General features: G+C 39.3%; 1 protein-coding gene across 2 annotated transcripts; it reads left to right on the top strand.

Annotated features, from left to right (window-relative positions):
- Nucleotides 1–23,342: 23,342 nt before the first annotated feature.
- LOC140238369 (zinc finger E-box-binding homeobox 1-like) lies at nt 23,343–65,334 on the top strand. Of its 2 annotated transcripts, none has more exons than XM_072318303.1 (5): nt 23,343–23,653; nt 54,287–54,700; nt 58,119–60,797; nt 61,372–61,551; nt 62,922–65,334. In XM_072318303.1, the coding sequence occupies exons 1-5, from the start codon at nt 23,578–23,580 to the stop codon at nt 63,257–63,259; spliced, it is 3,687 nt and encodes a 1,228-aa protein (XP_072174404.1). In that variant the 5' UTR covers nt 23,343–23,577; the 3' UTR covers nt 63,260–65,334. The 2 variants fall into 2 exon arrangements, with proteins under 2 accessions (XP_072174404.1, XP_072174405.1); XM_072318304.1 differs by lacking the exon at nt 23,343–23,653 and adding an exon at nt 52,998–53,102.
- The last annotated feature ends 6,755 nt before the right edge of the window (nt 65,335–72,089 follow it).

Below are 72,089 nucleotides of genomic sequence, written 5' to 3'. Positions count from 1 at the left end.
TCATAATCAAGACGAGAACGAAATCTTACAGTTGGTTTATCTAACCTAGAAACATAATATGCTCATGAAGTGTTGTAGACTCATCAGGCAACAAACTGGAGGTGATGGATTTCAATAATTAACTAAGTAGGCAGGGTGTTAAATGCCACCTGCGGTCACATACTCTTAGAGGAGATGGGTGGAGAGACATCAAGCAAATAGACACGCAAACAGACAAACAGATTACATACATAAACAGTAGATAGATATAGGCATGCAGCTCGACAGATACACTGGAACAGATGACTGTATTAATAGATTTCATTTGTTCCAGTAACATAATTTGCTTCAATACGAGATTCACCATGTCACCTCACTGACGCACGACACTTCTACCATCCCGTTATAGTTTCAAGGAACTGCTGAAAGGGATTACTACTTCAAGGTTCAAGGTTAAAGGAACGTTGATCGACGTAGTCATGTTAATGAACACTGTTCCGCACCAGTAAAATGAGATTGCACATACATGTAGTATACATGAAACACTCGGTGTAATGCTGTATTAGATAAATAAATGTAAACGTGCTATGTGTGTGTGTGTGTGTGTGTGTGTGTGTGTGTGTGTGCGTGTGTGTGTGAGTGTGTGTGTGCGTGTGTACACTGTATGATCATTGGTTTACTTGTGTGTCAAAGGAGGTTCAAGAGGTGGATAATCATCACGTGTATGGTGATAATTGCTCAAAACAGCTGTGTTACATGGATGCGCAAAAAAAATAAAAAAAATAAAAAATCCACAGGTGCATTTGTACCTTTGATTATCCGGGTTCGACGCCGATATTTTTCTGAGCAATCTGAAGACTCATTTTGAACGCTCACATAATGTGTGTATTGCTTGAAAAGCCAATTTCATCGCTTTTCCAAGTACTTCCGACAAATGAAAGTACTATGGTATAATCTTCAAGTATAATTCATTTTAGATTGATACGTCAGATTGGTGTCCACACTTGTCCAGTCGAGAAATTTGGATTTTCATTTCAGCAATCTTTGCGCAGTATATAAATCGCGCACCCCCGTGTCTTTACCATTATGACACGTACTGCTCATAGGAATGGCGAAAAGTAGGCCTAACTATTCATAATCACATATTATGCAATGAGACATGAATCATTTGCCTTCTTGTATGTGAGGCATGTACGATTTTGTGATTCTTTTTACAAAAGTAAACTTTTTTTTTAAACACTAATATGTCAATTGTCATATTCTTCATTGATTTGTATTATGTAATCACAAATATAAACACCTTGATTCAAATTTTTAATTTGTTGTTTGATTGGAAATGAAAGTAAAATTTCATGAAATTGATAAAAGGGTGTGTTACGAGATTACAAAACGGGATTAATTAAACATGTTTCAGTGATACTTAAACAAAACTCACAGGGTATTTCCTCTTTAATTGAGCGGACAATATAAACAGAGATGGAAATTCAGCGAGCAACCAATATTTTATCTGCTTCAGAAAGCAATGACTGTCAACATTCGAGAACAAGGGGACTGGAGGAGGTTTCTGTTACCGAGTTTGTGAGATGATGAAGGAAGGATGAAAGGGACTGGCAGACAGACAAACAACAAACAAACAAACAAACAAACAAACAATTTATGTACAGATAGAGAGATGCACATACATACATACATACATACATACATACATACATACATACACACACATACACACACATACATACTTACATAGACACACACATACATATATCCCTCCATTTCCGACATCTTTTCCTTGATACGATTCAGTTACAGTTTGCCCATGTATTTCTTTAAACTACAAGTATAAGTAGGCCTATATATGTTTTGTCTTATTGTAAAAAAAAAATGATCTTCATTAATTTCGTTTGAATATGTAAAAGTCACATTGTATTCATTTTTCTTTTATACAAATGTTATATGAATTGTATACTTTTGTCGGAAATGAAATATAGACATACGTACTTACATACATGCATGCATACATTTATATACATTCACATACACACACAGACACACATACACCCATGAAAGATATATCCGTATGCAGTCATACATATACGCACATGCATGCAACCAATATCATAGATAAATATAGATAGACGGGTAAGAGCGGGTCATATCACATTCTTTTATGTACAGTTTAGCTACAATGCATCTTATACGACCATTAGGGGAATTGGCTTTCCAAAACCCCTGTAGGATATCTTCTCACAATAACAAAATAACATATACTTTAAGTCTATGAACAGAGACATCAGTTTTCTTTGTATTTCCTTACATTTTACCTTAATGCTTGTGACATTCATCATTTCGATGGTAAGGTGGCCTGCCATGCAGTCACAAATGTAATACTGTAATATTTCAATCTGAGGATTCATCATTCGATGCTGGACCCATACCTCTGGTTTAATTTCGAAAAGTTGCTCTGTTTCTTCGAACGGTTGAAACATGTATACCTTGCACGCTGTGATCATGCTCACAACAAATTTGAGGATCAGCGTATATTATAATCTTGTAACAAAGTTATAATTGTGCTATTAAGACTCTCTTTGGTTTATTGACTGCAGGTAGAATAATGATGTTTGCATTAACTGAGCAACATACATGTAGGCTATAGTTGCCTTTCTTTTTCAGTCGAGTCTGTCAGTCTCAAAGTTATATTTGTTTGTTCATTTTCCATCTGACAAGATGGCTGGATAGCCCATATTCAGCTACGTTAAGCTGGTCTTCCATGGGGTCCAGTTGGATGTGAGGTGGGACCACTTCACCGGGTTAAACACCCTGCTCTTTGCGATGAATGAATGAAGCGGGATCTTTTACGTGCATGAGCTGTGACTCCCTCATACACGGGACCTCCATTTTATGTCCTATCCGAGGGACAGAGTGTTTTGCCTCTTGCTATAGAGGGGACGGTATGTTATACTTTACACACAACATTGCTCATTCCAGACTCGGGTTCGAACCCGGGCCGCGTGATCGTGAGGCAGAGGCGCTACCGACTGAGCCAACTCATTGCAGCAAACATAAAAACAAACAAACTAAGAAACTTCCATGAACATAGTTTATTTACTATATTTACTATTACTATATAGCTTTATTACAACTATACACAATTTGAACTGGAGGCCAATGCGAAAATGAATTTCTAACAATATATAGCAGATTGAAATATATTGTTCTTTTTCGTTGTTCGAAACCTGAAATGTGAATTGGGAATTTGGTGATATTATTATTTATGACTTAACTCATAGCCAATCGATGATTCGCATTGTGTTTCAGATCTTCTCGGATTGAGATTCTTGAAGAAAATCATGTTTGTTTTCATTGTTGTTGGGTGTCATCATTTTGTTGTTGGGGGGGGGGGGTTAACGTTTTCTGAATATGAGGTCACGGTGGTTAGAGTTATGCCTCTGAAATCGGTAACAAGAAGTCCTTGGTTCGAAACCAATCCGGAATGGTGTTTTATCCACGTTGCTTTCTTCTAGCCCATAGACTATATCAGTTCAAGGATAATTGCGCCTCACAAAGCTGGGGCTAATGCTGACAACGGCACTGAGAAGAATTTCCTATATAGTTTTTTTTTTCTGTTAACATTTTCATTATCCATCTAAATCCATCAGCAAATGGCAGAGCACCATCTTATTTCATTAAATACTATTCCTGACAATTTCATTTCAGGGGTAACATTTTAAATGTCTCTTAATTAAAACGCTTTGACAGAATAAATATGTAGATCATAACTGCAGTATTACATACTGTTCATTATCAGAACTGCGGTAGCATTTTTATTAGCACCCCGTAATCAGACCCGCTTGATATTTGTGAAAGGCGAATATGCAGGAATCCGAGCTCTCTACCACTCGAAACCAACGATGGTAAACACTTATCTTTTGCTATCTTGTCCGAGAGTTCGCCCGGAAACGGTTACTCTTCTTTCAACAACTTGTCGGCAAGAAATGCTCCAAAATGGGCCTCGTCTTGATAGGTCACTTCATAAAGCATTATTCATTGTAAATCAGGACAGAGCGAAAAAAAAGACAAACGATTTAAATGACGGCGCTTGAATGACTCGAGAGTGTTACCTATGTTTAAAAAAAAAACTAAAAACGAACACGCACACACACATAACGAATGCCGTACGAATGCGCAATATCACCAATGGTAATAGTTGTCGATGATAATGTGATGTACAGTGATTATAATGATAACAATAGTTCATCACTAATGCTTGGTCCACAGTGTAGTCACGCTTTATCATCATGGTGCGCATGAGTTTAAATCTTATCTGTCTGTGCGTGTAACTATTTATGTACATGGTTGTGTATGTGCGTATATGCGTGTGTCTGTCTGTACCATTTTCTTTTCAGACATTGGGTTGGTGTGCATGCAACTGAGTAGCATTGTACAAAACGGTCTTCAAACAGTAAAAGTGTGTTTCATGACAATCGTATGTTCTCGTTGTTAGGGTAGCTCTTTAACTTTAATGATGAAATGAAACGAAGAAAGAACTCTCAGTCTCAGTTTGCGTTTTCCTGCTGCTCATACTTAAAAGCTTCCACATCGAAACCAACCTTAAATCCAATGTGAAAATCGTTCGCTCAAAGGATTTTTAAGATTCAAGTGCAAGCGAAACGCATCATTACCTACATTGGCATTGGAACATGGCAAGAAAGATGGAGATAGAAACGGAGAAAGAGAGAGAGAGAAAGGGTGAGGGAAAGAACGAAGCAGATGGAGTCGCTTTGGCATTGCGTGCACATTGCGGTCTGCTATGCGATCGTTCTTTTATTTATCGCTCGACTTTGGCGCCAGTTTGTCGCCAGAGAGTGTCGGATAGAGTCCGCGGCTATTGTTTCACCAAACAGGCAAAGAATGCGGTACCAAGCATTTTTCTATCTCCTGCATCCAGAGGTCGTGAGGGATTTAGCATTGCAGGTTTCGAAAGAACCCCGTCTCCTTTCCATCGAGACAGCCGAGCTACAGACGCGCTCGAAGCCCCAGGACCGTACGGTCTTCGCCACGGTGACCCGTGAGGGCGGGAGATTATTCGATGAGTTCGAGTGGCGTGGAGTGATAGACAAAGAGCTGCCACGAGGGATTCGCACATTCAAAACTACATATTGTACATGCACACGCACACACACACACACACGCATGACTGAAAGTATTCCATGGCATGCACATTTGTATTATGCATGCGTATTTGTATATCCGTTCAACATATTGTTTGTGTGAGTATAGATGAACGAATAAATTAAAACGATTGATTAGATTGATCAATGAATATTGACTAAATAGCGTTAAAATGCATGTATGATCTTGTGGTTTATGTATTTCTGTCTTCATAATATATATGTATATATGTATATGTATTATGTATATACTGTATTATGTGTGTATGCATATATATATATATATATATATATATATATATATATATACACAAATATACATAGACAAATACGCTAAATACATAATGTGCCCATTGTATTCTACAGATAACAATTTCTAAGAAACTCGTTGCCCAGTATGAAAAATAACATGTAATAATTATAATGTCATCAGGTCTTAAGCTATCTGTGTTATGTAGATGACTTGATGTAATATATATTTTCCCTTTTATACGTAAGTGATCTCCGGCATATCTGTGTCTTTTCATCAAGATCTGTAGTCAGGTTTAGACTTTCATGTTAACCCGTCATCGGATATTACCCAAACAAGAGGGGAAAAATAACTTCTAGTGCTCGGACGCAAATGCACACAGACTTTATGACTGAAATTTGATCTCATTATTATTTAAAGAACAAAGGTGAAAGGTATATGAGTCCTAGTAAACTTCTTGTCCTGGCGAGCGACAACTTTTAATCGGACACTTTGCAATATGTCGCATAGTGTTGTACACCTGTAACGAATTAGAATAATAATCACAAATACGTAAGTATTTAAACACATGTGTCATAAACAAACATGCATGTACATACAAGTACATACACGTATGTGTGTGTGTGTTTGTGTGTGTGTGTGCGCGCGCGCGCGTGTCTGTGTCTCTGTGGAGAGGGATATGGAGCTCGATAGATAGTTTTGACGTACAAATAATATGCATGTAAAAAGAATCATGACAAACACATTGTAAAACGCATGTTTTAGACCAAAAATATACATTCCCGTGAATGAAAGGAATGTTGAGTAAAACATACAAGAAACAGTGTTGCAGAAGTGAGCTTGGCTATAAAGACGGTGTGACAGTTATACGTAATTGTCATCTGTGAAGTCCAAACCTACAAGGTTATTAATGTGTAGAAGGGGGAAGGAAACGGCAACACCAACTTGATGCCGACCGTGAGTATTTTGTTCACCCTTTTTGAAGAGTTTATGAGACAGTCGCATCGGAAGTGAGGTCGAGAGATGGTAAAAAAGCAGGGAAGATTATTGTTATGGGAGGAAAGCTTTGGCAGTGGAAAGAGAGAGGGAGGGAGGGTGAGAGCGAACTAACTGCAGCGACTATTGGTCGGTAAACTAAGCTTGGCGCCTTTGCAGAGCGGATGAGGTATCTTAAGCCTTCGAGTGCTTCCAGGGTAGGGGGAGGTGTTTGGCCAGCTCTCGCGGTCGTTTTACCAATCAAAACTCCGCGGCAAATATCATATTTATCTTGCACTTTGCCGTGATTTCGATGACTTTCGCGGTGTCCTTGGTGTGTGCGTGTGTATGAAATCCTTATGTGTTGGAAAGCATCGCAAGGGGAAATGATCCTTTTACAGAGGGGCTTGTTATGAAACGGTGTGATACGAACGACAAGGTCAAAATCTGAATAAACGAATAGGAATGTCCACACACAGTACAATGAAAGATACAGCCAGAAAACTCCAATGAGGAATACATGGAAAACACTTGTGGCGCTCGTCTCGGGCTCATTAACAAGAAAGAAAAAAAAAAAAGAATGTCATTCAAAATCTAAGCCATAAGAGAGTCACCTGCTGACATTAAGACCACATTCATTTCACATTTTATTGGCATGGTAGAAAACGACATACAATATTAGGTAAAGTTGCATTGAACCGGTCAGGACAAACTGTGTTCATATAGAATCGGGTCACTGGATATTACCGTAATGTTGTAACGGCATTATAGGCAGCCATTGAGCTGAAACTATAACCGCTGAAAAAAAAAAAAAGATCCCTAAATATGTTCATGAATACATTCATGGATTTGCTTACTTTACATGTTCGTACTTCCCAAAATGTGATGCTAATCATGTCAATCTCGTTGCATTTGCAAGTTCATATTGAAAGGCATATAGTTTACCACTTGCAGATGAAACAAAAACTCAGCTTTAGTGCTTTAAAATAGTTATAAAATATGAGTTGGGGATAGAAACAACCACTGTAAAAATTTGAATAAGTAAAATCGATGTTAAGTATTGTTAAATATACAAAATGTGAACTATAGTTATAATAAAAATGTTTCCAGACTAAACCGTATACAGCTACATTTTATTGAGAAAAATACTGATATCTCCTTATATTTCAGGCTTTATTGCGAAAATGTTAGTTTTGTGGTATAACAGACCTATACGCATATGCATCAAGTAATGTGATATCTTAAACATTTTTTTAAATCACTGCGCCCCAAAGGTAAACAAGACCTTTAAGGGTGGTAAGTTAAGTGTGTGTGTGTGTGTGCGTGTGTGTGAGTGTGTGTGTGTGTTTGTTTTTGTTTTCTTTTGTTTGGTCATTTACATCATAATGAAATCAAATATCTTCAGTCGTTTGATTTTTATTGTCTTGTTGTTTTCATTTCTAAAGTGTTACCAAATGAAATTCTATACCAATTGAAATGTTCACTAAATTTTTCTATATCGTGGGCACCTCAGAAGCAAAATTAGATATCTAAATCCGCGTGTGTGTTTTTCTTTACAAAATCTTCATTATTTGCTATGTGAATAAAGTAGATTTTTACCATGTCATGGTGACTGCGCAAAATAAGAGATGCATTCCAAATTGGAATCTTTCCCACCCAACTACAAAAGACATCTGGAGTAATTATTGTCATAAGAAACGATATATTTCTTTCATATTGTTTTAAAAAAATCAAACGGCTTTTAAAGGGTGTGTACAGTTCTGGTCGAGGTGAAGATTTAGCTTTTAACGTTTTTAGAGATATTCAGAAACTACTCTATGAGATGTCAAAGAGCATGCGGTTCTAAGGGGTATCAAAAGTTTATTCGATGAAAATCGGTTTTGAAATGGTTGAGATATCCAAAAACAAGGTGAAACAAAGAGATACTAATAAAGTTGGGGCATGTCGCCTTTTATTATTAGCACTTTTTTGGATATCTCAGCCATTTGAAAACCAATTTTTATCAAATAAACGTCGAATCCTTCTTATAATTACATGCTCTTTCATATTTCATAAGAGGCTTTTCATTATCTCACTTAGGAATGTTCAAAACATGAATTCCTACCTCAACCAGTACTGTACAGTCCCTTTAATATATTATGCGTGATTGCTAATGGTAATTATTCGACGAAATGGCAATTACATGATGGAGAGCCAAATAAACCTTATATAGAAATAGGCCTGTTGAATTGAAAGGATGTCATTATTACACATCTTGCCACATGACACATTACAAAACATAAGCATTATTGGTAAAGGGTATACGCATAATACACAGTTTAATTCAGCTGCTTACGCATAACTTCAAGAAGCTTTCTCCGAATGTGATGGAAAAGGGAAAAGACGAGATATATAATATACGCATAGAAGTGAGTGATGACGTGCACTTACATACACACACAGAGAGACACACACAGATACCTGTACACTCGTATCTCTGTACGACCAGGGAGGTGAGAGGAATTGTCTCACCTCCCTGATGTATGCGCGTGAGCACACACGTACACACAGGAAGAGACCTCACAATCATAAAATGCAAGCTCAAGACTTCACTGGCATTCCCCTTACCTTTGTTATCGAGAAACTGCGTCGAAGAGTCTACGCTTACCATAGAGAACTGCGTCATCGGAACGTCACAAAACAGTCTAATTAAGCACACCTCACTGATATTTCACTTTTCCCTTACAACAATTACCGCGATTTCTTTTATAATTATCATGAATCATAAAGGAGAAACCGAGTTTGGTTTGACTCGTAATTCTGTAAATGGAAACCACAGACTTACATGGGCAAGCCCTGACCGAGCAGTGTAGTTTCTTCTCGGAAGAAATGCATTGAAAATCTACTTCATACATCATAGAACACAAGGGAAATGATCTATTCTGATTAATATCGCCAAAAAAAAAAATCAAAAAGCTATTATAGCGAACGAAGGACACAGGGGGCAGTGTTCACTGCATGTAACATAATACATCCTACAATTTACAATAATCAGAAAGACCAAGAAAATACCAGCAGTATATAGGATATCCATTGATGAGATTTTATTCTACAGTAATTTTACTGTTTTTACCGTTTTTATGCGTCGCTGTACGTATAACATCACAACATTAATGCCGTTCGCAGAGTAACAGTGAACAAAAAACAAACAAACAAACAAACAAACAAACACATAAACTGCTAGTGTTGTTGCATGCACCTCTCCAGTTATGTGAAAAGCATTGCCACCGCAATTTCGTAAATTATTGTGATGAAGACTCATTTTGCGGCTTTTACTGTCAAAACGTAGAGAAATAGATCGCATGGAATACATTAGACGCGCATTATAGGCATCCGAGGCTGCTGCAACTTCCTCTTGTACACAATCAGCACTCTTCAACCAAACTTTGTGAGCTCGCAGCGGTATAAGAGTTTATCGAAAAGATACACTTGTTGTGTCAAGGTTAAAACAACAAACAAAAACGGCAATGTGGAATACATATTATTATCAAGACTATGTCCCTTATCTAGAAAAAAAAAGAAAATAGCTAGGCTGCGTCACTTCATTCCTGATATTCTGGATTTACAGAAACAGATTACGGAAAACTAGACGTTCTACGTTGTTTTTTGTTTGTTTGTTTAGGTTTTTGTTTTTGTTTTTGTTTTTGATTTTTTTTTGGGGGGGGGGAGGTCGTGCGCGCGAGCGGACACTTGACACACACACACACACACACACACACACACACACACACACACACACACACACACAAATGCCCATTACATGTATTTCTCAATACTCACTGAAATCGTCATCAGGGTTAAGTTCTGGTAGAATTCGCAAATTTACTCATTCTCCTCGAAAATCAAGAGTAGCTGTTGCCAAATTGATAAGCAATATGAACTATTGGTTTGGTTATAACACGCATTTTTTTTCTCAAATGTAAACTGTACCTGGTTGGACTCATGACACAATGTAAGCTTCGCTTTTTAGTGCCCCCCCCCCCCCATCTCCATCCTCCACTTTATTCATCACCAAAATGCCTATTTCTGCAATCCCCTTTACATCAAAAGTATAATGTGCCACATTCCTATTTTGAATTTCTTCTCCTTAGTAATTCAATACTGGTGTGATTTTATACTGTTATAGATGGTCAGGAAAGGTACACCGCATAATGTCTATAAGTGCTATGTGACTTCTTTACTGGAATTTTAAGAAATCTGATCGTGCATGCGCCTCTAGAACTATGGTTCCAATCAAATTCCAATTAAATGGCTCAAAATGAATCATATCGGAATTATGTTTCCTCGTAGAATGCCTGTGTTGACGATTTCCCCTAACTGTAAATTCGGTGAGAATATCCAGTCACTTTCGTATAGCAACTGTGCTCGGTTAGCACAATACAGTGAAACTCCGTATTCAGCTCCAGTCAAACTATTTGGCAGCATACAGGCTCGTGGATTCTGGCAGAGTGACCTTGTTTTCGTTGGGGAACTTATCAGAATAAAGACTGTTTGATCATGGAGCTACTAGCTCCATGGTTTGACCAAGCTCCTATAAGAGCAAAACAAAAGTTTTGAAACTCTCTCGCAAGCTAAAACAAAGAGAGAAAAAACAAAAACAAAAAGAAGAAACAAGGTCTCAAAGCTGTGTATGATAGTCACCCTGCAGGTCACGTGGATGGAATGGAAATGAGGAAAGATTAAACTAACGAGGAAATTGCGTGCATGCGGTGTTTAAGTGTTCATTCTATATAAAAGACATCGTTACCTGAAACGAAAACTGCTTGGCATCAATGGTGTTTGGGGATATCAAATTACTGCGCATTGTGATGGGTATATATCGACTTATACGGTTATCGAGAGCATGGAAAAGTCACCCATTTTGAAGTCTCACCATTTTTGCAAAGACGAAAAATACCCATACCAATATTTTAAAGCAAAACTAATTGATCAAGACAAGTATGTGTTTCATGACGCGTTGTAATCTTAATCTTTTGAAATCATGTCACTTTCTCTTGGTCACATTAATTTCAATTTGAAGAACATAATATCAGCGAAATATAATCCTCCCCCCCCCCCCAAGTTTAATTCAAAATGCAGATTCTGTAAAAATGAAGAACCATTTATACAGGCAAACATTTATCAAATCGCAAATTGAATATAAAGAAATGCTAATGAAATGATCGCATAAAGTCAAACTAAGATTCTCGCCTCTGCCTCTAGTTAATTTTACGTTCATCACCTATTTGTATAACGGCGATGACGTATTTCCTCAAAAATTTTGGTCATCCGAGAATCACTGAGGATGTTATCATGTGAAATATAGTTTCAAAGCGGTGATTGTAAAATCCAAGTATTACCTTTTTCGCAATAAATTTATTAATTTCACATGCACAATGAATTAACGTTGAACATGAAGCTAATGTAAAATATCTCTCTCTCTCTCTCTCTCTCTCTCTCTCTCTCTCTCTATATATATATATATATATATATATATATATATATATATATATATAATATTATATGCAATTATATTATGTGTGTGTATGTGCGCGCGCGCGCCATCACGTATGGCGAAATAAAAAGGAACTTAGAAGTTATCTTTGAACATGATCTTACCACAGACAAATATGCAGAGGACTATCATTTGCATTTGCTCAAGTTGTATAAGTTAACTTCAGCTGATGCAAATGTATTGTAGATATCTTGATTTAATTTGCCAATACAAATCAATATCATGCCGTAAACACCGTATATGGAATTTAACGCAAAGAGTCAAATCGGACGATACAGGAGAATGGAAGAATTTTCATCAAAATCGAACATAAAGTAAGAAAGTTGCGGAATTCCAACAACTTTTACATGTTTTCCCCAAATGGTGAAAAAGGGTTGTTTTTTTTTTCGCAAAAACACATTCAAATTTCATTTTATTTCATTTCATTTCATTCCATTAATTTCATTTTCATTTTCAACCCAAAAAATATGAATGCAAACAACATATCATGCTAATAAAAACAATAAACATAATAATTTATAGATTTGTCAAAATACAGTATAATCACAATACAATATAGGTTGTAAAGCAAAGATATTCAATGATGCTGACAATGGAGGGGAAGCTTAAAAGCAGACTTGTAAGAAGTATCCCCCTCAAGGCAATTTTTGATATGGCACAGCAAAATGTTGGCTACAGAGAAACGTATGTTATACTGACAACAAAATATCGGACATCGATGACAATAACCAAAGCCCCAACAAAGTCCAATATGTATATTATCATCATTAGATCATACAAATTAGCTTAGGTGATGATTTCATTGTAACTCTCCCATTAATCTATGCAGAAAAACGAAATGAAAAAAATCATGTTATTTACGCTACGTACAAGCCTTTCCCCATATTATAAACGTCACAATTGCAAGTTTAGTTGTTGTTGTTGTTATTGTGTTTTTTTTCACGGCACAACAGATATTTGGTGTGGAGGATTCAAATTTGTTTCCTTTATTTCATGTCAAAAAAGGGACATTTTGTGAAGATATATGTACAGGCGAAGGACAGATTTGTGACGCCGTAATTAATAATATTATCACCTCATCTAATTTCCAGAATGACGTGGTTGCTATACTGTACACACAGTTTGGTGAAAACAAGTTAACTAAGTGCTTGTTAATTTGAGAAATTTGCAATTATAGCTGCAAACACACCAACACACACACACCAAAACCAAATACCAAAGAAGATAAATATGGGATATCTTTTATTACAACTTCTAGAATATTCCACGTAACAAGTGAGGTATCAATGAAATGTTTTGTTTTGCTCCTTTTGAGGATGGACTTACTTTAAAATGTTTAAAAATGGCAAAAATGGCGCTTAAACCACTTTGCGATAGAAGTCTTCATGTGAAACTTAAACATTCAATGACTTTCTCATTTCATGTCCGATTTCGATAAAACTCTATCATTCGGGTTGTTTGATTTTTTTTTCGGTACTATTTATCAAAGCCTTTTACACATTTATCTTGAATATTGCACGTTAGGTCAGTTAGATTCAAGGAGATGCAGAAACGTTGACGATCGCCATTATAAGAAACATGGTAATATTATCTAGAATGTATAGTAGTATGACACAAGTCTAATGATCATCATTTCTCAATTTAATTCACACAGGTTGCATCTCCAAATTGACTACAGAGGTTTAAGTAACAACAGGCCTGAGTTGGTACGTCATTGCAGTTGAGTTTGGGTTGATGTGTGTTCGTGATAACGACGACATGACAACAGAAATCCACGATACAAAGTCTTCGACATCCGATGCAGAATGTATGTCAATACGGGGGAATTATCTTGTCTTTACAACATAAAAAAAAAGAAGTGATTCAGATAGAATCAGGGTAGACAAGAGCGGAAAGCTAGCCGGAGTCGCAGCCGACTATGTCGCCGGCATGTCGCCTTATGATTCATACTGTGATTGGATACATTATCCGGCTTATTTTAGAACTTGACCCGAAATAACAGAGGGCCGAGCACGAAGAGATAGCAATGGATATGACTACTGGTTCTTTTCTTCTTCTTCTTCTTTTTCTGTCGTCATTCCGAACCAAAGGGATATTTGGCGGGAGACAGCAGTTTTGACCAACGCGGCAGTCGTAATTACAGTCGCCTTTTGTGTGCGGCGGGTCCGAACAAAAATGCAAAACCACATAAGAATACCCACACACGCGCAAACAGTCATACACACACATGTCATAATAACACAAGCAACTGCCTATATTCATGCAAGTTCTGCATGCATGTGATTGACATGTTGATAAAAAAAAACGATCGATATTACTGCAAAAGTATTAATATTGAAAAATTCATACACGACGACAACCCATGTGTGTGTGTGTAGCTGAAAACACGTGCAACGTATTGTCGGTGTGGCAAAAATAGCCCCGAGCTCGCTTACTCGATCGATTAAACCTATATAGCAACCAATTTGTGAATTTTAGCCTTTCAAGGCTGTAAAAAAAAAGAGAGCGTATACGTATTTGGGACAAAAGGAGAGGTTTTCAGTTGGAAATATATCCACGTTGACTCACTATTGACTCAAATCTCTATAAGAGGTAAAAGGTAAAGGCTTAAACATGAATATGATTTTCGTCGCAATCATCTAGCACTAATCGAATGATTTGAATATCGTTTGGAAAATTGATTGATTACATGTACTTCATTTGACGTAAAAACAGAATCATTCTCAAAAGAGCTGTCACTTTTATTACCTTTTTGAAAATGCGTCAGGCGATTGATGGGATGTGCAAGTTTATCATGATAATTCCCCCTCCCCTCTTTTTTGCATGCGTTTTTCACTCGGTTTCTTTCATGTGTGTATAGTTTATACCAATACACGTGTAGCTGTAGATCACGACAAGCAGCAGAAACAAACATCAGTATCTAATTTTTGTCACAAAGGGTCACGATATTGCTTCATCAACGAATTCGGGGGTCATCATGATTAGCCTGTGGCGTTGAATCTCAGTTTGTTGACAGATTATTCTGCTAAAGAGAAAACGCGGTATAGCCTGTATAATGCATCAGACTTTTTCATAGTATGTTTGCAATCTCCAAATGGATGAATATAATCAACAAGTATATGGAAACATTGTAGATAAACCTAGATAAACAATAGAATTGAATCAGGGCACTAAAACTCAGGTATATGCAAGTATAAGTCTCAGAGAGTTGACAGAAGTTTCAGTATAAGTAGCAACAATAATGAGTGATTTTTTTCATTCATTTATTTACATACACTTGTATATATATATATATTATATATACATATATATAATTTATTCAGTCATTTACTTATTTATTTATTCATTTTAGCGTTGCACGTTTTGCAGCAGTGTGTCGTCAAATATTGCACACGTATTTCAGTGGACATACAGAAGGAAGAGGAGTGCGCTAGCGTGAAGACGAGATTACCACAATATTTCGAAGGCCAGTGATTGGTTCGACCTATGAATGGTAACCTAACGACATTACCATCAGTGTATTATAAACGTGAGAAAAAGACCACGAAATGAGACAATGTATCTTGAAGTCTTTTCACCAGTTGCTTGGCTAGCTAGAAAGGTGTTTAAGTTTGTTTCCAATTTTAGAGGTTCACAAGACTTTCAAATAAGTAAATTGTAGTAATTAGAATTAGGGTCAACAAAGCAGATAAAACTATGTACATAACTTAAAGAATTTGAATGTGGTTATGACAGAAAAGATTAAGGGGCAAATTAATATGTTCATAAGTTTGTGTGGCTTTACTATATTGTGCTTCAGTTATCATCATCAACCTAATACCTATTCCTCTTCAGATACATGATGTGCATGGATTTTCCGCCTTGACTCTTCTATACTTTGCCAGCCGTATTTCGCAGTCATTTTTGTTTCAACATTATCATGTCCCAACCCAGGGACGAATCCAGGAATTTTGTAAAGGGGTGCGCAACTAATATTTCTAGTGCTACTTCCAGGTTTCATTTCATTATTTTTCTTTTTATTTCTTTTGTTTTTAACAAAAAATAAAGGGGGGGGGGGGCGTGCGCCGGTTGCGGCCCCCTCTGGATCCGTCACTGCAACCCCACCAACGTTCCACTGATGCTATCACAATGGATGAATTCGTGCTGTATACCTACCTTTACCTTTAACTCTATATTTTGACGAAGGTTTATCATGTTTATTGTCGTTATTGTTTATCCCTTACCATTTCATGATTAAACTGATGGCGCGGTAAGAATACTTCTCACTTCTTCAAGCAGCTTATTATGGTGCTCTCCCCCTCTCTTTCCCATCCCCCCCCCCCCCGCCTCTCTCTCTCCTTCCTGTCCCCCTTTCTGATTTGGAAGCAACCAATTTATAAAATTTCATGAACCGTACACTACTGAGTGTTTATTTCATTTACGGTTAAAAATCTCAGCGATTCTGAATGTTGAGGAATGTTAATAATAATAGTTTATTGTCAATGTTAGCTTGTCATGCCTGTTATGTAATGTACCTGTCAGGGCTTCAATCATCGCTTGCATAACATACAGACGAGGCTAACGAGGCTAACTCTGAATAAACACAATTTGAAATAGATAGATAGAGGGAAAAAAAAACCCGCCTATATACAATTTGATATTTGAAGAGGCGCTTTCTGGAATTTCCAAAATGATACATTCATAAGACTTGAATCACACTTTTGCTCTTGAAGATATATCGAGTGGAAAAATCGAAAATTGTTAGCTAAAGGAATATTCTCTCAAGGAAGATTAGTAGAAGGGGGAGGAAGAGGAAGAAAGAGTGTTGTGGGATGTTTGTCGTGACGTGTCGAAAATGAAACTCGTTTTCTTCTTAATGGCCGTAATTTCTTTGACCCTTTGCTGTGCATATTATAGCTGAGTATAGATAAAGAGTAACACGTGAATATGACCAGAATGTTGTCAATCCGATGGACAGACAGAACCTTCATTAGAGAAAAAAAATAACGGTTTTGTATTGTGTGTATGTGTGTGTGTGTGTGTGTGGGGGGGGGGGGTTAGGGGGTTACCACGATTGGTAGTTCCACGCAGAGCGCTGATGCAAAACACATTACCGATCTGTGTTGTTATCATGAAACATTATATTTGTGGATGAATATTTCTAACGTTTGTCTATCTTCATGGCTACAATGTCATGTCATAATCGTCCTAGTCTGAAACAAATATAAATAACAATCTGGAGTGCTGAACAACCACATACAAAGGTTATATATATATATATATATATATATATATATATATATATATATATATATATATATATATATAAAGATCTTTAATTTAAAATGATTGTCATTATCGTCAAATAGGAAATATAAATCAATCGATATCCAACAAGGATATTTTTAAAAAGATATCGTTAAAATTACAACAGCTATTGAAATCATTTTGTGTGGGGTTTTTTCAGCAACTTTAATGTCAAATATCTTGAATTGATAATGGATATATCTGTTTTTACATTCAAACTCTTTAAGTACAATATTACAAACTAAGTGTTATTTTGATCTCTGTTATAAAGCATATTTATTATGTCTTTCATCGTGACTGCCCATTTGATATATAAAATGGAAGGACTATTCAAACAAAGACGACTGCCTTTAAGAAACAAACTAACTATTTTTCCGAAGTGGTTTTATCGTTCATATATAAAAATTCGTTTAACAGTGGATGAGAAGAAAAAAAAAACTAATTTCGATTCATTACACAGAAAGTCGTCTGCACGCGGGCACCAGAAGCGTGTCGCCTGCGCCGACTAAATCCGCTCCCTTTCGTCAAGGGGAAACAGAAAAATAACAGTTCCTCTCCAAATGGATACAGACGTATTCCACTAGTTTCTGTGTCCATTTATGAGTTATGATTTTCTGATTAGCGCTCGGAGCAAGATTTTAGTCTTGGCGTCGCGGAGGAGCGGAGAGGCCGATGGCAGACGAGCCGGGTTTGAACCCGGAGAGAGAACGGGAGACGCGCCGCCGTAATGGATGGTTTCACGCGCCCCGACGTGCTTCGATGGAGAATGGTGGAAGTCACGTCTCTGCTCGTTACGACTCCAGACATTCTGAGCTCGTAGACGAGATGTCATTGGCCAGTAGAACTCGGCGAAAGGGTTTTACCACTCGTTGGCCTGCCAGCCGACCATGTGCGAGAGAGATACGACGTAATATGCTCGACGGGGTTAGGTAGAGTTACTGAAAGACGGGTAATTAGTGACCAAAAAAACTGAAAAGACCAGCCAAGAATCTATAGAAGACGTCGAACATCCGGAGAAAGGTCTTCGAAGCGTGCAGAAGAACCATTCAATTTTCACTTTTTACTATACCCACGTGTAATCAAGACATTTGCCCCAACTGATGGGTATTAGCAATTAGATAAATCTAATACATAGGGAAAAAAATCCACGTCAAAATCCTTCAACTATGTAAGTGTTTAGTCAAGAACTACTTATACTGCAAATAGTTACACGATAAGAAAAATACGTGAGGCCTTTAGTGTAATTTCAAGACATATTGATTCATAACTAAAACTAAGATTTTCATAGTATAGTTAGAGAATCAGCTCATCCTGATTGAAGCAACGGTCAGGACATGCAGGTCTGTTTAAATGAGCACATTTTAAGGCAATTTGACCGTGATAACATTTTGTCAATGAGCATCGTCTGTGCATGCTTATCATCGCGCCGTTGAGATGAGTGGGAGGCGAGATTATTAAGTTTTAATACATGGGCGCCAGTTGCTCTGCGCCGTAAGATGGGCGTTACCGTGGTGGCCATGGTAACACAGCTCTAATACTTTTCTTCCGTGTTTGGGGCAAAATGAACGTGGGTGGCGTTAAGAAAGCTTTGAGATTTTATGTTTTTTCTTACCCTTTGATAGATAGATTTTAGTTTCCACTTGGCGAAATTTGAGAGGAAGATTTTTAAGTGCGTCTGAAAAGAACGAGCTAACTTCCTATACTCAGTTTTCTGCAGCTTGGCTGAATTCTTACCATACATGTTTACAGTGTAATCATGCCATGTTGATGATGTTAATTATGTTATCAGTCAAAATTTTGTGTTTGTATTAACAATGTCATTTGATGGGTCAGGACACAAACAGGTAAACGTTAGATTTTACGCCAATGAAACAGGAGACACAGAAGTCGATTAGCCTTGAAATTAATGTATACAGTGTTGCTGATATAATCATCATAAATTAAAATAATTACTCGTGTCTTGTAAAGTTTTTTTTTTTTTTTAAAGCATAAACTGAAATTAAAGTACACCGAATACGGTATACTATCTATCATGTTCATTTTCATTACATAATGCTGAAAGATAGTGCGACTCTAGTTTTTATGAACACGCTTGGAAAATGTATTTTCTGTATACACTCAATTTACAACGGAACATTAAGTAGGGACGACGCAGGATGCGAAAAACGAGCCGGTTGCGCAAGTCGTGGAAGGAAAAAGATCTTATAAGGCGTTGTTTCAGAGATACTTACGATGTTATCATGTACCATCCAACCACTGCTGATTATGTCTGTTCATTATTTTATTTGATTAATTTCTGTTCTCGAGAGGAGAGTGTTGTAAAAACGAACGATGTAATCCTGTGCGCTTTTGGCTAATTCACCCTCATTTCCCGTTGAACCAGTATCTCATATCTTGACCTACTCGTATATAATGACGGATTATATCAATCATATGAATGTTTTGAATGTATATGTAAACAGCGTGTTCGTCATGACGGTACAGTTTTGATTCTTCCGCGTATTTTTTCGACACCTATGATACAACACTATATTGATATCTTTTATGTTTCTCTGTGATTTTTGTATATTAACATAAACTATATAGAAATCAGTTTGATTGCGAAAAATGTAAAATAGACTTTCGATGATGGTTTCACGTTAATAGTGCAGATTCATAACGCGTTCCGAGCTCAGTATTTATCGAGTGCTCCAACCAGTTGGCGAATTCTGATGGCGATCGTAAAATTGACTTTTTTTTTTGTTGATTTTGAAGCTTTCCTATTACATGTATAATAACTTGACCATCAGTAAAAATTATCACTATTGTTGCATTCAATCTAAAAACACACCACAGCGAGAAGCTTTCTACATGGTTCACCCACACATCATTTTATTCCAAATAAAAAAGTGACACACTGTTAGTGGTATAGATTACGTATCCTGTAACTTTAGTTAGTATTCAAGGTTTATTCCGTATACATGGGCTTCTGGTTACTTTATTGTTTGACCTGTGAATGTATGTAGTTTGTGGAAACTTGATGAGTGAAATGAAATGAAATATAGCTACAGACGTATTCTATGAGTATTTATTTACTGTATATGCTTGCTCGTTATATCTCGTTAAAGTTTAGCTGCTCTAGGATAATACCCATTGTCCATGCAAGCCAAGAGAAGTGATGCGAAAGTTGGGGGTGGGGTGGGGAAGAAGTTTTAATTCTTTTATTTTCATAATTACTTTACATATGCGGTGAATGTCAACAACAACGCTATAGTGTGTGGACACTCAGCTAACAGGTATTCAATTTTGCTGTTTAAGATCATGCCTCTATCAGCACCAATATGAATGTAAGTTATGTGTACATCCCCCTTAACACTCGCAGTTTCACTACCTCCAAAAAGGACTAATGTTGCAAAAAAAAAGTCACTATATAATGTGGAAGTGGAAGAGTTAAAATACAATAAAGGAGACGCGTTGATGTGGCCAGATCTCATGGTCGAGCAAAAGTTTTACATATAGACGCGTTACAAAATAATAAGGTATGTATTCAGGACAAAAGATGTCAAAAAGATATAAACTACAGATTGATACTTCAGTTGGTCACTAGTCTCACATCCCATGATCATGCGGCCATTTCTTCTACCGCTGCTTACTCCTGGCGGTGAACACCTTGTCCAAACACACGAAGAAGACTGCTTTTATTGAGTGCCGAAATGATGATGTCACAGTCTTTTGTTGCAGCTTGAGATGGAACCAGGTGCGAGCATTGTATAGCAACAATAGTGTTCACAGATATTCAGGCCAGGTGAGATCGTTTAGAACCAGTTTCCATGGCGATGAATAGCTATAACATCACACTTTGGTTGTACTTGGTAAAAATTATGATAAAAAGACCAAGGAGAGGTTTATATACAAAGGACGAGCTCGGCACCAAGATACGCTGCTGAAGACTATCCATCTAAATCTGCTGGTTTCAACTTAAATACCATCATTGCAAAACGAAGAGGAGGAAAAGAACAATATTCAGGTAGAATTTGACTGTAAATTGTAGAATGTAGAATATAACAAGCAAAATGAACGAACTCACAACCCCACGTCAGACTAATCCATCTCGCGAGGAGGGACACTGCAGCGTGGGTGGAAACTCACAATACGTAGAGCGCGTGTTCTCTCCACATCTTCATCAAAACTTTCAGAGACGTCACTGTATATAGATATCAGCCCACATGACTAACTGTAATCCCTAGACAATATTGTGGCGTCTGCTGTGGGCTCTTGTGAAATTTCGAAAAATAATCACTTCGGGTTTTGAGATGAAAACTATTCACTTGTCTATGTATCAATATAGATCAATGGGTCAGTAAGGTGTTTTGTAGAGGATTTGGTGGAAAATACATCTCGCAAATACTGCAGAATTCGAAATTCAATTTCAATTTCAATTTCAATTTATTTCATACTTCTCGTATATATCAATATTACATCAAAAGTAATAGCACAAGTTCTTGTACTTGTCAATAACTGATATACAAAAAAAAAAAAAAAAACCCAACCCCAATATACAATGTACATACATGGTATATACAATAGTTATAATGGTAACTGGTCAAAATCTCGATTCGGGTTGTACAAATGAGATTCATTGGTGAATATGACATTAGCTTGACGGAAAAAAAAAGATAAATATTTAGCTGTGCACGTAGATGTTTAGACATTCAAAACCTCTGTATTGTTTGGCAAACAACACAGTCTTATTCTAAAAGGTGCATTGTTTATAAATCTTCTTGGTATTACTTTGCTTTATCATGTATGATGTACGAAACTCCTTCACCACGAATTTCTGTTTACCAACCACAATTAAAAACAAAACAGATATAGATATATGTTTATACCATACATTTCAAAATTATTTACACTGCTATGAAAATGACAGATGACGAAGCTGAAATTGCTAAACAGCTATAGTTCTCATGCCTGTTCCACATGTCTAAAAGAAATTGAAGTCTGTGATTATTATGTTATTGTGATTTCGAAAACATTTAATCTTTTCGTAGAAATAGAGTGTCCTTCGTGTGTAAACATTCGTACGAATAGAAGAAAAATATGTAGATGCCAAATTTTGTGAAAGGTGCAATTATTGCATGCAAAAAGAAGGCCACATCAAGATCCAAGTTGTGATTATTGTTTTACTCTTGACGCATTTTACCAGACGAGTTTTTTTTTTTTTTTTTTCATAATTACAAACAAAATAGAGGGGAGAGGGGATATTTGTCGCGAAAATGAAGACATTGTAACTCGAGATATCCTAATTTTCCAAATAAAGTGAAGCCGCTTTTCACGCCTTCTCCGTCCATCACTGTAAGTTATTGTCTGCCATTCAGTTACGTGTCGGTCAAATTAATCAGAAACCGATTTTTTTTTTTAACGATCAATGTATAGTCTTGCAAACTGTGTCATCATGAAAAAAAAATAAGATTGTTAACTTTTTAAGTGATGACACAGCCTTACGTTACTTTTACTCCATTGCTAAATTTTATATTAAGATATTGTTTTGTTCGTAAACGACAACACGCGATTTACTTCAGAGAACGCAAAGTTATGTCTTAGACTAGTATAAGTGGGAAGCACCTTATATTTCAAGGCGATCCCTTACCGCCTTTTCCCAAGGCACGTAATGCGCGGTGACTCCAGTGAGTGTGTGTGCATAGTGTGTGTAATGTGTAAGCGGTGGGAAGTGCTAGTCGCGCGACGTAAACAAAGGCCCACGTGCCACGGTTTGACCACAAATCTTTTCTGACACACACTCAATGCTAGAGTCAATACAAAGTTTGCCCGAGTGTGTGTGAGAAAGACGGCGAGAGAGGGAAAGAGAGGGAGAGAGACCGTTAGCGATATGCGTGGAGCGAACACACTGGGCCCTTACACAGTAAAACACACACACACTCTCATCCACACAAATACACATGGCAATACACACAGGGGCCGACGTAAATGTACATGCGTTGATTTGGCGATATGGCCCCGCTGGTGCGTGAATCCCCTTGACGTGACGTAATGGATGGAAGTTGAGCGACTGACTGGCGTTTGCGCACCCGGGATCGTCGGCTAGGCGCCAGAGAGACTTCAGTGTGCTGACGAGAGACTTCAGTGTGCTATCAGCAGGCCTCGGGTACGGTGACAGGGGCCGCCAGCCTCCCTTAACTTGCCTGGTATACACTCGTCTCTCACCCGCTCTGTCCACCACTAACTGGCTAGGCTACTACATACATGTGATTTACACTCGTAGCGACCAACCGTGCGCGAGCGACACGACACCCGACCGACTCTTCTTCACTTTCTCTTACCTCGGTAGGAATTTCTCTCTCACAAATTGCATCCTGGCTTGTATTTTGGAACATAACTCACGCATGGGAGCTACTATGGCAGACTCCGCTATTATCAGGTGTAAGCGGAGGAAACAAGCAAACCCTCAAAGAAAAAACAGTGAGTACTATTCAAGACTGTATTCACATAATTTGATTATATTTATTTTATTTGAGTTGTTTCTGCATGCATGCCTACGGATAACATGATTTCACAATTTATTTGCATTAACTTGATATGATTTATTTTCCATGTCTTTCACATTATTTTTAATGCAAAAAGCTAAACGAGAAAGCCAAGCCAAGCGACCAGGCCATGGAGAGGCAGGCGACCATGGTCTCTATCCACTAATCCAGTACATAAGAAAGATATTGCAAACACAATAAAATAAGAATAAAATGTTTCCGGGTTTTCCTAGTTACTGAGTAGTCCTAGTCCTATTGTTTCAAACGCTGTGGTGTCTGTTAAGCTTTGTATATGTTGAATTATCATGTGGTTAAGCAAGGAGACGTTCTGACCAAGAACGAAAAAAAAAAATCGTTAGCATACGTTATATTGGTAAATGGCATAGACATCGTCGCATCGTCAGCCGTTCTACCTACCAGCATTTCACCGGTCCTTTGTGCTCGCCCAGGCCCTCTCCACCTGGCGTCGAACCGTTACCGAAGCGGCTCCATTGTCCGCCACTGTTTGTTCTCCGCCTGTTACTTTTCCCCCTTTTTCTCTTCGGGGTTAGAATTGAAGCGGTCTTTGTTAAGCGAAGAGAGCTCATTTCATTCTACCATCTCTTACTAATGAATTAAAAAGAAAAATATGTCTCGTAGCGTAGCTGCTAGTTATTAAATGATACACACTCAAAGAAGAGAGCGGCTGTCATGCATGTCGCATATACTTCTCCGTTGTATAATATTTTATCCTTTTCTGATTTCAAATATGATCTTCTTATTTTCTTGTGTTTTATTTTGTTGTGTTTTGTTGGTTCGAATTTTAGATTTGCACAGATCTCACCACCCGGTTAGGTAGTGATGCACAATATCACTGGTATATGGTACAAGCGTATAAACCAAAGGCAATAATTTATAGCTCAGAATGTTATCATTTTTCAGATGTTGTTCATCGCATTTTGGTGTTTTGGGGAAATATGGTTGGTTGGTTGGTCGTAACTTATCATAATTAATTATATGAAACATATAATATTTATATCTTCTAAATACTACTGTGTAGAATAAATTAGAGATCAGCACGGCACTGCAGAGAATAGTCCAGTCAATATTATATTGGCTGCCAATGTTTATACATGGTGCAGGAAAGGAAACATTGGCAAAAGTTCTAGACATAGGGGGAATGTTATATATGCTCTGCCAAGGTTTCAGTAAAAATACAGACTCTATTTCGAGCACAGCTGTTTTGAAGTTGGTCATGACCCCTCGTCTGGATGATAGGACGAATGGTTAAATCTGACTCGTTTGCGGTATTCAACACATGTCATGTGTATTTAAATTTTGGGCATGATTCTTTTGCCAAGATTATCCATGACTACTAGAACCTTTGAGGTTGTCTGAGTTGAAAGATTCAGCAACGACGTTACTGATCTCCTGCGTTATGCATGAGCAAACCAACTCGGGCCAGGCGTTAGAGTTGATGTCACTTTGAATGAGTGTTGAACTAGAGTGGTCCATGAATAAAGACGTGTTTGTGTATAAACAGTGTGCTAAATCGTAAAGCAACCATCAGTAGTAGTAATAGAACGATGATGCAATTACAGCTTACGGTAGACATCGTTTAAAAATAGAGCGTGATATTGGGAGAACCCCGTCTTATTAGTGACGCAGAGATAGTAAAAGTTGAGATTCTCTAATTTCACTCCCAGTTGAACCAAGGAGGTATCATACCTCCTTGGTTGAACACACTTTTATGACATTAGTTTGCTTAGTCGTGCCGTGGAACAACAGTCCTATGCGACCTGTGACAGAGGAAAATTGCTATCAAGACCAATATCGACAAGCTGTATATACACATACTGTCTGCAGTCATCTTGAACTGAACCTCTCCTCAGGTATTTATCATCATTGTGTCCATGGAGACGCAGGTGGCGTCAAAGTGGCTGCGAATCAAAATTGGTAATTAGCCCAACCTGTGTCACCTGCTTTGGAGGAGGACTTTCACAGACTGTGTGACTTCTTCGTGGAAAGAAATTGCCCTAGTCGTATGGTGGTCAGAATGGGCTGAGCATGATTTTTTTTTTTTTTTTTTTTTTTTTTTTTTTTTACCGAGGGAAATTGCAGATTGCTCTTTGCTCACCTTTGGCTAAGATGTGGGGATATATTCACTCATGAAGGAGTGCTTGTTCTGTCGTATTATGCGGGCTGCAATAGCTTAACATTAGCCTCGAAGTGTATAGGCCTACAGCAGTTATTGCAAGCTGGAAAGAATGTACAAATTCAGTGGTGGTAATTATCACATATTGAATTATAAATTGCCGATACAACTTTGTTCATAATTCAAATTTAGTGTTTGTTATATGGGTACTGATTCACGACCCTTTATGATGGAGTTCCTTTTACCTGAAACGGTGAAACATGAAAGTTCCCTCCTCCTTCCTTACCCCTCCCTCCCCTCGAATATTGTCGGCCTTTGTTCGCGGACTTGAATTGCATTTCTTTCCTTTTCCCGGTGGTAGAGTAAAAAAGCTGAAAGGGGGATACTAGCAGAAACTCACCGCCTGTAATTTCAATTCCAGGCCGGCCGCAGGTGTCGCTCCATATTTTATTAATCGGGCGCCACGGAGTCGGGCAGCTTTGTTTTTGTCGCCGGAGTGGTGTGCGCGGGAAGACTGTCTTTCGATGGTGATAGTGGTCCCCTCTCTCGCCTGCCTTATCGTGAACGCCTTCCGCGAACTATCACTGCTATTACGGCACGACCGAAGGTTCGTGCGGTCTAGTCTAAGCATGCAGCCTTCAATGCCAGTAAGGCCGTTAGCGCCTTGTGTGCAAGTGCAATCTACAGTGTGTGTGTTTGTGTGTGTGTGTGGGGGGGGGGGGGGAGGGGAGGGGTCGTGGATGTCGTTAGAAGAGACCAAAATGGAATGCATGGCACATTTTGTTGAAATATTGACTAAAAAGTACTGTATACTTACAGGCACCATCCATATAAGCTCACAGATTCTTGTTCTCTTGTGGTCCACTCGCTCGTGCTTGTGACATTGAATGATATCATATTTCAGATAGACTTGATACTTCGCGATAAGCAGGAATGTCAGCTATCTCAAAGAAGAAGGCATCTACAAGCTAGAAAAAAGGCTCCATATCTGACAAGAATGCCTTTGGGACCAATCAGATGTTATTACTGATGACTTAGGTGATGGTATCGCTCTACACGGAAGCACAAGAAACTATGACGATTGTTTTAGTTGCAGTGATTCATGTATGAGTGCAACGAAATTGGGGAAACCACCAATTTCATATTTCCATGTCGCCGTTGACAAGACGGCAGGAAAGTAAAATAGCTAACTCATTCCAAATGTCACATCCTTCACAGTCGGCTTTGTTAATACATAATCTCGACAGTGACCTCGCACTTGTAGAGGGGTCTAGGAAAATCAGACTATGGATATCAGTTCCATGTGATTGAAGTCAATCTCGCATGGAGTGTTCGTTGGATGTTTATCGGCGAGTCGTCAGCTCTTGAGAAATGATGATCATTAGCGCTTAATGAGACTCTCCGTGTCGCCGTACTTCTAATGCCGCCATGTTCAGAAGTAGGTAAACTACATCGTGTTTCACACCAGTAAATGTTCATTTATCTGTTACGTTTCACACAGTCAGTTCCTTTTTTTCGATACTGTACCAATTTCCGAGATATTCACAGCAATGTTTTCTCTAAAACATGAAAAAGAAAAATGAGGTGTAAGCCTGCTATCGTTCGTGATTTTGATGTATTTCATTTCATGTTCACGTATGGACCAGAATCTATGCGAGGTGATCGTTAGTAAACAGTAAGAATAAGTATGTGCATGCCTATATTTTCATAGCAGTAGTTACAACTGGCGAAATAGTCCGATGTCAATGCTATCCTGTCCCGCAAGTGCCCATATTATTAGGAAGAATAAACTGATATAGACAAATCTATGATAAATTTTAATGTCAAATGATAAAACGTGATATTAGTCACGACAACTTCGTGAGCACTGATTCGAGCAAGATAACACAAAACTCATGGATGCTATATGCAGCAATTTCAGCAAAGTACGTTGTAACTGCGTAAAATTTCACCAAAGGCCAAGGTTTTGTTGTTTTTTTAATCATTGTCGGGGATTTTTTTGACGCAGAGACGATCATCTTTCTGAAGATTTAATTTGAAAAAAAAAATCATTCTCGTACCAAGTGAAAGTTGAGCAGGTTCTGCATTCACATATTACAAGCATGACGAATTTTAAAGGGTAAATGACGTAAGAGTAATGATGATAGACGTAAATAATTGTGAACACTCAAAAGTCGGGCGACTTTTCTTTCTGATATATTCACAAATCTGGCATATAATGTCAGCTTTTAATTTGTATCCATAATGCACTGCATTTTTCATACAGAGTAGTATCTGTACAGATAAGGTATTCAGAGACAAGACGCCTTCAGGATGTGATAGAATAGGATCGAATTGAGAATCGCGCATATTGTTTGAATTTTCAGAATGGTGTCAAAAAGCCAGTGAGAAAGTGAGAATTTACATACGCAGATTGTTGCATAAGGCTACTTCATCTGGATTCATCATCGCGATTTGCATCTTGATTGAAAATATCTTATGACTAATGAGAGATGTTACGTAATAAAAGTGGCGCAAGGATGGCTTGAATGCTAGGTAATTATATACAGCGGTAGAGGGAAGAATTATTTTACATGCCGTGTGGATCGAGGTTTGTTCTGAAGGTACAATATATTGAAGTTTCCATGTGTTGCGACAGGTACTGACATGTATTATGTGAGCCAGCTCGAAGCCATACTGGTAAAACATCTTTAAAGCTTGCTGGCGCCAGATGACGGGCGCTGGTATTAGGGGACGCATTTTCACGGGGCAGGACCGAATACCGGGCTACGTCGTCTGCGAGTTGCGAGCTGCACGTTGCCCGTGTGTTGACGTGCATGCGAGACGACGGACCTCTGCGCGCGTGGCGAGCTGGCGCCGCGATGTCTGCGCCGACCCGCCTAACCGGCATCTCTCGTGCCCCGTGCGATGGCCTTTTGTCTTTTCACGTTCCGTTCAAGCTCTTACACCGCGCCGCCGACGGAATTACTATTATCGGGTGATGCATGGGACGATGCTTGCTGGTTGGGGTTGAAGAACTCGGGATTTGATTTTACGAGACCTTCGTGATATCCTCTCCCTTCTTCCCTTCTTCCATCGTCTCTCCCTTATGTTCTCTCTCTTCCCCTCCCTCTCCCTCTATCTCTTTCTCTCTCACGCATGCCTTACTCCCATCATCTCTTGCTTTTATGCTATAATCGTCCAGTGCTTGGACAGAAAGAATGTGATATCCAGATTTCTCCTCTACCTTGGCTTTGGTCGGTTGACATGACTTCTTTTTCCTTTTTGCGCGCGAAATGAAGGTGCTCCCAGCCGAGATGTATTCGACGTCTCCAATAATATCCGCCCTGAGCGTCTCAATTGATTTCCTCTCCGAGATGCACCACGTAAAAAATAATCGAAGATAGTGATGGTCTAATTGCTTTCAACTTGCCGAATTTGGCTCCGGAGTCAGGCGAGACGTCGTCCCCCTACCAGGTCAGAATTGTCCATAGATAATGTCCCCCTTTTCAATGGGTAAAGTTTGGTGCTCATAATAGAGCTTGGTTATGACTTGGCATTGCCTCTCATGGAGCTACAATGTACTAGAAACTCCATGCTCTGATATTATTCTACTGTGTAGTAAATCCGTCGCATCATTGTGTGTGTACAAACGCCAGCCCAGAAGTCTTGAGTACCTGCAGTGCAGAGATGCTGAGCGATATGATAAGAGTATTCTTCAGATTTTACTTTGTCGTAAAACCGTTGTGCTTAATTAAACATCATTAACATCCAAAATGTCAATTGTGGTTTATGTGACGTTTATCTTTTTTAAGGGTAATCACCCTGGATAAGTAATCAGAATGTCTAAACAAAGCACGAACATGTCCATTTATTGTGCACAGTTTCAAAATAATGAGAGGAGAGAAAGAATGCTATTTTCATTTGTCATGATTTTGTTGGAACGGTAAAACCCTCATATTTGAACGAGACATTTTAAATGCTTTGGGCATATGGGATTTTATGATAGTTGAGCAACAGTAATATTCTTTAAGTTAAATAACATGAGTATATTTCCACTCCCTATATTATATGTCCTATCGCAGTCATTTTATGTTAGGAAGTTGTGTTTCATGTAAGACTTTCCCAAGCCAAATTTCAGCTCAACATCGGAACACACGAACAGTGTTGGCACTGAGATTATATTTCTCCTTACATGGGATCTGATTTGCTGTGGTAGAATGCAGACATCTTTTAGACATACTAGAAAGTCGAGCTTCAACGAGTAAGGGCCAAGTATTATGTCAATTAAACTGTTGACAAGATAACCAACAGATCCCCCGTAAATTTACCTGTGAAATTTGTTCCCGCAAGAGATGACAATTTAGGCTGAAAGAGCTAAACTATATCTTGAGTAATTTTGTCTATGATAGCTAATAATTTTAGACAGATATGAACGCTCGGGTAAATGCAAAAAAAGAAAAGAAAAGAAGAGGTGTTCCCTCCTGCTACCACGATGAATGAAGAGGTTTGTCAACGTATGAAAGTAGTTCAGAGAAGAAAAATCACTTCAAACCTTTATTCTAAGCAAGTGATTATTGTGTGGTATTAAGAATGAAACATCGCTAACCCACCCCCTCCCAAAACGAGGATTTTGACAAGGAATATTGTGTAATGTTCAGAGAATCTTCATTTTCTTTTCTTTTTTTTTTCAACCTAAACGGTTTTCCGCAGTAATGAGTCCGTCTCATTATATATCTTTAAAGATGTGTGTGCTAAAAAACCTGGTCAAAATTCGACTTTTGTTCAGTCGGGGTGGGGGAGAGGGACACCGTATTTTATTTTCAGCATGCAAAAGACCATTGTGTTGTGTTATTAAATGATGAATATGTGGTAAACGGAGAGAGAAACGACAAAAAGAAGGCTGTGATAGGAGTAATATTTCATTCTTTTCTTTTTTTTTTAAACAAAGCAGAATAGAATACAGATACGCTAGAGAATATACGTTATTCACTGATTGTGTATCAACGTTCATCGAACTTGTGACATTGTGATCGCCGTTGATGAAGGGATGGTATAGGGTCGCCGTTAAAGAGGAAATCCACCCCAAAATAAGTAATCTCAAAAGAAAGAGAGAAAAAAAATCCCTGCAAACCGTTCCAAAAAGGACAAAAATCGGATAAGAAAGAAAGAAGATATGACATTTTGACATTTTAATTTTTTTCTTTGAAAAACATTTCTTGACCAGTCCTTATATTCAAATGAGCGAGTTGATGATGTCATGCCCTCACAATTTTTCATGTATGCTATATATATGAAGTTATAGGGAAAATATTTTTAGCTAATATACAGGTAAAAGCATATTCCCATACCAAAATAACGTTTGTCCTTTTCATTTTGGGTGGTTTTATATTTACACAGCTGAAACATGAGATTTTTTTTGTCATTTTTATATATGAAATGAATAAGAAATTGTGAAAACGTGACATCATCAACTTGCTGATTTGAGTATTCATAGCGGCTGGTCAAGAAGTTTTTGTTTTCAACAAAAAAAAAAAAGAAATTTCAAAATGTCATAACATCCTTATTTCTTATCCAATCATTAAATTGATCATTTTTGCACTGTTCTGCAGGGATTTTGCTCTCCTCTATTATGTAGGCCTATAGGCTGATATTTCGGAGTGGATTTCTTCTTTAAAGAGATGGTTTAGTATTAGCTGAGATGAGGGTTGAGCTTTTTAACTTTTTGCCAGATACTATAAGGAGCTACTTATGAAATGTTACAAAGCACACCATTCTAAGAGGAACTCAAGTTTATTTGATGAAAATCGGTTTTGAAATGGCTGAGACATCCACAAACAAGGTAAAACATAGCGATCCTGAAAAAAAGGTGGGTCGCACCTTTTCTCGGGATGTCTTTGTTTTGGATATCTCAACCATTTCAAAACCAATTTTCATCAAATAAACTTTGAATCCCTCTTAAAATTACATGCTCTTTCATATTTCATGAGGTTTCTCTTTATCGCACACAAAAAGTTGGAAACCTGAAGCCCCATCTCAACCAAAACTATACCATCCTTCTAACACGTGATACTATAGATGCATATAATAACACTCGTATTAAAGTAACTTCGGCAATATGCGACGAAATAAACAAAGAATGAGCGTTAAGAGAGAATGAATGATTTTTTTTTCCCCTTTTCCCCTCTTAGATTGCATGACTGATATCAAAACAGCCCGTAAATTTGATATTTAAATTGTTGTCGATTTCTGTCAGTTACCCAGTAACTTTTTCCCCGGAAAACGCGGGGTCCCCTACATGCTTCTCAGCAGTCGTTTTAACATGCCAAAATGTTCGTTTCATCCACGTACGTGAGGGAAGCAATGCGGAACCAAGATAGATGAAAGTTTAAGTTGTTAGTTTGTTGGTTATCATTTTATTTTTTACGTATCGAACCATAGATGTTACAAACGTATTTGTCATTTCAAGCAGGAATTGATCGCGTCGACATCCGCTTCGGTGCTAGCCTTGTAATCCCAGATGTTCCTATAATGCTGACAGGTGAGAAGTGACTTAAAATTAGAGATAGATTGACTGGTACATGATAATCGGAACCCTGTCTAGGAATATCTCTCTAAATACAATAGAAAACATCAACCGTGTGCGTCCTTAAAAATACCGAAGCTGCAGTCTGAAAGAAAAACTTCGTTTGGTTAACGAAGCATGCATGGGTGTAAGGGTCCGTGTACCGCTAGTAATTGTAGTCGTTGCTGTGACCCGTATGCCCGTATGTCTGTCTTCCTATAAGATATGCCGTAGGTCTGAAGACGAGACTAAGGAAAGTGATCCCTGATGGAGAGACCCACTTGACTCGTCTCTTACAAGCTGATGATAGCTCATGCATATTCATAAGGATCAATTACCGTCTCGGCGCCACGTGGCTGCGATGCTCGCGTGGCGAGCATGGTGAAGCGGACGGGACGAGAGAAAATAGGCATCGTTTGCAGAGTAAACCGTAAAGCAATTAGTTCGCCGTACTGACGTGAGGGCATTACAGTTTCCTACCGATGAACCTGTTCTAAAGCCACATAAGTTGCGTCCACATTAGAAACGCAAGGAAATGCTGCCTGGACTGGCATATATACTTACCTGCATGTTCACACCATGGACCCTACTTCATGTTCACACAAACGAATGATTTTCCAGCAGGCAAACATCATTCACTTCTATATGAAGGCTCAAATTCGAGGGTAGAACTAAATACTCAGTACTAGTACGTAGCAAACTGCATAGAAGGAAGGCGACTCTCTTGTACACACCTCCGCGTTGTATATGAATATTTGCTTATTAAAATGCAAAGTTTCGTCCCGTCTTTTTTTTAAATCAATACAAGTAGCCTACTTTTACAAGATGTAATGGTCTGCATTTTAACAACAAAGAGAGAACCAAAAGAAAGGAAACGCTCAAAAGATGTATCCATAATGTATGATTAGTCTTTGATTTCTAAGAATACAGGTGTTACGTGAACAAAAAAAAAAAATGACCCTCACTCCGAACACGAAATCTTGGTTTGAAACATAGATTTTCGAGCTGCAATCTTGAGCCATGAACCCACCCCTCTTGTTTGATCAGAACTGCGACAGAACGCGAAGGGGTATGATGATGATAATGATGATGATGATATCCGTTGTTCACCGGATTACCAAGGAAGGGAGGGGGTTGCAACCGAAATAAATGCCTGTATGTATCAGCCGGTTGCTCAAGTAGCAGCTGATGTTCGGAGTGTCGCATTCACCGACCCGAGATAATGATCACACATCAAACACGTTTTATTGTTGGGATGGCATCTGTAGACCAGCGCAGCAGGTGTAGGCAAAAGGTGAAAGGTTTCGATCTTGATATTTTGTTCCCACAATTCCGTGAGATCTGCGCAAGTGTCGCGCACGCAAGATTAGTAAAATACTAAGTACGCCGATGGAGATTTTAACCCGTAACCTCAATGGGAATTGTTAATTGTGCGTTACCCACGATTAACCCTCTGCGCTGATGGGTAATAGGCAAGGATCGTGGCGGCCATTCAAGACATAAACATCGATCTACAAAGACAAATTTACGCCCAGCAGAAGCGGAAGCGAACAGAGAACAAAGAAAAGATTATACTTAATTACGATAACTTGGCAAGCAGGTGTTCTTTATGCGACATTGATGGCACTATCGAGGTTTGTGGCTTGTGTATGTTGTGCAGTCCTCAAACCTATAAAGACTGCTCATTACCAGTAGTGTAACAATAAGATACTGTCTTGGCAAAGGGGACTTACTGTGCAGGATAATGATGATATGAGTGCTGAGAATAGATAAAGACCCTTACAGAATTATTGTAGAAAGTCAATTATATTTTGTTTTAATCAAAAGACTTGTACTATGGATAAACTGAATTATGTACTCTTGGATGTGATTTGTTCACTGAGCTGGACACACGCAGTAAGTTTTACGGTTTTAATAAGCGCTTCTGCGCTTTGTCCATCAATACCTACCCACCCCACCCCAACCTCCGCCTTTCTCATCACCACCACCTTTTCGTATCTACATCCGCAGGTAGCTTGAATCGACCAAACTCTCCGCTTCATTACCATGATAATTGAAACTATTTCTCGGCAAACGTGGCTACACGTCCAAGCCCATGCAAATCCGATCAACCCACCCTAAGGGCTGGCCATCTCGAGTAATGATGATAATTAGGCAGAATAAGGGAGGAAAAATCTTAATTTTGGCCAGCTCGCGTGCACCTTGTTTGTTCGTCAGGCTTCGGGGGTTTTGCACAAGGAACGCGCGACGGGACGCTCTTTGAAAGGCGGAGGTGGTGCGCAACGCACGCGTGGCGGTCCTTTTGTCTCATGCGCACAATGGACCAAAGGTGGTCGAACTGTGGACAGATGGCGAATGGTCGACCATTTTCCCCCTCCTAAACATCCCTTCTTCCTCTGAATTCTACTCGTCCCAAATCGTCACAGATCAGTGGAAAATCACCATGAATCGGCGGTAACACCTTGGGGTGATCAGGAGCGAAGGTAGTCGAACCTGGAGCAGTCGGCTGAGAGCTACTCTTCCTCCTCCTCCTCGCCCAAGCAAGCGACGTGTCCTCCCCACTCACGGCCCTTTGTTCGGCGGGTTCACTCAAGTTTGACGAGACACGAGAGTACACGCGCACACGTTGTTTGCTTTCTGCCAATAATCGGGTTGAATGCATTAGCAGAGTAAACAAGGGACCTGCTAAGAAAATTCGAACCACCGTTGTTTCGCTCTAAAAGAACTGTACTGTTACCAAAAATTATATACTTTTTTGTTCGCTACAGATTCACTTCGCTCGAGAGAGAGGGAGAGAGAGAGCAAAAAAGAGACCGAAAATGAGATGATTATGCAATTAGACACACAAAGGTAACAATGTCGCATCCTCGTGGGAGCTAGTCTGTTGTTTCAGACACCTTTACACCTGTACCCGTTCGTATTGTGCGTACTCGTCGTGATGATGCTGTCTCGTTAAATTGTTGTTGTACATTGCTTAGATTATAAAAGAACAGCAGCTCAGACTAACAGAAAATGGATGACCAAATTCACAAACACAGCAGACAGTATTTTCCTGCTTCTGTTGCGTTTGTTCCCTCATTACCATTAACAAAGAGTTTTAAGCAATCTCCATGGTATTTTTAAGCCATTGGTCCTTAAAAATGACGGTTCCACGTAAGTCGTGCATTCTGGAAATTTTTACATGTTTCAGCGAAGGTACAAAGGTACATTCGTGCTTTTATGGGGGAAAGCAATAGATATTAGATTATTATGCCACTCTAGATATGGATTCCCGAGCACATACTGGAAAATCACGAATTTTCGCGTGCATGAAACTTTCGCGAATTGCGTGAGGAGCCAAAATTCGCGAAAGTAAAATGCACGCGAAAGTTATGGTCTCTGCAGTGACACATAGTATACTCGCATTTTGTTTTCATGGTTGCAATTCGCGAAAGTGTCATGCCGCGGATGATCCTGGTTTCACGTTATTGCGTTTTTATGGTCATGACAAGAATAGCAATATCTAAACATAGAGAGATATATGCAAATTTGACGACGTTTTAACTTCTTGGATATGACTCGAGGGAATCATTTTGTCAGACGTGCCGTAAGTTTGGCAACCTTTTTCAACATTAACGTTATGATTTTTATATGTATGTGTAATGCCTGTAAATCTGCATCACCAGTACTACTGCTTATTCTGCTGAATTTGAAAGACTACAGTGCAAACTGACGCATTGCGATTTTGTTTGGTATTTTGACAATGGGTCAACTGGGCCTACATATTCCGTCTAACATTCATCTGTTAACTTTGACGTCATTAATTGGTCCTTCATACAATTCGTGACAGCAAGATGCTTCCAAGTATTACAATCAAACTTGATAGTGTACGAAAATATGCAGGTGTAAAATTATTTGTAATTGAACTTGTTTTCATGGATACGATATAAGAGAAGATCTGTTACTGAACGATGCCAGTGCCACAAAAATTATTCATTATAAGAATACAGGGCCTATACTCACAACTCATACACAAGGGACACATTACAATTTGTTCCTGCTCCGGTCTTGACTCGTTATTTTCTCCACGGGATTAGGGTTTGGGTTAGGGTTAGGGTTGTGATGGGGTTTTAGATTTAGTTAAAAGTGAGAATTAGGGTTAAGATTAAGGTTATTTTGTGGATAGAATTTATCACAAATAAGAATCTATTACATATATCTATGTTTGGCTTAGCCTGCAGATATTTCGTGGGAGCAATTATTGCCGCAGGAGCAAATGTCATGGAACCGTACTCACATCCGTGAAGCAAACTACAGAGGGCGCTAGCACGCAGAGATGCCGTGCGCCCTTCACCGAGCGCTTGGGACATCGGCGAACAGTACGCTCTTGGATACTGCTAACTTCTATCACATATCAAGTTTGTGCATTTCACATGCAGATTCTATTGCGTAATACTCGCAGATTGTGTTTGATTTCGATCAGAGATAATAATGACTTACTATGATTCACCATAGCGTCAATACGGGTTAACTGCATCCTTCTGTGACTTAAAGAGGTCACTTCTAGCTTCTTGTAGCCAACACTGATCGCTTGACAGTGCGTGAACCTCAATCCTTGGCACGCTCCGCAAGCCGCCAAATCCAGCCCATGTAGCTGCTGTCACCAGCGCGGTAACACGATAGGCGCGCCCGCGAAATGAGTATGACGAAGTGCATGTTCATAATCCATAGCATTGTGATCGTGTGTTCTCCTGCTTAAAGAACTTTTTTGTTGATATTATAGTACTCGGGAGGCGAGTTTCTAAATTTGCGGCAAAAAACCGCCCTCGCCTGCAGGAAAGGAAAATGTGACTAGATTAATTTTCAAACCGATTATACTAATCCATCATGACTGGTGAGGGGCGACCGGGATATCCATGTCCGACAATCGTAAGAATATGTATCCATAGATACAGATAATCGCGGGAAATCACATATTTGAAAAGAAAAAACGTGTTCTCTGTTGCTCGAGAGATACCAACCCGTCTTTCTTTATCACATTCTACCTCTCTGTTCTCTCTCTTCTCATCTCCATCTCTTTCTCTCTTCCAGTTCCACAACAGGGAAAGCGCGCGAAGGTAAACGTAGATTTTACAATAGAATTCAGATTGCTGGACAATACGAAAAGAGAAATCTTTGCATTTATTTCACATACACCATGAGGCTAAACATGTGCTATATGAAGAGCTTTTTATTGCAAAATGGGCTAAGCGCCATTTTTTAACATTTCAAACTAAGTCCATTATCATAGAAAGAGCAAAATTAAACCTTTCCAGTAATACCTCACTTGTGACATAACAAGGAATATTCTAGAAGTTATGATAAAAAAATATCCTGTATTTTCTTCGTCTTTTTTTTTTTCAGCAGCTTTAATCGCAAATATCTCAACTTCGAATCTTTGGAGTTAGCTCTTCATATATTGGTTAGGGTACAAAAGAGCTCCCTAGTTCTAAACAGGAAAACCACCAATGAAGGGAGATAAATTGTATTTGAAGCACATGCTCGTATACACTATACTTTTTAATTGTAGTCCTATATTCCAGAAAATGTACCATGGTGTTCATACACCATCAAGTCTATTCTTTGTTTTCTTCTTCATCATTATCTATTTTTATATTTCTTTCCTTTTCTTTTCCTTCTTCCTCGTATCAGTTGTCTAGAAGTCACTCACATTCTGTACAGTTCGGAGTCAATATTTTCTACATTAATGACATTGATGTATTATACGCACTCTTTACAAGCAATAAAAAGCGTTGAGAGGTGAGGGAGTGTGTTCATGGTGTTTAAAGCCTGTGATCAACGAACGTGGCTGAGAGAATAGTAAGAAACAGGTCATTATACCTGACGTCTCTGTGTAATTACTGTCATTGTGCACGGCCAGCGAATAGCAGGTGTTTTAATCACCGCCCTTCTCCGATTTGATGAGCCTCCGACATATATAGTCATATCTGAGGTGACGACATCGAACATCGATGGGAATGGATATGTAATAACTCTTTTATGATAGCTTTCAAGCAGGTGTTGATTATCGCTGCCAGTGAGGCTCCACCTTCTTGATGAGCGCAATATACCTTGACGCCGCGGCGGTACCTTTGTATTTTGAACTGATGTAGTTTTGCTGTGGAAAGTTAGTCGAGGTGGCAGAATGTGTTAATGGCGAGTTTGTGGGTCAAGGTCAATGCCTGGTGGCCGTATGAGAATCCCAGTATAAATTAACTCGCGTATTTGCTTGGACGCCTAAACCATGAGTCATTTTCAAAGAACCAGGTTTGTAAGGCACGTCCCAAATCCTTCCCTCTAAACTTGAACCTGAGTGTTTGGCAAGTTGTCAGGGGCGGAAGCATGCTATCGGAAGAATTTGGTTAACATCTTTGTACAGTTATTATTTATAGCTGAAATGAATTGTTCCCAAAAAAAAGTATATTTCCCCTTCCTTCCTGTCTCCTGTAGAGTGGAAATCCATTCTTTCGGATCAGGCAGTAAAGTATTCATGAATTACCCGCTGTAATCAAATAATAATTGGACAACTAATCGAATTTTTGTGGATAATTGAAGAGGGGAAACGAAGAAAAAATACAGATTTAAATGGATATGAATTAGAAAAATTTGTTGTTTGATGAAATGATATGACGACAGTGAAACTTTAACCCGTCCGAGTCAAAATATTAGTTTGTGACTAATCAGTCTAATTTGTCCACAGACTTCAAGAAAGTATGGACAGAATGCATAATAGGCTAAAGACCGGAAGGTAATTTTGTAGCATAATATTATTCTCAGGTCGTATGCCAACTGTCATGTCGGGAAAGAATTAGTTAGGTCTGTGCTAAGACGTGACAGATGCAATAGAACACCTGAATGTTTTATAAGTTTTTCTAATGTTTGGTTGTGGTTTTGTGTGTATGTGTGTGTGTTAAAGACGACAAATGACCTGTAGTGCACTATAGAAACCAATACTTAGTACTAGTAGGACAGGACAGAACATAGTACAGTTCCGGTTAGATGGAGTCGGAGCATGGAGGTACAAACTTGTTTGTACCTCCATGGTCGAGCTTCTTCCTTCGTTGTATATCGTCTGGAGGTGGTGAGACGAGCCGGCGAGTTGTCCCGTCCGACCAACATTCAATCAATACTGCCTTCCCCTAGAGAGCCCGGAATGTTTTCAGCTTGGCGCCGCTGAGTCTATCACGTTAAATTGTCTCTCTTTTTTGTCTCTCCTCCTTGCTTCTTTTGCGGCCCCTTTCTTAGCACATCCCCTACTTTCCTCTGTTTCATCTTATCCCCGAAACCACTCCATTTTGATAACTAGCTTCCGAGAAGACAAACAGCGAGATATCTCGATATTGTTCGGTGTTGATGCATGGTCCATCCGGGCGATCATTTTTAAATCATTATCACCGTACTCGCGGCACGCACCTATGGAAACGCTGACCAATTTTGGCGAAATGCTCACTTGTAAAACGTAATGCACCTAGCGTCTGCGACACCGCAAATTTTGCACTTACTTGCAACACGGCGGTACTTTGATCTTCGTCCGAAGAGTTACCTTCTGATTGAGGAAATTCCATCTTAAAACAAATTCTTCTGGGTTGAAAGAAAAAAAAAAACTTCTTGGGGTATTGCTTCAACTGAATGTTACTGTTTTAACTCTTCCGCCGCATTTATGTCGGAATTCTTTGCAAAGTGCAGAGACTCACTCAAAGATGTTTTCTGAAGTTTTAGCAGAACGCGAAATTGGAAGAGCCTTACCCGCGGGATGCTGCGTTGAACAGGCAGTATAATTTGTTGTCCGCTGTTCTCAATATTGAGGACAGGGATGTAGAAAAATGATGCGTTTGGGTTTTAAATCATGGACGTCCAGCTCGTGCGTAACTCTGCACTACTCCCCAATCGGTTGGAGAGGTAAATTGATTACTTTTCGCGCCGAGTTCTTTTTTTATTTACACGTCCTGTCAATTGCGGCAGACGACTGGAGCCGACTAATTCATTTGACGATTTTTATCTCCTGCTATTCTGGAGGCGCTAGTATGCCCGAGAGAGGTCACCCTAGTTAGCGAGTTATTCTTCATGTACTTGAAAAAGTTACGTAGACTTTTAACCTAGTCGCGTCTTCGCTATTCACGTCCAATCAATCGCCGTGCTTTATAATGTTATCGCCTTGCGCCTCGTGAGAAACGACCGGACCCAAGGCTAGTACACAATTGGAGGGTGTTCAGGAATTCAAGAGACGATATATAAACCTGCCACCCTGAAAGGCAAAACCTTTGCGTTGGAAAAAAAGGAGAGTCCTCCTGCCATCCTTCAAACGTGCTAATAAAATGGAAGTCAGGCAGTTTATACCTGACGCCATTCAAATGGCGACGAGAAGTCGCAGCCGACGCACTCATCGGGGAATCAACCTTTCTCTCTCCTCTTTCCATTTCCACTAAACACACGCACGCGGGCCGAAAATATTTTCATGTGCGTCGTTATATTTGTCTGGGTTTCGGCCGGCGCTCACGCGTCGAGAATAAAAATAAAAACTTGCTCGATCCAGTATTTCATACATCGTCCCCGTTTCCGACAACATCCAAGAGGAGTTCTAACGAGAAGATTGGCATGTCAATGACAACATTGACACAGTGTCATCTTACGGAGAGTATTTTCCATCCCCCCCGTTCGACTTTTCCTTGTTTTTACCAGACCGTAAAGATCTCGTATCTCGGTCGCAATACCTGCGTGCTCGTTCTCGGGTCGGCGCCGATCTGACGGAGGTCTGAGCGTTCCGCCGCGATGGCGACATGTCGACAACCCCGAGGCGGGAAGGTCGTTTGAGACCGATTTTACCCCCTGCTCCTTGGGAGTATGACATCAATAGAAAGGGCGATATATGGTACGTTATGGGGCTGGCGGCAATCGAAGCTAGATCTCCTGTGTAATGCGCCATGGGAGATGGCTGTGACTTCCAGTCCTTCTTTCTTTCTCTGTTCTTTCTTTCTTCGTTTCTTTCTTTTTTTTTCCATCACAAGAGAACAAGAGAAATAACAACAACTATAAGCTGCACTATATCTTCCTCTGACGTCTTGTATGGAGAGAACAAAATCAACTCCAAAGTGTGTTTTTTTATTATTATTATTGTTGTTGTTCTGGAGACAAAATTATCTTTTTAATTGCCGACAGCTTTGTTCCAAAATTTTACATTCTTATTCTAAGTTCAAGCCTGTAAACAGGATGCTGCTTCCAACAGCCCAAGTCCTTTGCAGTTTGCTTGCTGTAGATGCCAGCATTTGTTGAATCACTTAAACAATGTCTTCCCCGAACTATTGAAAAGCATGTAAATCTCTCCGCGTTTATCAAACTTTGAGTCTTTTATCATGTGCCGGAAGCAGTGGCGCTGACTGTTATTAATGCCACAACGAAGAACAATATTTTCATTTAGTACAAGTTTCCAATCGTTATTTTCGTTTCATTTGGCTTAAACAAAAACACATGCCCGTGTTGCTTTCATCTCTGATGAATTTTCAGTGAGCATTGCCTTATCGCCAATTTAATTTGGCTGGCATGTATCTAGTTGATTGCGTTATTACTCGTTATGACTCATTGTAATATCTAAAACGACGTCACAAGTATAAACATAAATGATCAAGCTATAGGCCTATGATTAGTGTGGAAGAAACAGTTAATGCTTGTTGCAAATACATTTGCTCTCCAATTAAAACGCGCCACTATATAGTCGTGAGACGAGGAAGGTGTATCGTTAAAGGTATTGTTTACCATTGGGAGCAGTGATTTAAAAGATATTCAAGTTATCACATTTGAGGCATAGGTTTAGGTCAGTTGTATCACAAAACATCCTACCATATAAAACTTTTACACTAAAGCCTAGAATATATGGAGATATCACTATTTTTCTCACTAAACCGTAACTGTAGATGAAACAATTTTATTATGACTGTTGTTCACATTTTGTATATTTAACTATGCTTAACATTGATTATACTGATTAACTTTTTTTTTACTTTTGTTGTTTCTATCCCTAAATCAAACTTCAGAACTATTTTGAAGCACTAATGCTGGGTTTTTGTATCATCTGCAAATGGTAAACAATGCCTTTAAACTAATTTCATCGAATTATTTACCTTTCGGTCTTGGTTGTGATGGCAAGATGCTTTGTTCATGAGCTTATTACAATGCCATGTGAAATTAACTCGTGTACATTTTATAGTAACAGCATTCAAACTTTTGCCCATCGTCTACCGTACAACTCACAGGCATATTTACGTTCGAGGTAAATACAGGGTACATATATACACAAGCCATTCTCTCATCTATATAAAATAATGGCTAATTATATACGTCATGCCTTCGTCGTCACGAATGTAGAGTATCATTATTGTGCCAGAAACGTTAAAGCCACTGTTTACCATTGGGAGCAGTGATTCAAAAATGTTCGAGTTATCACATTTGATGCATATGTAGGCCTACAGTTTGGGTGTATCATAAAACATCGCACCATATGAAAACAAAAAATGCAGAAAAGCTACATAGAAGGACGAAGTATCACTGATTTTTTCAATAAACCATAACTGTAGACGGTTTCCTAGATTCTAGAAACGATTTTGATAAAAAAAAAATTGTTCACATTTTGTATATTTAACAATACCTCACAATATTTATACTGATTAACATGTTTACATTGGTTGAGTTGCTACCCGTAACTCACATTTTAGAACTAGTTCGAAGCACTGACACTATTTTTTTTTTTATCTGTAAATGGTAGATAGTGGATTTAATCTTCTGCATTAAAATGCCTGTCCGAGTGGCTCTATCCATGGTGAGAGTTTATTATGTTTCTCGCATTCAGTCCTTTCTCTGGGTACGAGATTCGCTCTGATTCGAAAGCATGGCCACTTGACCGTCATCAGACATTCTGTTAGCTTTCTCAACAACAAATTTCTTTCATTTTCTTTCAACAAAGAAAGCTTGGCGCCCGCTGTATAGATCCTATGTATAGAAAAGAATATACAGCGCGGAAACGTTCGGTTTCAACCACTGCTAGATGAATTCATCTCTAGATATTGTCGAACTAGTTGTCCCTTTCCCCCTCACTGAATGGATTCAAGTGCTTTTCTCCATGGTTCTGTTAGCTTCTGAAACTGATAATCAGTATTGAAACTTCCCTTGTTGACTTACCATGTTATTTTGGAGAGCCCTAAAGCTCTCTTAAGTACAATAACTTAAACGGTAGCATGACAATCGCGTGACATCGTGTTAAAAAGGAAAAGTAAAGAAAAACTAAACACATGTTATCAATTTGATACTTATGTCGATGTTGGCGAATGGTATATATTGTATCGGTGTACAATAATCGTAGATTTTCGACTCTTACAAAATGTCGCAACAGTGAAATGGTTCGAGCTGATTTCTTTGACGTATTAAAACGTTGATACTTTCCGCTAAAACTGAAATGAATTAGAGAAAAGACACAGGTTAAAATATATATCTGACAGGGTTTCAATAAATAATGCTTAGATTATTGACGTGTGGTTGGAAAAGTTGTTTTAAACTCAAATGTCCAAGTTTACTCGCAACTGTAAAATGATGTTGTCATCCCACTGACAGCAAGTGGCGGTGAAAATTCGCGTTGGGAAAAAAAAAAAAAAAAAAAAAAACTTCTGCGAGTATGACATCGTCTGGCCTGGAGAAATTTGAATCTCCCGGATGTCTGTCTAGCCTGAATGAAATCAATACCCATCGAGAAAGGTACAATGCAGTCATCAGATATCATCGACGCCACAGACGGCATCGAGTCCCCGTTATAAGCCTATATCTCCAGTTGTGAGCTCAACAAATCGTTCGTCGTGGCTTGTCAACATAAATTCATGTCACTGGACATTCAGTATTGTCATTATCACTGTCACCCAGCGCCTTTAAATGCACGAAACTGATTGCTCCGTTCTAAACGATTGATTGGCTATACATGGTTCCATGTCGCGAAATGTTCTCTCCATATCAAACGAAATAGTTGGGCAGAAATATAATTTATTAAGACCAACAAACCTTAGTCTTTGTTTTCTTAATTGATCATAAGTTTTACCGTTATTTACAGAAAATGTCCGTACACGACAATTCGGTTTTACCAAGTGCCAAAGTATTGATGACTGAGACTCGCAGTAATTCGTGTATTATGTAGAGCTGGATTCCTGACAGCAGAAATGAGCACTCCAGGAGATGATTCCTTTCAAAGGCAAAGTAAAAAGTGTGTAACTTGGTAGGCCTAATGGTAGCGCCATCATTAAAAATAGGGGGAGCCCGTAATCACAGAAGTGTAGCGGGATTTCATTCGTGTATCGCAAAAGCGATGAGGATGGGGTAGGCTTGCTGTTTTCGGTACCGAATCGTAACATTAAAAAAAAAGGCGGTTTAATGGCAAAATTCGTCGTCTCGAAAGACTGCGAATGATGATATTATTGCAGTATAAAACGAAATAAAAATGAGAATATATTCATGGATTTCTAGCAAAGGTGTCACTTATAAACCATCAATTCATCAATGCTGAATCTTTTTTTTTATTGGTAACACTTCCATATTCAGACATTTTCTTTTCCGATTTCTTCCAAGTTAAGATGAGAGCCTTGATTGAATGAAAGGTTGAAGCCTGCCTTTTCAGGGCTTTCCAGTATCCACCAATCTTGGTCAAAAGATTTAGATTGGTTCAAGAATCACGTTAACCTATCTGACTATGTTGAGCGTGAGAAATCACGGCATCGTCCAGTTGCGCTAACATGTAAAGGGCTTGATATGTATGAGTTGCAGGTCAGAATGAGTCCATATAATTGAATTATTTCACGCAATTTTATCTTCGTGACTTGTCTATTGAAGCTGACTAACAATGTTCTCACAGAGTGTTTTACCACATGACTCTGCTGCTTTTCAACAATTTACTTTTTCTGTATAGTGTTGGGGCAGTGCCGGACTGCTAAATGGAGGGGTGGGTGCTGGTTTTCCTGTGTGTACCCTGATACTAGTATGCAAAAGGTCTTGAGACGTGTCAGGTGAAAGCCCGTCTCCTCTGTCACAAACGTCTAGCTCCTGACATGTAGGATGTCCCGAAGACAGGAAATATTGGATCTAAATACCACCATTTCGTGTGTTTGGGAGACTTGCTTGGCGCTTCCTGTATTTCAGCAGCCGAGAGCCTGCCCAATACAACTCGGGCCTGGCTGGCTAAATTTAGATTGAACCCAATATGACACTATTGAGCATAAACAAGCCATATTTCGGGCCGTATGCCCAAACCAGGAAGTTATTGAGGAACTTTGAATCATGTGGGATAGTATTCGTATTACCATCTGCAATAGAGAAATTGACAGAGATGTATGTGTATACATACATACATAGGCCCTACATACATACATACATATTTTGTGTCTCTGCGTGTGTGTTGAAAAAAGGAGACACGGCATAATGACGTCAGGAATCACAGTAATAGATAATTGTCCGAGTTACGCCCTAATGACGAATTAATTCAGTTGGAAAGCACTGTGTTCGCCTGGCTCGAGGAAGGGATTTTCTGCTGAATTAACCAACAACAAGTTCAGAATTTCATCATATTGCTCTGGTGTTAATTAACGAATATCGTCACCTGTGACAGTAGTGATTGTGAATACGATACCATAGAACCAATGTGCAAATAAACAGATCAGTTAGCAGGGGGCATTTACAAATCACCTGTTTAAGACGTTATGATTTTTTTCTTTGATGATTCTATAACAGTTTGTCAAAAGATCGTTTTGATTCAAGACAGTCTCTGTCAAGTTGGAACATGTTGTCGAGTGAATATGGATGTAACTTCACGACCGAAGCACAAAGCGACCACTTCTTGGGGAAGACGACATAAAGGCTGTCTGGATTCGTAGACTATGCACTGGCGCCACCGTTCTGATTGCTAGCTGATGAAGCGATTCACACATATCCCGTTCAGCGGGGTTCGCGCAATTTTAAAGACCACGTTCAGCCTCATTCACGAAGGACAAGGGTGCGCACTTTTCCGCCACAACCTTTGAAGAGTCTCACAACACCTAAGCCTTCCAAGTATTCGTCAGAAGGTCGATCTTGAGCTGTTAATTTACCACAGGCGACGTCAGCCGAAATATGTCTTCAAAAAGTATTGAACCGCTCGGTCCGGCGCATTATTTTTAAAGGACTCGCATCCTTCTTTGGGTCGCAATATTACTATACAGTCATGTAGTTCATATCATTGCTGTGTCCTACAGTTAACGTCATTTACAACTTAAGTTTCGCTTAACTTGAGAAAAGGAGAAAGATGAATGTTTGCTTTGTATGCAACCTTGTATTATCATATTATAGATGGAGGAAAGACATAATTACGACTGAAGTAAATTATCGGTTTGGATTACAGTGTAGATAATGGGCCTACTTTCTGAATAAAAGCGCCACAAACGTTAACAACATCAGCAGTAGATCCTTGCTTTCATCCATTGTGTGCCATGAAATTAGCTGGTATTTATATCAAACTCTTTGGAGAAAAATAGTCGATTATAGTAATACAAAAATGACTGTCCAGTATTAGAGACCATCTTGATGAGGACTGTGTGATACAGGATCAGCGACGGAAATGCATATTGTGGTGGAAGAAACCCCTGGCAGAATCCTTTGGGAAGTTTATTTGGCCAGGAAAGACCTCCAAAAGAACGACATAGATTGCATCTGCTGCAGAGTGAAAATACATTTGCAATTTGACACACCAGGCAACTACAATCCGCAACTTTTGACGTGAAACTGAACTCTTTATATATTATAAAAATAGCCTCAAATCTTCTGTACATACATTTTACTTACAGCCAATTAATGTTTACTTGACCTAATGTGCGATCATACGTAGCTCCATGGTGCAATAATGGTTAAAATTTACTTTTAAGATTAATGTGTGGATAATAACGCCTCCCGCTGCTCTATCCACTAGCCGAAAGGGCTCTTGTAATCTTTCAAATTTGAATAATTGAGTAAACTGAATTTAATTGAAGAGAAACATCCATGTATTTTCGCCTTGGTGAGTACTTAATCATTAGTGACAGCACTTCTCAAGCCCTGTAGATTAAATTCTCCCATGGCATCTCGGATGACATTTGTTATTTCTGCCTTCATTTAGCGCATTAAAAGCTATGTTTATTGTATACTCAGACTAGTTATCATACCGTGCCATCTCCTGCACTAACAATATGAAATTCCGATCAAAAAAAAAAGAAAAAAAAAAGGGAAAATGAAAAAGGGAAAGAAAAAACACTCGACGCGAGACGAGCAAGCTGCCACAAAGCGCACTTGTGTGTATGTATTTACAATGTATACTCGTTGCACCGTGCCCGCCTGCCAGTCGCTCGTTCATTTCTGCAGATGGAATCGTGGAGCCAGAATCACCTGGGATGCTGTGTAGGGGATTAAAAAGTATCCTACTCCTACTCGACCTGACGCGTGCCATAAAAGGACGCGTAAAAAAGGTCACGCCGCTGCGAAGCATGTAATATCTGACAGTATAGTTCCTTTTGGATCGTCCTCATTATCGCGTCACGGACGATGTGTTGTGACAGGTTACAAAATAATACAAGAAATAGAAAGGTCATTCTACCCTTAGAAATGCAGTTTGTGACATGAATAGAAAACACTTCATAATATGCGAAGATGATAGGCCTACATGGTGGAGACGTGCACAGAAAGATTCAGACATATCATAAGCACTCCCGTACACAAACACAAATTTGTTATGTCGAAAGAAAACTGTCATTGAAAAGCATATATTTCGAAGCTGTACGGCTACATATTTTCACTCCATTTCAACGTTTACGACAAGTAAACGCCGATTTAGAAAGCAACATTTCCATGGACCATGTATGAGCCAATGCAAGCTTACCTTAGCCCTTTAAATAGTTGTAGATGATTATTTCTTTTCCTGCTGTATAGTTATCTCAATTGGATACTATACAAGGTGTGTTTCTGTAACAAGGACATTGTGTTTGATCGAGAAAGAACATTGTCGCTGAACTCGTGTCGGTTACAAAGCATTACATTTCAGCGGTATGTTCTCTGTACGCGTTTTACTCGACTCATCTTGCTTGCTCCGGTGACGGGGGGACACTTCGGCGGGCAGGGCTGTAATTCTCTCGACTCCAGGCGGCGCCGAGTCGCATATTGATTCTCGGCAGGCGACACCTCGGCGCCAGCTGGCTATTGTTAATATTTCTCAAATAATCCAGGTGTACCAGCACAAAGTGAGTCCCGCTTGGCACTAGGAAAGGTAAATCTTTGTATCTCGTGCTGCATTTCTCAGCTCTGAATAACAATCGTACTGTGTTTCGTGATGAGGCATACGCTTTTAATTGATAACTGTGTTTGCGATCGAAAACATAAAAATCTGTTTTGAGGTTTGTTATAGTCAAACACAGTCGTGTCATTATTCATTTTTCGAACCATTTTTTGCCTAAAAACTATATAGGTCAAGAATTTGTGATCATGTGAAAGTTGGGCAAGCATCGCTGATCCTGTGAAATACATGGGCACCTTTTCAGAACATTATCTCGGGAGCATGTGCTGTATGCAGTGACTCGCTGTACTTTCATTCAGCACATTGTCGGGTTGATAAGGTTCGCAGGTTACGTCGCTCATCGCGGTTGTAAATTGTCCGTCGTTGAGATGCGGGGATTGTGTTCTTTACCCTTTGAAAATACCTTCGAACCCAGGTGTTGATGCACCTGTGGTATGCGTGTAATGTGTCATCTCAGGGATTCCACCATGAACACGATCGGGAGAAGAATGCGAACAGAATCACGATCTTTACTCCTATTACCAAATAGACCGTTGTCTGTGATGTACATGTTATGTATTACAATAGATGTTTCTTTTCTCACAGCCCAGTAACGAAGCATTTTCATTCACCTGTTCCCTCCCATGAAGTTAATAGGAAGGGATCACTTAGTTGTTGCTAGGTTGGGCAAGCCTTGTGGTTGTTATGGGCATCTTTTGTGAACAAAGCATGCATAAATCTGAATACATTACAGAACTGGGGGGTGTTTCATAAAGCTGTTCGTAAAGTTACGAATGACTTACGAGCGACTGGTTATCAGTTCTTGTGCTGAATTATGGAAATTCTGATAAGTGTAGCACATCAGAACTGATCACCAGTCGCTCGTAAGTTGTTCGTAACTTTACGAACAGCTTTATGAAACACCCCCTGGTCTGTTTGTTGTTGCACATGACACATATCTCCGATGCTATGTGATCAATACCATCTCATCATATGTATGATGATAACATATTATGCAGTCGGTATCGACAACAATCCACAAATTGCTTGAGTTTGGAGTAAGGGAAAGAAGTAATGTGGAGAAAAGTATGTACGTAATTTAGCTGGCAACACCTGTAGCGTATTAAGTGACGATAGACATTCACGTTAATCCGCAGTAAATAAAAAGAGAATATTCACCAGGAATTGTTCGACTCAAATACCATGAGTTTCACGGCATTCCTTCCTTGTTTCTTCACACCTGTCAATCAGGACTAGACTTGCCCGGGGACTTAATTAACCTGGCGAGTCATTTACGTCGTCACTAATCCGTATATCAAGCATAAAGAGCCCCCAGATTACTCAACACCTTCTGTCTTAATGTCCCAAACAAAGACACTACACTTGGTGATGCAATTACAAGCAAGTACCTGTGCTAAATTAATGGCTTTTTGTTGTTGTCTTTTCTTGGACGAAGCAGGATGCTGAAGTTCAATATATTAATCCTAGTAGAATAGAGGAGAGCACCTAGAAAATTGTTACGAAAAGAGGTAGTGTCGCACAGGAGAATAATACCTATTTGTGTATATTCCTATACCTCCGATGAGGTATAGATTATAAGTGAACGTGAGAAGATTCTGAGCATCAAATCGCTTGGGTGTGTCGTTTTCGGGAGGATTAGAGACATTCTCAGTATTCTGAGTGAAATTCATTCTTTCGTGGCGTCGGTATTTTGTGAAATTCTAATGCACCTGTTCCAGTGTTATTAAAATACAACCGGAGAGCACTTCCTTGTTATTATGACAATTAAAGAGTACTTGAAGATAAACAAATCATGATCGTCAGGAAACAGGCGATGATAATCAATTCATTTTAAGAAGGTTTATTTTCATTTCAGCTTGAGACACTTAGTTATGATTTTTTTCCCCAAACATTGCGATGTAAACGATATCAACATGATATGTAGAAACAGCGTCTCCTCGGCGTGTCACTTTGCAACAGGTAACCAACGCTAAATATTTGGGCCTGTCGGTCGCCCGTGCGTTGAAACTCACACATCCTCTGGGAATGCAGCACGGGCTTCCGCAGTTTATCTAGTGGTGGGAGTGGCTTGCTGCCATGGAAACGTGGCGCCGCGTGGACTGGGAAATCCTACCGTAGGCAATCGTGTTTGGTTATCTTGTTTACAATGTACACAGAGACAGGAAAACTACAAAATCGCCTGGCTGTTTTTCGCGGGATTGAAAAAGTGTAATACAAGTCATCAAATCTGTCGTGAGTGTTCCTTGTTCTATCAATCCTTGCTTTCAGATTCTGTTGGATGAGCCCGTCCATGTCTATATTTTCGTCACCTTGAATTTTAGTCTTGCGTCCGCCATCATTAGAAATACTCAAAAAGCGGAAGTATAGTTAAGGAAGAGACATGCATTAACTGTGCCAATATTCGTCCGTGAATTATTACAATTAGTCATTTATAATTATATATTATGTATGACACCGTAATCTATAATGTGCTAGAGAAAATAGATAACAGGTATGCTGCCAAGATAATTAACCTCGTGTGTTATGATAGCGTGACGTGTAAATTTTGAAGATTTGTCATGGCATTTATGTCACCAGCAGGATGTCGCAGAATTTCTCAGACACCAGACACATATGTCTGTTTTTCTGTCAATAACAGTCGTTCTGCCTATAGATTTGGGACTATGAAGGGGATAGTCTTGTCGTTTGTGTGAATCGGACAACCTTGTGTGATTATTGTCATCCTCGCATGGCTAGAGCTGACAAATTTGAGATATATAAAGAGCAATGAAAGAGGAAAAAATAGTCAGGGAGAATGCTTGAAATAGATTCAAGAGTCACAGAGAGAGAGAGAGAGGGAGAGAGATAAAATTCAACTCAATCACCTGCCCACAATGCTTGCGCTCGCATGTGACGGCTAATGGCGCTGCCTTTGTCGAAGCAGTCAGGTGTTAGACCTAATCAGGTTAATAATTCATGAGGCATGGGGCTGGGAGCAGACGGCTGAATGGGACCCGGGCTGGCCACTCAGACTCCGTGGCGCCGCCGCGCAAGGTGGGTCTTTTCTCCGCTCCGCCTGCCTGTGTGCGCAGGTGCTTTGTCGACAGGCAGTGGTCTGGAGCCGGCGAATTTTGCCCCATTGTTTCCGGGGGCTGAAGGCATGACAAACAGGTTCTCTCTTTCTCCCTTCCCCTGTTCTCTATTAACACTTTGGGGGTTGGCTAACAATATTTTTAAAAGACATTGTTGAAAAGAAGCGAGAAGAATTGGCTGTGAACAATTGCTCGATATTATGTAGGTGTGCAGTATCGCCAGAGCAGAAGCCGGCAACGAGGCTTTAGTGGAACATGTTTAGCGTTGTTGTCCTTTTCTTCTTCTTCTTCTTCTTCTTTTTCTTCTTATTATCGCGCTCTCTCACTCAATCAAAATTTTCACCCACATTCGCCTATTGTTTGCGTCAGCAAACTTCCATAGCAGAATTCCAATTGACTTTCTACGAGACACTCTACGGTTGGATGAGCTGAGCTGGTATAATGATTGTCCTTGTTATTTTACGGAATCGAGTACCTTCAAGAACTGTCATTATTGCGCACACCTAACCTACACTGATCCGCTTGCCCGGATCTCTTTCAAAGTCCATGTCGGAGGAGATAGTACTTGCCGTGCATGACTGACTGCTTTTAATCAGTTTTCGAGAGGTGGTCCACAAGAAGCGAGCTCATCTTTTGGAGACAAGTGATCACCTCCGCCTTTTAATAGCGCCGTTGAATGGCCTTTGTTCACCTCTTGTACTCGAGGACAAAACCTCCAGACTTTCTGTCTCTGCCTCGCAGAGAGTCCTCACAACTCCCTCCTCGATCTGTCCTCAAGTTACCGCCGCGACAACAACCACGCTGCTCTATTTATCTTGTCTCTTGTCCAACAAGCGCCACCCATTAGGGGAGCAAGGGCCGAGCCTTCGACAAGTGCCTCTATTTCTCCCTCCGCCAACTTTGAGTGTGTTCATCTATTTGTGTCACTTAATATTTTTTTCCCACACTCCTCTCACGGAATTCCAACATTCGACTGAAGTTATCCCATCGCCAGCAGCGTGTGGACGAAGTAAAATTTGACTGATCTTCAAACTTTTCTCTGCATGTGGAAGCTTTGATACAACACAGCCTCGGCTTTCTTGAATCATTTAACAATAACTTTGTGCGACCCTCGTGATTTTTATCACCAAAAAGCCTTCGTTTGGAGGTTTTGCGAAAAAAAAAAAACATCAATGGCTTCCTGATATCAAAGGAGCAGTTTGTGATATCTTTGAGTGATTTCTCGCGGTGATCCAGTAACTAGCAGTGTTATGGTGATGAAGTATCATTACATCCAATACACACGCTTGATGCGTGCGTCAGGTGAGAACACGACATTCCTGTCACCCACCCCCTTACCACGACACATTTAGTTTCGGCTAGACTCTATTTTTTACATGTCGATTATGTTCATTTTATTTTACTGTTGTGTTCTCTGTAAATGCCTGATCACAGGTAAAGACAGAAGTCAGAAGATTTATGTCTTGTTTTCTGTTATTATCAGCACGATACCTGTATACATTTACTGTTTTCTTCACAGGTCTCTTTGTAAGTTTTGTGTTCGTGAGAATGTGTTGATCTGAGTGTTTCATATGTGGTTCGATTGGTATAGTAAAGCATTTACTTTGGGATATACTGTCATACTGGTATAAGAAACAAGCTTTTTTTTTTGTGTGTGTGTGTTTTGAATGTGAACATACTGCAGAGAGGTCAAATTCAATGATAGAAAGTCAAGGGAATCAAAGCAGCAGTTTGTGAAATTGATAAAGTGTGAAGTTGCCTGTATTTTGAACAGCATGATTATCCTATGATATGCCATGGATGCAATATGAAGCAATGTATTTTATGCCACTCTCCATTTTCAGGCATTTGAATGTTTGTATTTAGATCTGTGTGTCTTGTGAAAATTGTGAGAAGTTTAGAGAGATGACAACTCCTTCCATGAAGGAAGTAATTCAGCCAGTATTGGATATATGGCTGCTATTCAACATTTTCTGCTGAAGGTATCGCCAATGTAAATGCTGTGACCACTTTATTTAATGAACAGTGCCTGGTTTGATCAAATTTGTGTGAAATCTTACTAACAGTACATTCATTATCATAACTATGCATTATAAGCAAAAATGCAGAACAAGAGAATATCAGGTCTTGGTCACCAAGAGTTGTTCTCTATTTTTTTTTACATTGATATTACAAAGAAGTATCCCTATTGAATAGATTCCCTCAATTACAAAACTCTTAAAAACTGTACTATGAAAATGCGCCATGTACTTTGGAGCGCATACTGAACATACATAACAAAAGTTGTTAGCAGTTGTATGACTTGGCATATGACAAATGAACAGCTTTCAGACAATTGATATGTATGATCATGGACCATGTAGGTCCATGGTATGATAAATCCACAAATCCACAAATTGACTCATACAGATGTGCATAATGTCCACTTCCCTGGTGATGCAACATGCTTAACTGGCAACCTATTTGTCTGTTCTTGTCTTTTTCAGTTGACATTGATGGAAATCCCAAGGGGATGACACCAGGGGATTTGAGTGATGGGAATGACCCCATCTCTCCCAGTCCAGAGAATGGTTACCATAGCAACAGTTCCACCATCGAAGACAGCGATGTGGACGACAAGGACAGCTTCAGGGGCGAAGAGGACGAGGAGGACGTCGACGAGGTGGAGATGGACAAGACAAGAAGCGAGAGCGATGACAGCATGGATGATGGGGAGGGGAAAGACTTCCACCGCAAGAATGGACTCCAGCACCCCCAACTCAGGAACGGGGACATCGGTGGCGATGGTGTCATCAATTTGGAAGAGTACATGAACCGCAGTGACACCGCTGTCATCTACCCAGAGCCAGTAGAGGACATGGATGGCGTGAATGGTGACACCGATGATCCAGACAGTCCAGGTAGTCAGATTGTTTGTGCATGCTTATTACCTATGAATGATACTGAATGCAGGCATTTAACCCGTTGAAGATGGGCTGATTTTGCTACAACACACATTTCCCATAGACACCTGCCCAAGTATACTCGGGACTTGTCCTCAGTGGGTTAAAGGACAAGCTCAGCTTAATGTATAATGTGTGAGCTGAGTGAATGTAGTGACATTGGTAGAACACATCAGTGAAAATTTGAGGAAAATCAGACGATCTGTTCCTAAGTTATTAATTTTTTTGAAGTTTCAGTGCCACCATTGCTAGATGAGAAGACTGCTACAGTGAGTGGTGTCATAATATGCATTGAGATAAATAAAATGTAAAGAAAATTCAACATGTTTCCATTTTTCTCACATATCAAAAGAGCACTTGACTTGCCTCTTTAAGAAGGCAGGGGGAATAATCCATAGGTCAGTAAGAAGTCGAGGGATAAGTACTTTTCACCCCCCCCCCCCAAAAAAAGAAGAAATTTTGTGGAATTCTTTGATTCATTATATTGTTCTATGCATGTGACATCACAAACTGTAGTAGTCTTCTCATCCAGCAGTGGCAGCATTGAAACTTTAAAAATTCATAACTTTTGAACAGATTTTCTTCAAACTTTTACTGATGTGTTCTACCAATATTGCTGCTTTCACTCAATCCTCACATATGTTACGTTGAACTTGTCCTTTAAGCCTCTGTATTCAGATCCAGATTATGTTAAACATTTTATACATTGGCTGGGTCATGGCTCACCACATGGCTTTTTTTTCAGAAAAGTTAAAGTTCTCTTATGCAAAGCATCCCAAGTTGCATCAAATCTTGTTTGGCTGCTTGGTTTCCAAACCAGCAGATGTCAAATTTTTGCCTCATCTAGCTGACCAAGCAGTGAAAAATTTTTTCTGTTTGCTTCATTTCCTCTTACATTCTTTATGTGCTGGATACAGTCACCCAGTCGGCTGGTATTTAAGGGATGGGTCTGCACCATGAGGCATTACTGAAGTTATAACCAAGAATGAAATAGTAATTTTCAGCCCCAATGGAGTAATAATATTACTCCATTTGGGCTAAAAATATTATCTGTTAAATAGGGCCATCCACTTCAGAGCAAATGCATTTACAAATGAATCATGTGCTGTCAAAAATGTCAGCTTCCACTTAGGTGATAGCCTTAGCTGCTTTTCTATGGCAATAAATTAGTCTTACAAAGTAACACATTTGTTTTGTACCTAAAACAAATTCAGATACACCTATTGCACAAGTATGCACATGAAGTGATAGAGTGGGCAGGGTCTAGATTGATTTGATTAATGCCTACAGTGTATAATAGATGAGATCACAAAAAAAAACTGTATCTTGCTTGTAGCTGGGTGTATCAAAAGGCTCTTGTTGCAGAGATTAAAGAAGTAACAAAGTATTGTATAAAATCCATCCCCACTACCAAAATGACTTAAACCTTCATGTATGGAAGTTTAATACCTCATCTCATTACCCTGGACAGCAAGCAAACAATCAGAGACACAAGGATCTCAAACAAACAAACCAAATCGTGAAGGAGTTGCTGCAATTTTTTGTGCGATGACTGTTATCGTAACAGGAGACTTAGAGGAGTGAAGAGAGGGAGGGAGGGAGCTAGAGGGAGAGAGAAAGGGAACAAGAAGAGAGATATTCCTCACGTTCGGCGAGGGATTGGGGGGATAGATTATTGTTTGATTGCATTCATCTCCTGCATCCTTAGTTTTAAGGAGATCAATATCAGTAGGTGGATGTGATCTGCAAACAAAGTACCTTAACCCCAAATTGGGATCAAGTTCTCCGCCTCTCCCATGTAATCCCCATCCTCTTGTGGCAAGGGGACACGTTTACACTCTGGGCTGTTGCAAATCATGATTTCGGGGAAGACATGCAAATTTGCCACTTGTGGATGCCATGAGCAATGTTGTACAATAGTTCAGTGCACATGTAGAGGGAATACATGAATTGAAGTCTGAATGAATGGACTAAGTTGTGTGCATAGGTGATACACCTCACTGGGGAGAATTCAAGACAAACTATGGATAATCAACGTCACCAGAAATGTTTGTAAAGCAGTGGGTGAACTAACTGTTAACCAAGGATATGTCCTATTCTCTTTTAATTTTTTCCCTCTTATTTTTCTTTTTATGCTCTGCTTAACATAACATGTACTTCATTATTTCTGATTTCCAGAAAATGTCAGTTTAATTGATTTGGAACCCTGACACCTTATTAAAGACTTGAAAAAAAAAATTATCAAATACACTTCGAAGTAATATGAACTTACCATTTCTGATGAGAAACATGACATTATTTTGAGTCACTGCTAGTGTAAAGTGCGGTAGTTGTGACTGTTTTTTGTTTGTTTTTTTCTGCATTTTTTCTTTTGCTTTGTTCTGTATTTGCTTTGTTTGGAGTTGAAGTGAGAACACAGACATACAAGTTAAAAAAAATGAATAGACAAAGAAAAAAATGTAAATGAAAGCACACCCCATGCTAGCTGTGATTTCTATCTCATTTATTGCCACAAATCAAAGAGACATAAAGACAAAATATATATCGCTGTGGCCTCGGTGTAGTCACCAAAAGGATCAAGGGATGGGATAAACCGTGTCATGTGACAGATGCAGAGAGAGGCCGGGCAAACAGAAATGAAGTTTTTTTTTTTGTCAAAAAAAAAAATACAGGGGGAAAAGGCTAAGTGGCAAGTTCCTGTCGTTTTGTTAGTTGAATTAGAGCATTTGTTGGATTATGGGTGCTGACAGATGCAGTTGGCAGATGAAAAATGAGTGGATTGATTTCAGGTACTGCATTGTTGGCCCTTCACAAAAATTATCATCACATTATGACATATTACATCACAATATCAAGTTTGATTCAGAAGCCCTTTAGGATTGTGACTGACTTTTTGAGAGTTGGTGACTTTGAAGAATTTACATGGCTTTGCAACTAAGCTTTTTTTTTGTGCCAGAAGATGCAAACATTCTCAAAACATTTATTTCACCCTCTTAAGTGGTAGAGGGAATCTCCACAAGTTGAATTCAGCATAGTGCTGTTAAAGTAAGTTTTGAAAGGTAATTACCCTCGACTTCACAGGTACTTGAAAATTTTGTTTAGATTGACAATGAAGAGTGCCAGTCTTAAATCAAGTGGTTGCAAAAGTGAAACTTTCTTGCCAGTATGCTTCAAACATTGAATTTGATTGGTAGTAAAATAATTTGCAGTATCCTGTTAACCACAGGTAAAAGTGAAAGGGGAAAAGATGTTCAAGCTGCCCCACTTGAAATGTGAAACTTGACAGTTTTTATTCGTATTTGAAAAGGCTTTATTGTTTGTAGGTGTGACAACATGACTGGATTTGACTCTCTGTATTTTTCTGTTTTGCCCACAGGAGGAAATGACAATGAAACTGAGAATGATGGCGAGCTTGGAAAGCCTGTTGACTGCCCTTACTGTGAGCGATCCTACAAGCGCTGGACCTCCCTCAAAGAGCACATTAAGTATCGTCATGAAAAGACTTTCAACAACTTTTCTTGCCCTGAGTGCAACTACTGCTTTGCCTATAAATCTCAGCTGGAGCGTCATATGGCAACGCACATGCCTGGACGCAACCAGGTCTGCGAAATCTGCAATAAGGCATTCGTGAACATTTACCGTCTACAGCGACACATGCTCACACACACCACTGGCAACCGAAAATTCAAGTGCAGCGAGTGCGGCAAAGCCTTTAAATACAAGCACCACTTGAAGGAGCATCTGCGGATCCACAGCGGGGAAAAGCCATACGAGTGTCCCACCTGCCTGAAGAGATTCTCCCATTCGGGCTCCTACAGTTCGCACATCAGCAGCAAAAAGTGCTCCCCAGTGAAAGAGCAGCCGCAGGGGCTAGCACGAATTGTTGGCGTACCTCCTGTTAAAGTTATCAACAACCTTCCTTCCCCTGTCTTGCGCTCTCCCATCAGTGACATTGAAAAAGGCGAGAGCAGACCCAGCGCAGAGCCCAAGAACAATGCTACTGCCTATATGACCCCTCTCCACATAAAGATCCCAAATGCAGATGGCTCTGTGGAAGGTCACCCAAGCAAGGAGAAGCAGGAAAACGGCAGCACGACACCCTTGACCTCGCCACCAAATGATGCGGTCAAGAAAGTTTTGCAGATTGTGGCATCAACTGTGAGCAAGCAGCAACAGGATGGTCAAAAAACTGACATCTCAAAATTGAAGAAGACAAAAACGTCATCTGACACTCCTGTGGTAGCCAGCCCCTTTGAGATTCGCCCTTTCAAGCTTGAAAAACTCTCTGCCATTCCCCCCTTGCCAAAAGCCACACCCGAAAACAAAGCAGAAGAAACTGAAAAGCCCAAAGTGTTTCTGAGTGAGAGCGATATGCATCCGCAAAAGAAAAGCTACGATATTGTTGACTATACATTGAGGAAAGTACATGAGGCCCAGGCCATCAATCGCTGCTTAGAGTCCCGCTTCCCCACTCCGATAAACCTTAATCCCGACAGAACAGGATGCAAATATTGTGGACGTGAGTATCTTAGCCCTATTGATCTACATCAGCACGAGCGTTATCTCTGTGACCTCAACGAAGATGTGCTGAAAATGAAATTGTTTAATGGCAACACGCCACAGCAGCAGCAGAGCATGGCAAACTTCAAACTCGATCGATACTACGAGATGCAGCAACAATTTATAGCCCAGCACAACGGCGGGAAGAGTCAGGGAGACAAAGACAATGAGGTTGATAAGAATGAGCGAGATAATCCGAGGAGGATGTTGTCGTCACCAGCTGAGAGCGAGAGGCACCTGTCTCCGAAAGCAAGCCCTGTTTCAGGAAGTAGTCATTCCCCGTGCAGTTCTGTAGCCTCTCCCCCTGCCCCAGAAACGGGCAAGTCCAACGATGATATACTGCAGCGCCTAGAGTCTATATCGCAGGCCCAAGAGCAGGCGCTTCGTGCATTCTACGCCATGCAGGCTAAGCCCTCGGAGGACGGAATTGACAAGATCTCGGTAGCGCTCAATCTGCCCATGCAAGTTGTGAACAAGTGGTTTCAGCGCACACGTAAGCTTGAGGAGGAGGGGTCAGACCCCTCGCTTAAGAGTCTCAGCTTAATGAAACAATCCCCAGCTGTGTCAGTCGTTCAACCAACAAATCACAGCAAAGACACAGTGCGGGTTTGTGTGATTGAAACTGAGAAGGCTTCGGTGAAATCTAAGGAAGTGAGCTGTGATTTGGAAACAGCTTCAGTCAGCAGTAGCAGTGCTGAGGTGGTGGGTGATGTGGACAGCCCCCCAGCTTCCCCATACAGCAGCAATAATTCCCTGTCTAAAGACCTAGCTAAAGATAAGTACCACAGCACTAAAAACATGGATGTCAGCACTACAGTGAACACTAGGATTGAGCATAATGCACCGGGGCGATTAGAGTCAATGGATAGAGATAGCAGATCCCCATCAAGATCCCTCTCACCGGAGAAAACTGCTACAGAAACTTCACCCCTGGATCTTTCCATGCCTAAGAGGAAGACAACTCCTCCTCTCTCTCCCAGCAGATCTTCCATTCCACCAAAACTCATTTACGGCTTGAACTACTCAGCTTTCTACTCAGCAGCCGCTGCAGCTGCTGCCAACGGATACCTCTTGCCCCCCACTTACGCACCTTCGGAGACTGTACCCACCAGTGTGCTGGAAAACAGCATCAAAGCACACACCAATGTGGCCGCGCCCATCCCGAGTAAATCAACCACCTCTTCATCTGCGAGCACCACCAGCACAAGTTCGTCAGAGAACAGCTTCCTCCTAAAGCGCTCCTACCCAGAATCCCTCTACGCCTACATGCCAATGAACAGCTACCCACCCAAGAGGATGAGATTTGCTGATGGAGTGGACTACCCAGCGGCTCCTCCTCCCCTGTATCCACATCTCCAGGTTCCAGATGTCTACAGCGCTCTAGCTAAAACTGGCTACATGCAGAGCACCCTGGCACATCATCTTGGAGCCATGGCAACCACCAACCCCTTTCTCCCAGCAATGCTGAATGGAGCTGGTATCCATCAAAATCACAGTAAGTGTTATTTCGCTTTAAAGAGTTTCACTAAAATATTTTGTCTTTTCTTCCTGACATCAGAAAGTTCTCTTATGCAAACCTAGTAACTCAGTAATTTAATAGGCATGCAGCATGGTTACATTTTTCTTTTGTTATAACAAGGGTTATGAAAATTAAAACTTATAACTACATGTTATGATACCTTCTTTATTGATGTACAGTTAACACAATTCTTGGGGAATAATATTTCTTCCTGATATTAATTTTTAATTCCACATTAAGTTCTTGAAAGTAAATGTGATATAAGTACAGGTGTATTTTAAGGATAAAATATGCTGTTACATTTTGTACAATTATTAGTTTTGAGTGAATAGCAACTTGAATTTGCACTTCTTGGGGAATAGTATTTCAAATATTGATTTATATTTCCACATTATATTCTTGAAAGTCAATGTGATATAGAAACAGGTTCATTTTAAAGATAAAATGTGCTGTTACATATTGTACAATTATTAGCTTTGAGTGAACAGTAAATTGGATCTGCAAGTGGTTAATGATGTTATCCTCATTGTGTTACTTTGTGTCAAAACAGCTGATGCTTCTTCAGACATAGCCTCCGATGATGCTCTGAGTGACATTGGGATTGGACCTGGGCGTCGACGCAGGTCAGACAGGCCATCACGCACGTCGTCAGGGCAGTACGCCTGCTCGCAGTGTCCTAAGACTTTCCAGAAGCACAGCTCCCTGCTGCGACATGTCTACGAGCACTCAGGTACATAACACCAAGTAAGCCATGCTCTAGAGAAACTTAAGGTTCAGACTTTCACCCGCCAAAAGATAGAATATTCAAAAGTAGAATTTAGATTGGCCTGGTCTCTTTAAAACAAATCCAAACTGGATAAGCCTTGCATTTGCTTAACCTTCAGTGAGTCAAATTCTTGGCTTGTTGAAGCTTTGTAACATTTCAGGCTCTCAAGGAATATTAGACTGACATAACAGGTGTAGAATGAAGAATGTGCATGTTGAAGGTGTTCATTAGTCTTAGCTGTGCAGACTTTCAAAATGTTTACTGAATTGCAGTTACTAAGCAATCAAAATGAATATTCCTGGAATGCTCTCACACTGGAAAAAAAAAAAGATTTGGCAGATTAGCAATTGAAGACTTTTCCAAAGAAAATGTACAAATTGCAATATTTTAAGTCATCAGATATACTGTTAATGAAAAGTATAAACAACCCAAAAAGCTTGCTAGTGGGGCATTTTCAGTGAGTGCTAAGTTTTGATGTGGCCCCTCAAAGAGGGTGGAACTACAATGTAATAGGCACATTGATATACGTGAACTGCTGCCTGCAGAATGAGTGAGTGAAACAAGAATTCGTCTATGCCTGCGCGGATGTAGACAAAGAGATGATATCTCAGTGATGATAAGAGCAGGAAGAACAGATGTCTGATTTGTTTTGTTGTGCATTCTACACTTGGGCTGTCAGACTGCAAGTCATTTTGTATGATTGTCAAGCACCTTGAGCCTTAAGCCCCCCTCAAGCTCACACTTCTCCTGTCAATGCAAAGGCAAGGATAAGTTTTTAGATAAGCATGGGGAATGACCTTAACCTGGGGTTGTACTTATCGGCATGGCTCAGGCGGAAAATCATGCAGGTCTCCTCCAAACAAAAAGAATCGAAATATCATGTCCAAAATGTGGAAAGGAGAGTTAATATCTTTGATACACTGTACTTTATCTGAGACATGCAGTATTGCTTTTATCTTCATGTGAACTACAGTGGCAGATTGTTTTTCCTTTTCTGAATACTTCCTTTGTAAAGAATAATTGTATGCCGACTTTTATGTTGTTGGCGTAAGGTTTTCACTTCCAAGTTGTAATATAGGCCCAAAAGTTTGAACAGGTTTATGCAGAGAAACAAAATAATTGGTTTTGTACTATATCACTGTCCTCTGGTGCTTTGTCTTTGAGCTTAGCCCCAGAGCTGATATTTCAAATGGGTCCTGCAGAATTTTATGTGCAATAACTTCCGATACTGTGTTTGAGCTGATCAAGTGAATGTGATTACTGTGATTAAAGGAAAGATTCTACTTTGTTTATATGTTTGTAATTTTTTTTTCTTTGCTTTGACCCATTTGTAGGAAAGCGCCCTCACCAATGCAAGGAATGTGGGAAGGCCTTCAAGCACAAACACCACTTGATGGAGCACTCCCGGCTCCACAGCGGCGAGAAGCCATACCAGTGCGACCGGTGTCTGAAGAAATTCTCGCACTCGGGTTCCTACAGCCAGCACATGAACCATCGCTACAGCTACTGCAGGCGAGAGGCCATAGCTGGGGGCGGACTCCCACTGGAGGGGGCTGAGATGGAGCTAAAGGAGGGCAAAGATATGGACCAAGGAGGTCCAGAGGAGATGGAGCTGGAGAGCACTGGAGCTATGATCCGGCGACTGGAAGAAAAGCAGGCAGCTGGGATGTAGACACTCTTCTTGGTTGTGAATATTTTAATGAAATATGGGTAATGAAGATACTCCTTAACAGAATTCAGGACTTGAATAAATCTATAAGAAATTACTCATCTGAAATTATCGAGATGGCAAAATAATTGTATGCAGATAATGTGCACATTTCAAATGCTACTATCTAATCACAGTTTCCTTAATTCTGAGAGACAAAAGGAATTTGAAACCATGATTGGATGACATGATTGTTGTACTTCTGATTGTATAAAGAATGTGACTAACAAGAAGAAATAAAGTGGATCGATGATTGTGCACAGACTCAATTAATCATTGTACAGCAAGAGAGCAAACTGCACAGCAACAGAGAGTGTCCACAGCTGTTCACTCATCTCCAACAGGGTGAAGGTTATCTTTAATCAATTGTGTACATCTATCCATGCTTCCAAAGTGTGGACTTCACACATTTTAAGTAAGACCATGACAGATTGTCAGGAATCTTCTTGATGGGGGCAAAGTGTCGCCTTGGAAAGATAGTCTCAACTTTGCATTCGTGAAGACTGCAGACATGAAATTGGGCGCCACTGTTATGTGCAAAATATGTACTCAGAGTGAATGTAAGTTAGAATGGCGGTCACCGAAGAGACGTGAGGGCAGTTGATTGTGAAGAAAGTGATTCAGAATTGTACTACTTACACTTCATGGTTTCTTCCTGTATATATGAACAGTACAATGATTAGTACATGTATATGGCATCAGAATTCTACTCAAGATCAAAACTATGGGAATGATCAGCATCCCATTTGTACAGATCACTCAGTTGCACAAAACCCAGAGAAATTTTCTGTTTAGTGCAACAATATCTTATACACCAGTTGGCATTTGGATGTACAAGATGTACTTCATGATTGCTAAGCACAATGTGCTGAATTGTTTCAATGAAATTATATTTTTGTTCGTCTGTTTGTTTGCTGAATTCTGTACACATTTCAAGGAAACTATTGGGGAAAATGTATTTATTTTGTATGTGCAATCGCAGAATTGAAACAGAAAGAGATGTGTATTTTCGCTGAATACACAATTCTGTTCTCTCCTTCTCGTCTCTTCCTGTCTTTTCACTTTCGTCATGTTCCTTTCGATTATGCTCTTGATAATCATAGTTTCCAGGCCAAATAAAAAATGATGATACATGTAGTTTTTGTAACTGACAAAAAGTAGTGCAGCTCTTAAATACTGTGTAATTACCATCAAACTTGCCCATTGTATCCTCATTGAAGGTGAAAATATGGCCAAATTGTTATATCCCAGATATCCAGAATTTTTCTTCGTCTTCTTCTTTTCTTTTCTTTTTTTTTTTTGGGGGGGGGGGGTGGGGTGGTGATGGTGGTTGTAGTTCCAAAGATAGATCAATATTCAGATGCGTGGTTCAACTTGCTGAAGGCTCAGGACATTTCTCAGTCCCGATGACATGCAATAATTGCACAGGACTAACTTTCAAAGATATTCTAGGGTACATAATGTAGACATGTGTATAAAATTTTGGTCATGCTGTTTTTTTTGTTGTTGTTTTTTTTTTGTGTTATTTCTGAAGAAATAAACAAATTTTCATCGGCCACCATATATTTACCTGTGTAATTCCTAGACAGATTGATATCTCAAAACAACTCTTGTTTTAAAAAGCAGGAAGAGGGGGAAATTCATGTAAATGACTTTAATTTTTTTTTCTCCCCGTGAAATATTACTCACTTCGTCTTTGAAAGGTTGTTTTGGTAGCTTGTAGTTTCATGAAGCAAATAGTCCCATGTCATGTGTTGTGTTGCTGAAATTATCTAGCAAGAAGTCAAATCATGAATCTTCCTTATGGATTATCTTGATATGCTGGGGTTCTGCTTGCTCAGAATTGCCACTGGGTATTTGGTATTGATAATCATGTAAATGGAGTTGTGTATACACTTATTTATTCTTGTCGACGTGTAACTATTTATTCGAACAATGTAACATATTTGTTGAGAAAAAGGGGTTGCCCATTTTGAGAGGCACCCTGCCATATTTATGTATTGTAGCAATGTTGCTATTTTGAAACAAAATAAAATGTCACTAAAAGAAATCCACTGGCTTATGCAGTGATTGATGGGTGTTCTGTGCAAATTACACTCCACTGGAGGGATTGTTTGGTGGCTGTGTTTACTAATGACATTGTCTGTAGACTCCATTCGATATTGCTGACTCTACTGAAAAATTTATAAAAGCCTAGTGCGTTAGATAATCAAGACTTGGCTATTTGATGCTTAAAATGCCAATGTATACTGTTGAGTGTACTTGTAGCATGTTTTCAGTTGGGCCTAGTTTATGCTACACATTAGCCACAAGTTACCAGACTGGAAGTTAGCATACCAAATCCTGAAATGCTCATGGGTGATTTTGTTGATCATATCGGGAGTGTAGGATCCCATGTTGTTCTGAGACATTTGTGATCATTGTGCCATTGAATGAAGGTGACAGTGCTGCTGTTGATATATAATGATAGCAATATTAGTGATGATACTGATGATGATTTTGATGATGATGATGATTCTATACCCTACATTATTCTACAATGTATTTCATGGAGAACATTACAGAAAGGGGCAGACCGGAATAGAAAGAGAGAGAAGTAGGCTTCCCACGGTACTGCTTCTCATTACATACACAGTATATGAACACTATCGCAGAAGTCACGACACAGATTTGTGCAAGGCATGAAAACTCTTTGTCATTAAAAGTATACATTACACAAGGTGCCTGTTTAATGTGAAACAATAGATGGACTTATAGCTTTGAGGATTTCCCCATACATGACATGATAATGATAGAATAATTGGCAGCAGAGATGTTTGTGTGCAAGCTGTGTTTCACTGCTCTGTGTATGTATGTATGTATGCATGTATGTATGTATGTGTGTTTATATATATGTATGTATATTGTGTTCATCTCTCTATCCCTCTATCAATCTACTTATAGTATCTATTACTTTGCTATCACTTTGTCTGTCTGACCACTTACATATTACACTTCTTGTACCTATCTATTTATATATCAAAGTATATACATAATGACATAATGATCTTTCTGCCCATTTATTTACCTATCTATCTTTTTTTTAAAATCTTCATGCCTATCTTTCAATCTATCATCTATCTATGTACTTATATTTTCATCTGCATATATATTCATATACACGTATCTGTATATATATATATATATATATATATATATATATATATATATATATATTCTCTGTCCTCTTACCCATCTGTCTAAACATATCTTTCTACACACCTACCTATCTATCTATCTATCTATCTATCTGTCTATCTCTGTTTCTACCTATCTCTCTCTCTGTCTATTTACATACATACACTTACATACATACATACATGGTATACATATCTATACAGCTGTATGTGTTTATCTATATTGCTCCTCTAACGACTTCCTGGTTTGCCTTTTAGAGTGCATCTATCTGAAGTTGTCAAATATCATGACATGAGCAGTCGAATTTGAGTAAATCTCAGGCATGGTTCAATTTGGTACACGGACCAAGTACACTAAATCGTTTCTAATGGGTAAAACTGTGACCACATTTACACCCCGCGCCAAGCTGAATGTCTGCCGACAGACACGTCTCTATCTACAAGCAGGATGACATGACTATCGATTTTTTGGCGCATTATTTCCAGCATAACTCTGTTGCCCGCCGTCGTCAAACATAAGACATTCACATTCACAAAGGCAGATATCCCAAACTGGTACATATCTAAGATTTTATAGTAGTACCATTTTTCATTCCAACTGGCCGCGACAATAGGTGATAGACTATACTGGCTTCGTGAGAGCAAAATTGCAGGAGAGATATTAAGTTTACAAAAAAACAAACAAACAATCAAACAAACAAACAAGTAAACATATTGGACTAAGAAAGATAATAATAATAAGCCTTGTTGGCTCATGCAAGGGAAGGCACGCTCACTCTATGAAGCAATCAGAATTACTCCCTTTCGTACTTTGCATTTAACTGAACGAAGACTGTGAATGGGGAATCATCTTACATTCCGTAATAAAACAGTGACATACTGATTGATGGTATCTCTCGATCCTTTCATTCTTTTAAAATGAAAACCCCGATTTTGTTTATAAAGACAGTTTGGCGTCGTTTTTTCCTCTGCCCTTGGTTATATTTTCTTGTTTGTCTCTGGTATATCTTCTTCAAACAGTAGAACAATATTTCAAAGTATTATGATGACAATGGGATTGGATTTTCATTTGTAAAAGAGAGACTTAGATTCATACATGTTGTATGTGTACGTGTGGAGAGAGAGAGAGAGAGAGAGAGAGAGAGAGAGAGAAAGAAAGACCAATATTTCTGATAGAAAGTATACTTACTCACTGCCCTCTGTCGAAGATGGCGCTCTTCTCTCATAATGTGTATGAGTCCCTTCATGAAGGATTCTAATAAAAATAATGTCAATGGCGCTCACGTTATTCAGCTAACCTTTATCTAGTCTGCATGCTTGGAGATTGTTAGCCCTATTTCCCCTCCCCCTTGAAGTCAAAGAGTTTACAATATCATCTCATCATGCAGTATGTTCTATCAATTCTATTATCTTTATACAGTCGTAGTAGTCCATAATCATTTACATCGTCTCCTACATCTGAAAAATGGGGTCCCGAACAAAAATAGAGACCTACTTATTTAATGTCAATAGTCGACTGGAGAAAATGCAATTGTTTCTATATACAATACTCACGAATAATAATGCATGTATATTATCTAGTGCGAAGGTAGGAAATACCCCCACATCAACATAGAATACTAGTTAAGTACATGATGATGTAGGCCTAATATGTACGGCGTCAAAGTTGTTCGTTGATTACTAAGTCCATTCTTTCGAGTATTAGATCAAGACAGGAAACAGATGCATTTCCTACACAGTTACAAACGCGCATGTTTCTACATGTGCTATGGAGGGCAAATGTAATACGTAAACTGTTGTGTTTGTTTGTTTGTTTTGATTTTATCGCTATAATCAACAGAACATTGAGCTCAAATTAACTCTTTAACCCATCGCTCTGATTTTATCACATCATAGATATTACTAATGATTGCTCGAGCTACGACCAATTTCTAAGAGCCAGCGCTTATAGTAATACACAATTATCATACAACCTCATTAATGTTTTATTGATAAGCAAATAGTTGTCTTGGATAGCACCATATAAGGATGTAAAAGAAAACAAAACTTTAGACACCTCAGAACGTAGACAATGTTTTGAATTATTTTGAATTCGTTGCATCGCTCTCCGCTGAAATCACAAAATAGGCCCATTGATAATGATGTCTGTGACAATGATGTTAATGATAATGATGATTTCATTTTGTTTATTCATTTGTTATTTATTTATTTATTTATTTACTTATTTATTTATTTATTTATTTATTTATTTATTTATTTATTTTCTTTCAATGCACTAGGAACTGCTCTCAGCTCTGCCAAAGGGCCCTGCAACACTCATACAAAATACAATTTGAGTATTAAAAAAACCCACATAGGCTCCTATATACTTACGGACACTACATAACAATTAACAAACGAGAAAACATGAATTAAGAACTAAGCAGAAAACAGAGAGGGCCTACGAAAAGGTTTATAAGAGAAGTAGACGGTTGCATGCAGGCTGTTTACGAAGATTTTATTTCTTTTTTAATCAAGTCTGGAAAAGATGAAGTACACATTCAGTACACATTCAATTCTACACACATCTACACACAATGAGACAACTGGGAGGCATTTCATGAAGGAAGTTGTCGGATAAAATATCTGACAAGTCAGTTATATCCGACACTTGAAGTTTTGAGAAATTCTTTAGTCTGATTGGCTGATTTCTCTGAACTTGTCGGATATAACTGACTTGTCAGATATTTTATCCGACAAGTTCCTTCATGAAATGCCCCCCAGTTCTCTTGCTGTATTATGATTATGATGATCTTAGTCACGATACTTCATTGTCTGTTTTTCAAAGTATTTCATTTGAAATACTATGATGTATTATGTGTTCAGATGAGTGATTATATGTTTGATGTAGAATAATAAATTTCCCAGTGAAAAAACCCTAAACAAAAACAAAAAACAAAAAACCCCCAAACCCCCAACAACAACAAAAACAAATAAACTAACAAACAAGTAAAAGTCTTGTAATTGTCCTCTTTTGTTTTTGTGTGTTCTTATACATGTATCTATCTTTTCTCATTTCTAAAAAACAAAAACAAAAAACGCTTAGAAATGTAATTTGCGCTCTATAAAAATGGTTTATCATTATCATTATTATTGGTCTTGCTCTCACTAATCCCCCCCCCTTTAGATCCGCCAATGCAATAAGCAAGACTTGTATCCTCAGCCCTGATCAAATAAGTGTTGTGTTCCAATTAACCCAATAATGTCGGTAATTATATGGAAATAGCTGTGGTTGCTGAATTATTGATTAGAAGCATTGAACTAGTGGAGATTTTCGTGTGCAAACAATGAGACAATCGCGAGGCGATGACAGCTTTATCATTGGTTTTTTTTTTTTAATCAATGATGAAAATATCCTAAGTATGCAAGTCATAGGCACTATATGTTTCGAAAGTAGGAAATCATACTCTTTTAGTGGCAAGAACGACCCGAAAACAAGTATAGGAACAAGAACAACGGCAATGACGACAAAGATCTTTGATAGTAGGCCTCCAATCGCCATAACCACCACAGCAACAACTGTGACTGCTAATTTCACCAAACGACAGGAACGATGCCAACAACTACAAAAACAAAGACAAAACAAGCAATGTAGACTTTCCAGTCTTTTCTTATACAACCTGAACTTCCCTTTTCCTCTCTCTCTCTCTCTCGCTAATGATACAGTGTACTGCTAAATTTTAGAGTATACTAGTAGCAGGGCTGCCAACATTGGAAACTGGTTGAGAGTGAGACTCCCATAGGCCAATGCTATAATTTAGGAGTCAAAATGAGTGAGACCAATAGAAATGCATGCAAATGAAATAAAGTTTTAGAGTGAGAAAGGACCAAAATGAGTGAGTCTCACTCTCAACGAGTGAGAGTTGGCAGCCCTGTTAAGTAGTCTAGTAGGTAGGCCCTGCTCAATTATTACATGGGATTATTGAGGTTTAATTAACAGGAAGCAAAATGCTGTATAGGATATCCTGATTATGAACATTTTGACCACAGAAATATTTCTGTCATTTTTGACGAGTGAGTCGACTGGTATGACACCTCTGTGGAGACATTTGTACGTTCATTCAAGTAGTTCATACGCCAATATGACATTAGTTGTTTCCGAGAATCTAGCGCAGTCTGTCTGCCTAGCCTGCCTGCGCCTGTCTGTTGATTAGATCAGATTGCATAGTACACAACACGATCACGATATAGTACACGAAGGGGAGGGAGGATACTCGAATTCAGGTAAATAAATACTGCCATCTTTCACTCGAATTGTAGTTGGTTCACGAGAAATGTTTTCAGCTCTCAATACTTCTGAAACTGAAAACTGGAAAGGATGATATTCTCTGAATGTAATTATATATTTTCTTGTAGTTGGTGGATCCTGTAAAGGTGATTTTCACCTCTCGTCACGTGAAGACCACCGACGTGAAAGTAATTAATCATCGGTCCCACATACTCGATTTTGTGTTAACCTTTGAGGAAGTTGTTATTACGTTAAGCTGTCAAACTAAACTAAGTCAGTGAAGTTAGTACTTACTATCATTGACCATATTCTTTAATTTATGTGAATATAAAGCACGAATGTAAGTTTTTCCAGTTGTTAAGAGTAATATCTCAAATCCAGTGGTGGGTTGTCATGGTTGTGATGGTGAGTTCTTCCGAAATGTTGCATCGCCATTATTAAATTGAATATAAGCTAAAAGTGCGCAATTGCCAGCTAAGTCCTAGTTGGCCTTGGGACCCTTCTACTGACTGTAGACCTGCATCAAGTGCATGTAAGGGATCCTGACGATTCCTAACTATACACAGCCCAGTCGCTGTAAGTAGCGACAGGGCTGTACCAACATGACCCACAACACAAAGAGAGTTCATCGATCGCAGTGTGATCGCTTTGAAGTTTGATACTTTAGATCATTTTTTGTCACCTCAAACTCGTCCAATGCGAATCTTCAATAATGAGACTTCATATCTATGCTATCAATATTGAAATTCACATTTTACAACTTACCGAAAATGATGATTATATGCAGCATGAGCGAACGGTACATCGTCTTTCACGCCAGGCCATTTTGAATATCGGGAGGAAACATGATCTGAATGCCCTTTCAAAAGGTCGCGCTGTCGACCGTGCTGCTACACTCAAGCAGCGCACGCATGCAAAAGATCTCTCCGCAGCAGACGACGTTGGGCAGTACATGTGTACTCCATACGATATAGGATCTGTAATACGTTCTCAACGCACACGCCATGCTCGCTTTGGAGCACTTCCGGTCATGCATGCGCATAATTTGCAGAGGTCAAGGCGCCATTTTGAATTCTGCAACGATGAACCCCGACGGTCAGGGATTGCATCAGAAAGTGTCATTTTTGCGTATTAACAGCGTCTGGTTGGGCTAGACGATTCCCAGTTATACCTACTAGTATGTATGGTAGCTGGGCACATGGGAGGGAATCGACAATTCAATGGCCCCAGTCAGGGTCATGCCATGCCAGGGTGTCTCACACATTAGTGAACTCATGCCAAACGGACATTAATAGCATGAACTGTGATGCAAAATCATTGTTTCATGTTTTTCATACCTCCCCCCCCCAAA

Source organism: Diadema setosum, chromosome 14 (genome assembly GCF_964275005.1).
Source record: "Diadema setosum chromosome 14, eeDiaSeto1, whole genome shotgun sequence".
Lineage (NCBI taxonomy): Eukaryota > Metazoa > Echinodermata > Echinoidea > Diadematoida > Diadematidae > Diadema > Diadema setosum.
This window is presented reverse-complemented; position numbering and strand designations above follow the sequence as displayed.

What these genes read in the sequence shown, in the direction of transcription:
- LOC140238369 (XM_072318303.1), top strand. Translation starts at nt 23,578, where the DNA reads ATGGGAGCTACTATGGCAGACTCCGCTATTATCAGGTGTAAGCGGAGG. An exon ending in AAACCCTCAAAGAAAAAACA is followed by an intron (nt 23,654 to 54,286) that starts GTGAGTACTATT and finishes TGTCTTTTTCAG; the next exon opens with TTGACATTGATGGAAATCCC. An exon ending in ACATGTCTACGAGCACTCAG is followed by an intron (nt 61,552 to 62,921) that starts GTACATAACACC and finishes ACCCATTTGTAG; the next exon opens with GAAAGCGCCCTCACCAATGC.